Genomic DNA, 70712 nt, shown 5'->3' on the forward strand with positions numbered 1-70712 from the left:
ACTGGCCTGTGGAAGAATGTGGAATACCTGTGGTATGTTTGATACCCCAAGTTTTGAAAAACTCCTGCAATTTATTAGAAATGTAGGCTGGTCCGTTGTCAGTTTTGACTTCTTGAGGAATACCTAGGGATGCAAATGCTTGTAAGAAATGTTTAATCACATCTCTACTTTTTTCTCCTTGATGTGCAGAAGCAAAAATTGCTCCTGAGAAGGTATCTATTGATACATGTATATGTTTGAACTTTGCAAATGACTGATATTGAGTGATGTCCGTTTGCCATATCTGCAGGCTATTTAAGCCTCGAGGGTTAACTCCTGTTGCTATTGCTGGTATAGCTAATTTCTGGTAATCTGGACATGACTGAACAATTGCTTTTGCCTGATTCTGAGAGATGTTAAACATTCTTACTAAAGCAGGTGCATTTTGGTGATAGAAAGCATGGCTCATTCTTGCTTGTTCAATAACATTAGGAAGTGTGTGCTGGATTGGCATGGCTAACAAATCAGCCATGGCATTTCCCTCTGCTAAGAAACCTGGAAGAGAAGAATGTGAGCGAATGTGCATTACAAAGTAAGGTTCTTGTCGAATGGAAAGAAGTAAGATTAACTGTTTGAGCAAACTATATAACTGATCATTAGCAACTTCTTTTAGCAGAGATCCTTCTGCTCTTTCCACCACACCTGCAACGTAAATTGAATCTGTTACTAAATTAAAAGGAAATGTGAATTTTGAAAAGACCCGTACAACTGCTGCCAACTCTGTAATCTGTGCAGAACCATTTACTTCCTCAATATCTGATTCCCATTTTTTTGTCTCTGAATTTTGCCAAGCAATCACAGATTTTTTAGACTTCCCAGAACCGTCTGTAAAAAATGTGATTGCCTCAAGGGGTACATTACTTCTTAAAGGCTTATGAATTAATTTTAAAGATGAACTTAATAGCTCATGTTTGGGACAATTGACTGAAATTTTTCCTGCAAAATTTTCCAAAGCAAATTGCATAACTTCTGAATTTTGAATTAACCATTCTAAGTAGATGGTTGTGACAGGCAGAAAGATTTCTGCAAAATCTCTTCCTGCAAGGGAAAGCATTCGAGATCTAGCCTTGATAATCAATTGTGAAATAATTTCAGGGCAAGTTGTTATAGTTTTACCCAATTGACGCGATAGGAAAACCCACTCTAAGATTATCAGATGGTCCTTCTTCTCTAGATCCCACTGGAATATCAAACCATGAAGTTGTGGACTCTCCCCTAAAACTGCAAACAAAAAAGACAGGTTAGGATTATACCGATGAGCCTGACGTGACTGGATGGCTCTCATCACTTTCTCTAAAGCATTTTGAGCTTCTTTGTTGAATTCTCGCGGTGAGTTTAAGGCTGTGTCTCCTCTTAACAAATCTGCCAGAGGAGCCAAGTCCTGATTTGAAAGGCCTAGTAGTGGACGAAGCCAGTTCAGAGTCCCTACGAGCTGCTGCACTTCATTCAAGGTCTTTGGATTTGTCCTTAGTTGGAGTGGCTGCGGAGTTACCGTTTGTTCTGTGATCCTGTATCTTAAATATTTCCAGGGAGGAAGTGTCTGTATTTTTTCTTTTGCTACAGTGAGTCCTGCTTTCTCTACTGCTGAGATGACCTGATCTGTTGTCTCTTGCATTGATGTTTGGTCCTTTGCTGCTACTAAGATATCTTGTTAAAATCCAGTTTCTAACCTGAGATGCTATTGTGATAAAATGTCCCGTCCCCAAAGAACTATATCAGCTCCTACAATGAATGGTCTTGTGGTGGCAACACGACCTTCAGGCCCCTCAAATGTGACTGCGTGCGAGCTTCGAAAGCTCTCACAGTGACCACCAATACCTGCCAGCTGATCCAGCGTAGGCACGACGGTCCAGTCCTGTGGCCATTTCGATCTCGATATTAGAGTGACGTCTGCTCCGGTATCTATCAGGCCAGTGAGGGTGATGGCTTGCCCGAGGTGCTTCAGGACACAGGTGAGCTGAGGCCGCCCGCGGCTGATGTGCCTGGTCTAAGCGATGACAGCTGTGTTGTTCTGTGACTCTGGTAGGAGGAAAGCTTGCGCTATGGTTAACCCTTTGGGTAAAAAACATGGAGGGTCTGGACACAAAGCTAAGACTGTAATTTCTTGTGAACAGGTGACAGACAGCACAGTTGGAATGACATAAAACCCTTCTGCATGGGATTTGCTCACTCCCACTATTAAGAACTGACGTGGTTGTGATTCAGGTCCCAGCTGTCCTGTAGACACTGTGTGAGCAACAGCATTGGTTAGCATCACTGGCTGGGCTGTAGACAGCTCCAGTCTGGTACCTGGGGACATTGTGGTCGGAAGTCCTGCAAGGATGTGTTGCAGTTCTGAACTTGGTGGCTTGTGGTGGTCTCTGGCCTTTGGTGCAGTGGTTTTTGTATCATGGCACGCCACTGCCCCGTGCTGGACTGCACGTTTCCCGGCAGATGGCACGAAAAACCCTGTGCTGGGTAAAAGCTGTTAGTATTGTGACAGAAACCTCTGCATCCACTGTTTCTTGGCAATGGCCTTCTGCGGGTCCTAGGACATCCCCTTTTAAAATGACCTCTCTGACTACACGAATAGCACGAGTCCCTTGGAATTTGTTGGTTCTCAATTGCACCTTTGAATGCTATTAAAGCTTCTGCTAGGGTTTGTGTTTGCCTTTCTACTGCTTTTTCCTGCTGCTTTAGGGTGTTTTCTTGAGCTGTTGTGATGGCACTGGCCAATACTTCTGCCTGCATGGCTGCTGCATGCTCAGGGGTGCTCAGGCGGTTGCAAGCATCTACTAGCTGTGTCAGGGTGGGCTCAGGATCCTGTGGTAATGTACGTAATGCCTTTTTACAGGTTGGGTTTGCATTAGAAATTGCAAGTCGTTTTAATAACTCTTGTCTGGCTCGGTCTATTGGAATCTGCTTTTCTAATGCCATTTTTAAACGGTCCAAAAACTTAATATAAGGCTCATCTATGCCCTGTTTTATTTCTGTGAAATCTAGTTCTGGCTTGTTGCCATCAGGGACCTGTAACAAAGCTGTTTTTGCTGCTTCTTTGACATCCTGCAATACTTGTCTACTAAGAGTTCGGGCTTGTATTTGAGGATCTGTATGAGCTCTTTCACCTGAGAGCTGATCTATAGTCAAATTTGCAGTAGCTGGAGTTCCTGCATAACCTCTTAAAAGGTCGTTTAACAAACGTTTCTATGCTAGTTCCCACAGAGAAAATTCTGTTGGAGATAGCAGGGATGTGCAAAGCTGTTTTAGATCATGTGGAGTGAATATGTTTGCTGTAAAGGTGGCCTGTAATAGGCTTCTGAAATAGGCAGAATCTCTACCATACAGACGAGAGGCTTTGCAAATCTCTTTTAACTCAGCAAAGTTGATTTGTTGCCATGTACCCCTTGGTGTAGGACCTGCAGTGTATTTCACAGGAAAAACCTTCAATTTCGATGCAATTTCCCACTCTCTTTCCTGAACTGCATCCTTTCTTATCCTCTGCCAGGTATCTGTGACTCTCTGTGTGTTAAACTCTTCCTTAGATTGTTTGAAATTACATTGTGGAGCATAGGAATAGTTTGTTTTTTGTTCCGGTAAGTTATCGGACATGGGCGCCGCCATTTTGGACAGGGTCAGTTCCGGCGCATCACTTCCGGTTCCCACGCTCGGCAGAGAGGGGGTGTGCCGTCCCGGGCTGTGGGCGGGGAGCAGGGGCAGGGACACCGACCGGGCACCGCCTACAAAAGGGGCGCGTCCCTGCTCCGATGGACAGGAGCTCAGGGAGCAGCCACCCAGGGACTCCTGGGAGTCCGACGAGGATGGCGAGCCACGCCCACGAAGGACAGAGCTGGGCTCGGGGCTATAATGGCGATTGCCACGTGCTCTATTGTTCTCAGACTGGATTCTATCGGCTCGGCTTTTTCCAGTTTTACTGTCAAAATTCACCGATTTTGAACGCCAAAGCAAGGTTTTGAGAGGAGATATAGAGGACTTTGTTCTGGTAGGGTTTTTGGAAGACGGGTTTTGCAGACAAGCCTGGCCAGGGCTGGTCTGCTCCCCCCTGTTTCGGGATGGGGTCGGTGAGGCAGGCGGGGGGGCAGCTGGCCTGGCTGCCTCCCGGCCTCTCTACCGGGGTTTCTCGGCTGGGATAAAGGAAGGTTTTTGGGTCCCCTCAGAACTTCGCTTTCTCCTGTCTTCTCTGTCCTGCCTGCATTCTGCTCTCTCCCTGGTCTTTGCTTGCTTTTCATTTTCCATTATTACAAATTTCAATACCGTCCTGAATATTGGACGCAGCTTTAAGTTGGACTTCTTGTTCTTTTCTGTGTTATATAATTTCAGTCCAACTGAATCCCAGAAGTCTGGATCGAGTTTCTGAGACATGTCTGAGTTTGGGAACTCTTTTAAGACCCATTTTACAAGCTTTTTAAGCTGTTTTTTGTCAAACTGAATATCTTGGATTTCCAACTTATAATTAAAATACGAAAAAAATTCCTGCTCAGCTACTGACAACCGATTCCCCATGGTGAAACTCACCGAGTCTTCTGGTCGTCCTTCTTGGTATAGACTTTTTCCCGGGTCCTGGGTGCAACAGTTTCAGCTTAGCCGATTCACAGTATCCTCTGAGGGTGTGTGCCGTTTGCTCCCGTCCCGTCTGAATTATAGCCTCTTCTTCACCGGTATGAGGCTTCGAATTGGGATTCCCTCTAAACCTCAAATCTCTTCTTCTGAGTTTTCTTTTTTAACGCGACAAAAAACTCAGGTGCAGGCCTGCTTCCCCAAAAACGCAAATACCAAGGAAAATTGTCCTATTTTGATTGAGGTAATCAAAAATTCCTAGACCATCTTCCTCAATATGAGAAATTCTGTCCAGGTGCCACGTATTAAGTTTTGTTTCGTCGGGCCAGGGTTTTATGAGCTTTTAAAAGAAAACTTAATACCAAAGGATAGCTCAGCTATTACCTTTGGAGGCAAATAATGAGCAGGATGGCTTCTGCTGCAGTGTTGGAAACAAAACTGTTTAATAAAAGGAAAAACAATAAACAGAAAATCCGATCCAGGTACAGAGGTCTGCTCCTGGTAAAACACCTTCACAAAAGCCTCGCAGTTCTTTTGTCTTCTCTTTTTCTACCTGATGGCCCAGGCGGGATCTTTTGGCTCTCATCCAATTAGGTGACCCCAAGGTTTTAGTGAAGTCTCTGGGGTCCTATAAGGTGGCTTTTCACCTGATCGTTGGGAGAAACTTCTGGGCCTTCTTCCTTTTTTGGGGGACAAAGGCTAGTTTGTCCCTCTCTCATTGGGGGCATCCCCCTACACTCCTTCAACGTGCCTCCTGAAAACTGACATCAGGAACCAGGCCTGGTGAGTTTTGTTTCTCTGAGGAAAGGCCATGGTTCATGTCCGGGGCCGGGTGGCCCCGAGTGGCCGGCTGCCTGCTGAAATTCCGCACGGATCAGGATACGTCCTAGATGCAAGGTGCCCCCACCGGCAACTGTGGCTGGTTTGACAGTGCCAAGTGCCTCCTGCAAACTGACACCAGGAACCTGCCCTGGTGCATTTTGTTTCTCTGTGGAAAGGCCATCGTTCGTGTCCAGGGCCTGATGGCCTGGAGTGGCCGGCTGCCTGCTGAAATTCCGCACCAATCAGGATGCCTCCCGGACTGAAGGTACCACGACAGGCAACTGTGGCTGGTTTGGCAGTGCCAATTGACGCCTGCAAACTGACAGCAGGAACCTGGCCTGGTGACTTGTGTCTCTAAGGGAAAGGCCATGGTTGATATCCAGGGCCGGGTGGCCCCGAGTGGCCGGCTGCCTGCTGAAATTCCGCACGGATCAGGATACGTCCTAGATGCAAGGTGCCCCCACCGGCAACTGTGGCTGGTTTGACAGTGCCAAGTGCCTCCTGCAAACTGACATCAGGAACCTGGCCTGCTGAATTTTGTTTCTCAGGGGAAAGGCCATCGTGCGTGTCCAGGGCCCGGTGGCCCGGAGTGGCCGGCTGCCTACTGAAATTCCACACTGATCAGGATCCCTCCCGGACCGAAGGTACCACCACAGGCAACTGTGGCTGCTTTGACAGCGCCAAGTGCCTCCTGCAAACTGACACCAGGAACCTGGCCTGGTGCATTTTGTTTCTCAGGGGAAAGGCCATTGTTCGTGTCTAGGGCCCGGTGGCACGGAGTGGCCGGCTGCCTGCTGAAATTCCGCACCGATCAGGATGCCTCCCAGAGCGAAGGTACCACTACAGGCAACTGTGGCTGGTTTGACAGTGCCAAGTGCCTCCTGTAAACAGAGATGAGGAACCTGGCCTGGTGAGTTTTGTTTCTCAGGGGAAAGGCCATCGTTCGTGTCCAGGGCCCGATGGCCTGGAGTGGCCGGCTGCCTGCTGAAATTCCGCACCGATCCGGATGCCTCCGGGACTGAAGGAACCACGACAGGCAACTGTGGCTGGTTTGACAGTGCCAAGTGCCTCCTGCAAACTGACACCAGGAACCTGGCCTGGTGCGTTTTGTTTCTCTGGGGAAAGGCCATAGTTCGTGTCCAGGGCCCGGTGGCCTGGAGTGGCCAGCTGCCTGCTGAAATTCCGCACCGATCAGGATGCCTCCCGGACCGAAGGTACCACCGCAGGCAACTGTGGCTGGTTTGACAGTGCCAAGTGCCTCCTGCAAACAGAGATGAGGAACCTGGCCTGGTGAGTTTTGTTTCTCTGAGGAAAGGCCATGGTTCATGTCCGGGGCCGGGTGGCCCCGAGTGGCCGGCTGCCTGCTGAAATTCCGCACGGATCAGGATACGTCCTAGATGCAAGGTGCCCCCACCGGCAACTGTGGCTGGTTTGACAGTGCCAAGTGCCTCCTGCAAACTGACACCAGGAACCTGCCCTGGTGCGTTTTGTTTCTCTGTGGAAAGGCCATCGTTCGTGTCCAGGGCCCGGTGGCCCGGAGTGGCCGGCTGCCTGCTGAAATTCCGCACTGATCAGGATGCCTCCCGGGCCGAAGGTACCACCACAGGCAACTGTGGCTGGTTTGACAGTGCCACGTGCCTCCTGCAAACTGACATCAGGAACCTGGCCTGGTGAGTTTTGTTTCTCTGAGGAAAGGCCATCGTTCCTGTCCGGGGCCGGGTGGCCCCGAGTGGCCGGCTGCCTGCTGAAATTCCGCACCGATCAGGATGCCTCCCGGACTGAAGGTACCACGACAGGCAACTGTGGCTGGTTTGGCAGTGCCAATTGCCGCCTGCAAACTGACAGCAGGAACCTGGCCTGGTGACTTTTGTTTCTAAGAGAAAGGCCATGGTTGATATCCAGGGCCCGGTGGCCCGGAGTGGCCGGCTGCCTGCTGAAATTCCGCACGGATCAGGATACGTCCTATATGCAAGGTGCACCCACAGGCAACTGTGGCTGGTTTGACAGTGCCAAGTGCCTCCTGCAAACTGACACCAGGAACCTGGCCTGGTGCGTTTTGTTTCTCTGTGGAAAGGCCATCGTTCGTGTCCAGGGCCCGGTGGCCCGGAGTGGCCGGCTGCCTGCTGAAATTCCGCACCGATCAGGATGCCTCCCGGTCCGAAGGTACCACCACAGGCAACTGTGGCTGGTTTGACAGTGCCAAGTGCCTCCTGCAAACTGACATCAGGAACCTGGCCTGCTGAATTTTGTTTCTCAGGGGAAAGGCCATCGTTCGTGTCCAGGGCCCGGTGGCCCGGAGTGGCCGGCTGCCTACTGAAATTCCACACCGATCAGGATCCCTCCCGGACCGAAGGTACCACCACAGGCAACTGTGGCTGCTTTGACAGCGCCAAGTGCCTCCTGCAAATTGACATCTGGAACCTGGCCTGGTGACTTTAGTTTCTAAGGGAAAGGCCATGGTTTAGATCCAGGGCCCGGTGGCCCGGAGTGGCCGGCTGCCTGCTGAAATTCCGCACCGATCAGGATGCCTCCCAGAGCGAAGGTACCACTACAGGCAACTGTGGCTGGTTTGACAGTGCCAAGTGCCTCCTGCAAACCCAGATGAGGAACCTGGCCTGGTGAGTTTTGTTTCTCAGGGGAAAGGCCATCGTTCGTGTCCAGGGCCCGATGGCCTGGAGTGGCCGGCTGCCTGCTGAAATTCCTCACCGATCCGGATGCCTCCCGGACTGAAGGAACCACGACAGGCAACTGTGGCTGGTTTGACAGTGCCACGTGCCTCCTGCAAACTGACATCAGGAAAATGGCCTGGTGCGTTTTGTTTCTCAGGGGAAAGGCCATCGTTCGTGTCCAGGGCCCGATGGCCTGGTGTGGCCGGCTGCCTGCTGAAATTCCGTGCCGATCAGGATGCCGCCCGGACCGAAGGTACCAACACAGGCAACTGTGGCTGGTTTGACAGTGCCAAGTGCCTCCTGCAAACTGAGATGAGGAACCTGGCCTGGGGAGTTTTGTTTCTCAGGGGAAAGGCCATCGTTCGTGTCCAGGGCCTGATGGCCTGGAGTGGCCGGCTGCCTGCTGAAATTCCGCACCAATCAGGATGCCTCCCGGACTGAAGGTACCACGACAGGCAACTGTGGCTGGTTTGGCAGTGCCAATTGCCGCCTGCAAACTGACAGCAGGAACCTGGCCTGGTGACTTTTGTTTCTAAGAGAAAGGCCATGGTTTATATCCAGGGCCCGGTGGCCCGGAGTGGCCGGCTGCCTGCTGAAATTCCGCACGGATCAGGATACGTCCTATATGCAAGGTGCACCCACAGGCAACTGTGGCTGGTTTGACAGTGCCAAGTGCCTCCTGCAAACTGACAGCAGGAACCTGGCCTGGTGCGTTTTGTTTCTCTGTGGAAAGGCCATGGTTCATATCCAGGGCCCAGTGGCCCGGAGTGGCCGGCTGCCTGCTGAAATTCCGCACCGATCAGGATGCCTCCCGGTCCGAAGGTACCACCACAGGCAACTGTGGCTGGTTTGACAGTGCCACGTGCCTCCTGCAAACTGACATCAGGAACCTGGCCTGGTGAGTTTTGTTTCTCTGGGGAAAGGCCATCGTTCCTGTCCGGGGCCGGGTGGCCCCGAGTGGCCTGCTGCCTGCTGAAATTCCACACAGATCAGGATGCCTCCCGGACTGAAGGTACCACGACAGGCATCTGCGGCTGGTTTGACAGTGCCAATTGCCGCCTACAAACTGACAGCAGGAACCTGGCCTGGTGACTTTTGTTTCTAAGGGAAAGGCCATGGTTGATATCCAGGGCCCGGTGGCCTGGAGTGGCCGGCTGCCTGCTGAAATTCCGCACCAATCAGGATGCCTCCCGGACTGAGGGAACCACGACAGGCAACTGTGGCTGGTTTGACAGTGCCACGTGCCTCCTGCAAACAGGCATCAGGAACCTGGCCTGGTGAGTTTTGTTTCTCTGGGGAAAGGCCATAGTTCGTGTCCAGGGCCCGGTGGCCTGGAGTGGCCAGCTGCCTGCTGAAATTCCGCACCGATCAGGATGCCTCCCGGACCGAAGGTACCACCGCAGGCAACTGTGGCTGGTTTGACAGTGCCAAGTGCCTCCTGCAAACAGAGATGAGGAACCTGGCCTGGTGAGTTTTGTTTCTCTGAGGAAAGGCCATCGTTCCTGTCCGGGGCCGGGTGGCCCCGAGTGGCCGGCTGCCTGCTGAAATTCCGCACCGATCAGGATGCCTCCCGGACTGAAGGTACCACGACAGGCAACTGTGGCTGGTTTGGCAGTGCCAATTGCCGCCTGCAAACTGACAGCAGGAACCTGGCCTGGTGACTTTTGTTTCTAAGAGAAAGGCCATGGTTGATATCCAGGGCCCGGTGGCCCGGAGTGGCCGGCTGCCTGCTGAAATTCCGCACGGATCAGGATACGTCCTATATGCAAGGTGCCCCCACCGGCAACTGTGGCTGGTTTGACAGTGCCAAGTGCCTCCTGCAAACTGACACCAGGAACCTGCCCTGGTGCGTTTTGTTTCTCTGTGGAAAGGCCATCGTTCGTGTCCAGGGCCCGGTGGCCCGGAGTGGCCGGCTGCCTGCTGAAATTCCGCACCGATCAGGATGCCTCCCGGGCCGAAGGTACCACCACAGGCAACTGTGGCTGGTTTGACAGTGCCATGTGCCTCCTGCAAACTGACATCAGGAACCTGGCCTGGTGAGTTTTGTTTCTCTGGGGAAAGGCCATCGTTCCTGTCCGGGGCCGGGTGGCCCCGAGTGGCCGGCTGCCTGCTGAAATTCCGCACCAATCAGGATGCCTCCCGGACTGAAGGTACCACGACAGGCAACTGTGGCTGGTTTGACAGTGCCACGTGCCTCCTGCAAACTGACAGCAGGAACCTGGCCTGGTGACTTTTGTTTCTAAGAGAAAGGCCATGGTTGATATCCAGGGCCCGGTGGCCCGGAGTGGCCGGCTGCCTGCTGAAATTCCGCACGGATCAGGATACGTCCTATATGCAAGGTGCACCCACAGGCAACTGTGGCTGGTTTGACAGTGCCAAGTGCCTCCTGCAAACTGACACCAGGAACCTGCCCTGGTGCGTTTTGTTTCTCTGTGGAAAGGCCATCGTTCGTGTCCAGGGCCCGGTGGCCCGGAGTGGCCGGCTGCCTGCTGAAATTCCACACAGATCAGGATGCCTCCCGGACTGAAGGTACCACGACAGGCATCTGCGGCTGGTTTGACAGTGCCAATTGCCGCCTACAAACTGACAGCAGGAACCTGGCCTGGTGACTTTTGTTTCTAAGGGAAAGGCCATGGTTGATATCCAGGGCCCGGTGGCCCCGAGTGGCCGGCTGCCTGCTGAAATTCCGCACCAATCAGGATGCCTCCCAGACTGAGGGAACCACGACAGGCAACTGTGGCTGGTTTGACAGTGCCACGTGCCTCCTGCAAACAGACATCAGGAACCTGGCCTGGTGCGTTTTGTTTCTCTGGGGAAAGGCCATAGTTCGTGTCCAGGGCCCGGTGGCCTGGAGTGGCCAGCTGCCTGCTGAAATTCCGCACCGATCAGGATGCCTCCCGGACCGAAGGTACCACCGCAGGCAACTGTGGCTGGTTTGACAGTGCCAAGTGCCTCCTGCAAACAGAGATGAGGAACCTGGCCTGGTGAGTTTTGTTTCTCAGGGGAAAGGCCATAGTTCGTGTCCAGGGCCCGATGGCCTGGAGTGGCCGGCTGCCTGCTGAAATTCCGCACCGATCAGGATGCCTCCCGGGCCCAAGGCACCACTACAGGCAACTGTGGCTGGTTTGACAGTGCCACATGCCTCCTGAAAACTGACATCAGGAACCAGGCCTGGTGAGTTTTGTTTCTCTGAGGAAAGGCCATGGTTCATGTCCGGGGCCGGGTGGCCCCGAGTGGCCGGCTGCCTGCTGAAATTCCGCACGGATCAGGATACGTCCTAGATGCAAGGTGCCCCCACCGGCAACTGTGGCTGGTTTGACAGTGCCAAGTGCCTCCTGCAAACTGACACCAGGAACCTGGCCTGGTGCGTTTTGTTTCTCTGTGGAAAGGCCATCGTTCGTGTCCAGGGCCCGGTGGCCCGGAGTGGCCGGCTGCCTGCTGAAATTCCGCACCGATCAGGATGCCTCCCGGGCCGAAGGTACCACCACAGGCAACTGTGGCTGGTTTGACAGTGCCATGTGCCTCCTGCAAACTGACATCAGGAACCTGGCCTGGTGAGTTTTGTTTCTCTGGGGAAAGGCCATCGTTCCTGTCCGGGGCCGGGTGGCCCCGAGTGGCCGGCTGCCTGCTGAAATTCCGCACCAATCAGGATGCCTCCCGGACTGAAGGTACCACGACAGGCAACTGTGGCTGGTTTGACAGTGCCACGTGCCTCCTGCAAACTGACAGCAGGAACCTGGCCTGGTGACTTTTGTTTCTAAGAGAAAGGCCATGGTTGATATCCAGGGCCCGGTGGCCCGGAGTGGCCGGCTGCCTGCTGAAATTCCGCACGGATCAGGATACGTCCTATATGCAAGGTGCACCCACAGGCAACTGTGGCTGGTTTGACAGTGCCAAGTGCCTCCTGCAAACTGACACCAGGAACCTGGCCTGGTGCGTTTTGTTTCTCTGTGGAAAGGCCATCGTTCGTGTCCAGGGCCCGGTGGCCCGGAGTGGCCGGCTGCCTGCTGAAATTCCGCACCGATCAGGATGCCTCCCGGGCCGAAGGTACCACCACAGGCAACTGTGGCTGGTTTGACAGTGCCACGTGCCTCCTGCAAACTGACATCAGGAACCTGGCCTGGTGAGTTTTGTTTCTCTGGGGAAAGGCCATCGTTCCTGTCCGGGGCCGGGTGGCCCCGAGTGGCCTGCTGCCTGCTGAAATTCCACACAGATCTGGATGCCTCCCGGACTGAAGGTACCACGACAGGCATCTGCGGCTGGTTTGACAGTGCCAATTGCCGCCTGCAAACTGACAGCAGGAACCTGGCCTGGTGACTTTTGTTTCTAAGGGAAAGGCCATGGTTGATATCCAGGGCCCGGTGGCCTGGAGTGGCCGGCTGCCTGCTGAAATTCCGCACCAATCAGGATGCCTCCCAGACTGAGGGAACCACGACAGGCAACTGTGGCTGGTTTGACAGTGCCACGTGCCTCCTGCAAACAGACATCAGGAACCTGGCCTGGTGCGTTTTGTTTCTCTGGGGAAAGGCCATCGTTCGTGTCCAGGGCCCGGTGGCCTGGAGTGGCCAGCTGCCTGCTGAAATTCCGCACAGATCAGGATGCCTCCCGGGCCGAAGGCACCACCACAGGCAACTGTGGCTGGTTTGACAGTGCCAAGTGCCTCCTGCAAACAGAGATGAGGAACCTGGCCAGGTGAGTTTTGTTTCTCAGGGGAAAGGCCATCGTTCGTGTCCAGGGCCCGATGGCCTGGAGTGGCCGGCTGCCTGCTGAAATTCCGCACAGATCAGGATGCCTCCCGGGCCGAAGGCACCACCACAGGCAACTGTGGCTGGTTTGACAGTGCCACGTGCCTCCTGAAAACTGACATCAGGAACCAGGCCTGGTGAGTTTTGTTTCTCTGAGGAAAGGCCATGGTTCATGTCCAGGGCCCGGTGGCCGGGAGTGGCCGGCTGCCTGCTGAAATTCCGCACGGGTCAGGATACGTCCTAGATGCAAGGTGTCCCCACAGGCAACTGTGGCTGGTTTGACAGTGCCAAGTGCCTCCTGTAAACTGACACCAGGAACCTGCCCTGGTGCGTTTTGTTTCTCTGTGGAAAGACCATCGTTCGTGTCCAGGGCCCGGTGGCCCGGAGTGGCCGGCTGCCTGCTGAAATTCCGCACCGATCAGGATGCCTCCCGGGCCGAAGGTACCACCACAGGCAACTGTGGCTGGTTTGACAGTGCCACGTGCCTCCTGCAAACTGACATCAGGAACCTGGCCTGGTGAGTTTTGTTTCTCTGGGGAAAGGCCATCGTTCCTGTCCGGGGCCGGGTGGCCCCGAGTGGCCGGCTGCCTGCTGAAATTCCACACAGATCAGGATATCTCCCAGATGCAAGGTGCCCCCACAGGCAACTGTGGCTGGTTTGACAGTGCCACGTGCCTCCTGCAAACTGACAGCAGGAACCGGGCCTGGTGACTTGTGTTTCTAAGGGAAAGGCCATGGTTTAGATCCAGGGCCCGGTGGCCCGGAGTGGCCGGCTGCCTGCTGAAATTCCGCACGGATCAGGATGCCTCCTACATGCAAGGTGCCCCCATAGGCAACTGTGGCTGGTTTGACAGTGCCAAGTGCCTCCTGCAAACTGACACCAGGAACCTGGCCTGGTGCGTTTTGTTTCTCTGTGGAAAGGCCATCGTTCGTGTCCAGGGCCCGGTGGCCCGGAGTGGCCGGCTGCCTGCTGAAATTCCGCACCGATCAGGATTCCTCCCAGACCGAAGGTACCACCGCAGGCAACTGTGGCTGGTTTGACAGTGCCAAGTGCCTCCTGCAAACTGAGATGAGGAACCTGGCCTGGTGAGTTTTCTTTCTCAGGGGAAAGGCCATCGTTCGTGTCCAGGGCCCGATGGCCTGGAGTGGCCGGCTGCCTGCTGAAATTCCGCACCGATCAGGATGCCTCCCGGACTAAAGGAACCACGACAGGCAACTGTGGCTGGTTTGACAGTGCCAAGTGCCTCCTGCAAACAGAGATGAGGAACCTGGCCTGGTGACTTTTGTTTCTAAGAGAAAGGCCATGGTTTAGATCCAGGGCCCGGTGGCCCGGAGTGGCCGGCTGCCTGCTGAAATTCCGCACGGATCAGGATACGTCCTATATGCAAGGTGCACCCACAGGCAACTGTGGCTGGTTTGACAGTGCCAAGTGCCTCCTGCAAACTGACACCAGGAACCTGCCCTGGTGCGTTTTGTTTCTCTGTGGAAAGGCCATCGTTCGTGTCCAGGGCCCGGTGGCCCGGAGTGGCCGGCTGCCTGCTGAAATTCCGCACCGATCAGGATGCCTCCCGGGCCGAAGGTACCACCACAGGCAACTGTGGCTGGTTTGACAGTGCCAATTGCCGCCTGCAAACTGACAGCAGGAACCTGGCCTGGTGACTTTTGTTTCTAAGGGAAAGGCCATGGTTGATATCCAGGGCCCGGTGGCCTGGAGTGGCCGGCTGCCTGCTGAAATTCCGCACGAATCAGGATGCCTCCCGGACTGAGGGAACCACGACAGGCAACTGTGGCTGGTTTGACAGTGCCACGTGCCTCCTGCAAACAGGCATCAGGAACCTGGCCTGGTGAGATTTGTTTCTCTGGGGAAAGGCCATAGTTCGTGTCCAGGGCCCGGTGGCCTGGAGTGGCCAGCTGCCTGCTGAAATTCCGCACCGATCAGGATGCCTCCCGGGCCCAAGGCACCACCACAGGCAACTGTGGCTGGTTTGACAGTGCCACGTGCCTCCTGCAAACTGACATCAGGAACCTGGCCTGGTGAGTTTTGTTTCTCTGGGGAAAGGCCATCGTTCCTGTCCGGGGCCGGGTGGCCCCGAGTGGCCGGCTGCCTGCTGAAATTCCACACAGATCAGGATATCTCCCAGACGCAAGGTGCCCCCACAGGCAACTGTGGCTGGTTTGACAGTGCCACGTGCCTCCTGCAAACTGACAGCAGGAACCGGGCCTGGTGACTTGTGTTTCTAAGGGAAAGGCCATGGTTTAGATCCAGGGCCCGGTGGCCCGGAGTGGCCGGCTGCCTGCTGAAATTCCGCACGGATCAGGATGCCTCCTACATGCAAGGTGCCCCCATAGGCAACTGTGGCTGGTTTGACAGTGCCAAGTGCCTCCTGCAAACTGACACCAGGAACCTGGCCTGGTGAGTTTTGTTTCTCTGTGGAAAGGCCATCGTTCGTGTCCAGGGCCCGGTGGCCCGGAGTGGCCGGCTGCCTGCTGAAATTCCGCACCGATCAGGATTCCTCCCAGACCGAAGGTACCACCGCAGGCAACTGTGGCTGGTTTGACAGTGCCAAGTGCCTCCTGCAAACTGAGATGAGGAACCTGGCCTGGTGAGTTTTCTTTCTCAGGGGAAAGGCCATCGTTCGTGTCCAGGGCCCGATGGCCTGGAGTGGCCGGCTGCCTGCTGAAATTCCGCACCGATCAGGATGCCTCCCGGACTAAAGGAACCACGACAGGCAACTGTGGCTGGTTTGACAGTGCCAAGTGCCTCCTGCAAACAGAGATGAGGAACCTGGCCTGGTGACTTTTGTTTCTAAGAGAAAGGCCATGGTTGATATCCAGGGCCCGGTGGCCCGGAGTGGCCGGCTGCCTGCTGAAATTCCGCACGGATCAGGATACGTCCTATATGCAAGGTGCACCCACAGGCAACTGTGGCTGGTTTGACAGTGCCAAGTGTCTCCTGCAAACTGACACCAGGAACCTGCCCTGGTGCGTTTTGTTTCTCTGTGGAAAGGCCATCGTTCGTGTCCAGGGCCCGGTGGCCCGGAGTGGCCGGCTGCCTGCTGAAATTCCGCACCGATCAGGATGCCTCCCGGGCCGAAGGTACCACCACAGGCAACTGTGGCTGGTTTGACAGTGCCAATTGCCGCCTGCAAACTGACAGCAGGAACCTGGCCTGGTGACTTTTGTTTCTAAGGGAAAGGCCATGGTTGATATCCAGGGCCCGGTGGCCTGGAGTGGCCGGCTGCCTGCTGAAATTCCGCACGAATCAGGATGCCTCCCGGACTGAGGGAACCACGACAGGCAACTGTGGCTGGTTTGACAGTGCCACGTGCCTCCTGCAAACAGGCATCAGGAACCTGGCCTGGTGAGTTTTGTTTCTCTGGGGAAAGGCCATAGTTCGTGTCCAGGGCCCGGTGGCCTGGAGTGGCCAGCTGCCTGCTGAAATTCCGCACCGATCAGGATGCCTCCCGGACCGAAGGTACCACCGCAGGCAACTGTGGCTGGTTTGACAGTGCCAAGTGCCTCCTGCAAACAGAGATGAGGAACCTGGCCTGGTGAGTTTTGTTTCTCAGGGGAAAGGCCATCGTTCGTGTCCAGGGCCCGATGGCCTGGAGTGGCCGGCTGCCTGCTGAAATTCCGCACCGATCAGGATGCCTCCCGGGCCCAAGGCACCACCACAGGCAACTGTGGCTGGTTTGACAGTGCCACATGCCTCCTGAAAACTGACATCAGGAACCAGGCCTGGTGAGTTTTGTTTCTCTGAGGAAAGGCCATGGTTCATGTCCGGGGCCGGGTGGCCCCGAGTGGCCGGCTGCCTGCTGAAATTCCGCACGGATCAGGATACGTCCTAGATGCAAGGTGCCCCCACCGGCAACTGTGGCTGGTTTGACAGTGCCATGTGCCTCCTGCAAACTGACACCAGGAACCTGCCCTGGTGCGTTTTGTTTCTCTGTGGAAAGGCCATCGTTCGTGTCCAGGGCCCGGTGGCCCGGAGTGGCCGGCTGCCTGCTGAAATTCCGCACCGATCAGGATGCCTCCCGGGCCGAAGGTACCACCGCAGGCAACTGTGGCTGGTTTGACAGTGCCATGTGCCTCCTGCAAACTGACATCAGGAACCTGGCCTGGTGAGTTTTGTTTCTCGGGGGAAAGGCCATCGTTCCTGTCCGGGGCCGGGTGGCCCCGAGTGGCCGGCTGCCTGCTGAAATTCCGCACCAATCAGGATGCCTCCCGGACTGAAGGTACCACGACAGGCAACTGTGGCTGGTTTGGCAGTGCCAATTGCCGCCTGCAAACTGACAGCAGGAACCTGGCCTGGTGACTTTTGTTTCTAAGAGAAAGGCCAGGGTTGATATCCAGGGCCCGGTGGCCCGGAGTGGCCGGCTGCCTGCTGAAATTCCGCTCGGATCAGGATACGTCCTATATGCAAGGTGCACCCACAGGCAACTGTGGCTGGTTTGACAGTGCCAAGTGCCTCCTGCAAACTGACACCAGGAACCTGGCCTGGTGCGTTTTGTTTCTCTGTGGAAAGGCCATCGTTCGTGTCCAGGGCCCGGTGGCCCGGAGTGGCCGGCTGCCTGCTGAAATTCCGCACCGATCAGGATGCCTCCCGGGCCGAAGGTACCACCACAGGCAACTGTGGCTGGTTTGACAGTGCCACGTGCCTCCTGCAAACTGACATCAGGAACCTGGCCTGGTGAGTTTTGTTTCTCTGGGGAAAGGCCATCGTTCCTGTCCGGGGCCGGGTGGCCCCGAGTGGCCTGCTGCCTGCTGAAATTCCACACAGATCTGGATGCCTCCCGGACTGAAGGTACCACGACAGGCATCTGCGGCTGGTTTGACAGTGCCAATTGCCGCCTGCAAACTGACAGCAGGAACCTGGCCTGGTGACTTTTGTTTCTAAGGGAAAGGCCATGGTTGATATCCAGGGCCCGGTGGCCTGGAGTGGCCGGCTGCCTGCTGAAATTCCGCACCAATCAGGATGCCTCCCAGACTGAGGGAACCACGACAGGCAACTGCTGCTGGTTTGACAGTGCCAAGTGCCTCCTGTAAAGTGACACCAGGAACCTGCCCTGGTGCGTTTTGTTTCTCTGTGGAAAGACCATCGTTCGTGTCCAGGGCCCGGTGGCCCGGAGTGGCCGGCTGCCTGCTGAAATTCCGCACCGATCAGGATGCCTCCCGGGCCGAAGGTACCACCACAGGCAACTGTGGCTGGTTTGACAGTGCCACGTGCCTCCTGCAAACCGACATCAGGAACCTGGCCTGGTGAGTTTTGTTTCTAAGAGAAAGGCCATGGTTGATATCCAGGGCCCGGTGGCCCGGAGTGGCCGGCTGCCTGCTGAAATTCCGCACGGATCAGGATACGTCCTATATGCAAGGTGCACCCACAGGCAACTGTGGCTGGTTTGACAGTGCCAAGTGCCTCCTGCAAACTGACACCAGGAACCTGGCCTGGTGCGTTTTGTTTCTCTGTGGAAAGGCCATCGTTCGTGTCCAGGGCCCGGTGGCCCGGAGTGGCCGGCTGCCTGCTGAAATTCCGCACCGATCAGGATGCCTCCCGGGCCGAAGGTACCACCACAGGCAACTGTGGCTGGTTTGACAGTGCCAATTGCCGCCTGCAAACTGACAGCAGGAACCTGGCCTGGTGACTTTTGTTTCTAAGGGAAAGGCCATGGTTGATATCCAGGGCCCGGTGGCCTGGAGTGGCCGGCTGCCTGCTGAAATTCCGCACGAATCAGGATGCCTCCCGGACTGAGGGAACCACGACAGGCAACTGTGGCTGGTTTGACAGTGCCACGTGCCTCCTGCAAACAGGCATCAGGAACCTGGCCTGGTGAGTTTTGTTTCTCTGGGGAAAGGCCATAGTTCGTGTCCAGGGCCCGGTGGCCTGGAGTGGCCAGCTGCCTGCTGAAATTCCGCACCGATCAGGATGCCTCCCGGACCGAAGGTACCACCGCAGGCAACTGTGGCTGGTTTGACAGTGCCAAGTGCCTCCTGCAAACAGAGATGAGGAACCTGGCCTGGTGAGTTTTGTTTCTCAGGGGAAAGGCCATCGTTCGTGTCCAGGGCCCGATGGCCTGGAGTGGCCGGCTGCCTGCTGAAATTCCGCACCGATCAGGATGCCTCCCGGGCCCAAGGCACCACCACAGGCAACTGTGGCTGGTTTGACAGTGCCACATGCCTCCTGAAAACTGACATCAGGAACCAGGCCTGGTGAGTTTTGTTTCTCTGAGGAAAGGCCATGGTTCATGTCCGGGGCCGGGTGGCCCCGAGTGGCCGGCTGCCTGCTGAAATTCCGCACGGATCAGGATACGTCCTAGATGCAAGGTGCCCCCACCGGCAACTGTGGCTGGTTTGACAGTGCCATGTGCCTCCTGCAAACTGACACCAGGAACCTGCCCTGGTGCGTTTTGTTTCTCTGTGGAAAGGCCATCGTTCGTGTCCAGGGCCCGGTGGCCCGGAGTGGCCGGCTGCCTGCTGAAATTCCGCACCGATCAGGATGCCTCCCGGGCCGAAGGTACCACCGCAGGCAACTGTGGCTGGTTTGACAGTGCCATGTGCCTCCTGCAAACTGACATCAGGAACCTGGCCTGGTGAGTTTTGTTTCTCGGGGGAAAGGCCATCGTTCCTGTCCGGGGCCGGGTGGCCCAGAGTGGCCGGCTGCCTGCTGAAATTCCGCACCAATCAGGATGCCTCCCGGACTGAAGGTACCACGACAGGCAACTGTGGCTGGTTTGGCAGTGCCAATTGCCGCCTGCAAACTGACAGCAGGAACCTGGCCTGGTGACTTTTGTTTCTAAGAGAAAGGCCATGGTTGATATCCAGGGCCCGGTGGCCCGGAGTGGCCGGCTGCCTGCTGAAATTCCGCTCGGATCAGGATACGTCCTATATGCAAGGTGCACCCACAGGCAACTGTGGCTGGTTTGACAGTGCCAAGTGCCTCCTGCAAACTGACACCAGGAACCTGGCCTGGTGCGTTTTGTTTCTCTGTGGAAAGGCCATCGTTCGTGTCCAGGGCCCGGTGGCCCGGAGTGGCCGGCTGCCTGCTGAAATTCCGCACCGATCAGGATGCCTCCCGGGCCGAAGGTACCACCACAGGCAACTGTGGCTGGTTTGACAGTGCCACGTGCCTCCTGCAAACTGACATCAGGAACCTGGCCTGGTGAGTTTTGTTTCTCTGGGGAAAGGCCATCGTTCCTGTCCGGGGCCGGGTGGCCCCGAGTGGCCTGCTGCCTGCTGAAATTCCACACAGATCTGGATGCCTCCCGGACTGAAGGTACCACGACAGGCATCTGCGGCTGGTTTGACAGTGCCAATTGCCGCCTGCAAACTGACAGCAGGAACCTGGCCTGGTGACTTTTGTTTCTAAGGGAAAGGCCATGGTTGATATCCAGGGCCCGGTGGCCTGGAGTGGCCGGCTGCCTGCTGAAATTCCGCACCAATCAGGATGCCTCCCAGACTGAGGGAACCACGACAGGCAACTGCTGCTGGTTTGACAGTGCCAAGTGCCTCCTGTAAAGTGACACCAGGAACCTGCCCTGGTGCGTTTTGTTTCTCTGTGGAAAGACCATCGTTCGTGTCCAGGGCCCGGTGGCCCGGAGTGGCCGGCTGCCTGCTGAAATTCCGCACCGATCAGGATGCCTCCCGGGCCGAAGGTACCACCACAGGCAACTGTGGCTGGTTTGACAGTGCCACGTGCCTCCTGCAAACTGACATCAGGAACCTGGCCTGGTGAGTTTTGTTTCTCTGGGGAAAGGCCATCGTTCCTGTCCGGGGCCGGGTGGCCCCGAGTGGCCGGCTGCCTGCTGAAATTCCACACAGATCAGGATATCTCCCAGATGCAAGGTGCCCCCACAGGCAACTGTGGCTGGTTTGACAGTGCCACGTGCCTCCTGCAAACTGACAGCAGGAACCGGGCCTGGTGACTTGTGTTTCTAAGGGAAAGGCCATGGTTGATATCCAGGGCCCGGTGGCCCGGAGTGGCCGGCTGCCTGCGGAAATTCCGCACGGATCAGGATGCCTCCTGCATGCAAGGTGCCCCCATAGGCAACTGTGGCTGGTTTGACAGTGCCAAGTGCCTCCTGCAAACTGACACCAGGAACCTGGCCTGGTGCGTTTTGTTTCTCTGTGGAAAGGCCATCGTTCGTGTCCAGGGCCCGGTGGCCCGGAGTGGCCGGCTGCCTGCTGAAATTCCGCACCGATCAGGATTCCTCCCAGACCGAAGGTACCACCGCAGGCAACTGTGGCTGGTTTGACAGTGCCACGTGCCTCCTGCAAACTGACATCAGGAACCTGGCCTGGTGAGTTTTCTTTCTCAGGGGAAAGGCCATCGTTCATGTCCAGGGCCCGGTGGCCCGGAGTGGCCGGCTGCCTGCTGAAATTCCGCACCGATTAGGATACATCCCAGATGCAAGGTGCCCCCACAGGCAACTGTGGCTGGTTTGACAGTGCCACGTGCCTCCTGCAAACAGACATCAGGAACCTGGCCTGGTGCATTTTGTTTCTCAGGGGAAAGGCCATCGTTCGTGTCCAGGGCCCGATGGCCTGGAGTGGCCGGCTGCCTGCTGGAATTCCACACCGATCAGGATGCCTCCCGGACTAAAGGAACCACGACAGGCAACTGTGGCTGGTTTGACAGTGCCAAGTGCCTCCTGCAAACAGAGATGAGGAACCTGGCCTGGGGAGTTTTGTTTCTCAGGGGAAAGGCCATCGTTCGTGTCCAGGGCCTGATGGCCTGGTGTGGCCGGCTGCCTGCTGGAATTCCGCACCAATTAGGATGCCTCCCGGACTGAAGGTACCACGAGAGGCATCTGCGGCTGGTTTGACAGTCCAATTGCCGCCTGCAAACTGACAGCAGGAACCTGGCCTGGTGACTTGTCTCTCTAAGGGAAAGGCCATGGTTGATATCCAGGGCCCGGTGGCCCGGAGTGGCCGGCTGCCTGCTGAAATTCCGCACGGATCAGGATACGTCCTATATGCAAGGTGCCCCCACAGGCAACTGTGGCTGGTTTGACAGTGCCAAGTGCCTCCTGCAAACTGACACCAGGAACCTGGCCTGGTGCGTTTTGTTTCTCTGTGGAAAGGCCATCGTTCGTGTCCAGGGCCCGGTGGCCCGGAGTGGCCGGCTGCCTGCTTAAATTCCGCGCCGATCAGGATGCCTCCCGGGCCGAAGGTACCACCACAGGCAACTGTGGCTGGTTTGACAGTGCCACGTGCCTCCTGCAAACTGACATCAGGAACCTGGCCTGGTGAGTTTTCTTTCTCAGGGGAAAGGCATCGTTCATGTCCAGGGCCCGGTGGCCCGGAGTGGCCGGCTGCCTGCTGAAATTCCGCACCGATTAGGATACATCCCAGATGCAAGGTGCCCCCACAGGCAACTGTGGCTGGTTTGACAGTGCCACGTGCCTCCTGCAAACAGACATCAGGAACCTGGCCTGGTGCATTTTGTTTCTCAGGGGAAAGGCCATCGTTCGTGTCCAGGGCCCGATGGCCTGGAGTGGCCGGCTGCCTGCTGAAATTCCGCACCGATCAGGATGCCTCCCGGACTAAAGGAACCACGACAGGCAACTGTGGCTGGTTTGACAGTGCCACGTGCCTCCTGAAAACTGACATCAGGAACCAGGCCTGGTGAGTTTTGTTTCTCTGAGGAAAGGCCATGGTTCATGTCCAGGGCCCGGTGGCCGGGAGTGGCCGGCTGCCTGCTGAAATTCCGCACGGGTCAGGATACGTCCTAGATGCAAGGTGTCCCCACAGGCAACTGTGGCTGGTTTGACAGTGCCAAGTGCCTCCTGTAAACTGACACCAGGAACCTGCCCTGGTGCGTTTTGTTTCTCTGTGGAAAGACCATCGTTCGTGTCCAGCGCCCGGTGGCCCGGAGTGGCCGGCTGCCTGCTGAAATTCCGCACCGATCAGGATGCCTCCCGGGCCGAAGGTACCACCACAGGCAACTGTGGCTGGTTTGACAGTGCCACGTGCCTCCTGCAAACTGACATCAGGAACCTGGCCTGGTGAGTTTTGTTTCTCTGGGGAAAGGCCATCGTTCCTGTCCGGGGCCGGGTGGCCCCGAGTGGCCGGCTGCCTGCTGAAATTCCACACAGATCAGGATATCTCCCAGATGCAAGGTGCCCCCACAGGCAACTGTGGCTGGTTTGACAGTGCCACGTGCCTCCTGCAAACTGACAGCAGGAACCGGGCCTGGTGACTTGTGTTTCTAAGGGAAAGGCCATGGTTTAGATCCAGGGCCCGGTGGCCCGGAGTGGCCGGCTGCCTGCTGAAATTCCGCACGGATCAGGATGCCTCCTACATGCAAGGTGCCCCCATAGGCAACTGTGGCTGGTTTGACAGTGCCAAGTGCCTCCTGCAAACAGACATCAGGAACCTGGCCTGGTGCGTTTTGTTTCTCTGTGGAAAGGCCATCGTTCGTGTCCAGGGCCCGGTGGCCCGGAGTGGCCGGCTGCCTGCTGAAATTCCGCACCGATCAGGATTCCTCCCAGACCGAAGGTACCACCGCAGGCAACTGTGGCTGGTTTGACAGTGCCAAGTGCCTCCTGCAAACTGAGATGAGGAACCTGGCCTGGTGAGTTTTCTTTCTCAGGGGAAAGGCCATCGTTCGTGTCCAGGGCCCGATGGCCTGGAGTGGCCGGCTGCCTGCTGAAATTCCGCACCGATCAGGATGCCTCCCGGACTAAAGGAACCACGACAGGCAACTGTGGCTGGTTTGACAGTGCCAAGTGCCTCCTGCAAACAGAGATGAGGAACCTGGCCTGGTGACTTTTGTTTCTAAGAGAAAGGCCATGGTTGATATCCAGGGCCCGGTGGCCCGGAGTGGCCGGCTGCCTGCTGAAATTCCGCACGGATCAGGATACGTCCTATATGCAAGGTGCACCCACAGGCAACTGTGGCTGGTTTGACAGTGCCAAGTGCCTCCTGCAAACTGACACCAGGAACCTGGCCTGGTGCGTTTTGTTTCTCTGTGGAAAGGCCATCGTTCGTGTCCAGGGCCCGGTGGCCCGGAGTGGCCGGCTGCCTGCTGAAATTCCGCACCGATCAGGATGCCTCCCTTGCCGAAGGTACCACCACAGGCAACTGTGGCTGGTTTGACAGTGCCAATTGCCGCCTGCAAACTGACAGCAGGAACCTGGCCTGGTGACTTTTGTTTCTAAGGGAAAGGCCATGGTTGATATCCAGGGCCCGGTGGCCTGGAGTGGCCGGCTGCCTGCTGAAATTCCGCACGAATCAGGATGCCTCCCGGACTGAGGGAACCACGACAGGCAACTGTGGCTGGTTTGACAGTGCCACGTGCCTCCTGCAAACAGGCATCAGGAACCTGGCCTGGTGAGTTTTGTTTCTCTGGGGAAAGGCCATAGTTCGTGTCCAGGGCCCGGTGGCCTGGAGTGGCCAGCTGCCTGCTGAAATTCCGCACCGATCAGGATGCCTCCCGGACCGAAGGTACCACCGCAGGCAACTGTGGCTGGTTTGACAGTGCCAAGTGCCTCCTGCAAACAGAGATGAGGAACCTGGCCTGGTGAGTTTTGTTTCTCAGGGGAAAGGCCATCGTTCGTGTCCAGGGCCCGATGGCCTGGAGTGGCCGGCTGCCTGCTGAAATTCCGCACCGATCAGGATGCCTCCCGGGCCCAAGGCACCACCACAGGCAACTGTGGCTGGTTTGACAGTGCCACATGCCTCCTGAAAACTGACATCAGGAACCAGGCCTGGTGAGTTTTGTTTCTCTGAGGAAAGGCCATGGTTCATGTCCGGGGCCGGGTGGCCCCGAGTGGCCGGCTGCCTGCTGAAATTCCGCACGGATCAGGATACGTCCTAGATGCAAGGTGCCCCCACCGGCAACTGTGGCTGGTTTGACAGTGCCATGTGCCTCCTGCAAACTGACACCAGGAACCTGCCCTGGTGCGTTTTGTTTCTCTGTGGAAAGGCCATCGTTCGTGTCCAGGGCCCGGTGGCCCGGAGTGGCCGGCTGCCTGCTGAAATTCCGCACCGATCAGGATGCCTCCCGGGCCGAAGGTACCACCGCAGGCAACTGTGGCTGGTTTGACAGTGCCATGTGCCTCCTGCAAACTGACATCAGGAACCTGGCCTGGTGAGTTTTGTTTCTCTGGGGAAAGGCCATCGTTCCTGTCCGGGGCCGGGTGGCCCCGAGTGGCCGGCTGCCTGCTGAAATTCCGCACCAATCAGGATGCCTCCCGGACTGAAGGTACCACGACAGGCAACTGTGGCTGGTTTGGCAGTGCCAATTGCCGCCTGCAAACTGACAGCAGGAACCTGGCCTGGTGACTTTTGTTTCTGAGAGAAAGGCCATGGTTGATATCCAGGGCCCGGTGGCCCGGAGTGGCCGGCTGCCTGCTGAAATTCCGCACGGATCAGGATACGTCCTATATGCAAGGTGCACCCACAGGCAACTGTGGCTGGTTTGACAGTGCCAAGTGCCTCCTGCAAACTGACACCAGGAACCTGGCCTGGTGCGTTTTGTTTCTCTGTGGAAAGGCCATCGTTCGTGTCCAGGGCCCGGTGGCCCGGAGTGGCCAGCTGCCTGCTGAAATTCCGCACCGATCAGGATGCCTCCCGGGCCGAAGGTACCACCACAGGCAACTGTGGCTGGTTTGACAGTGCCACGTGCCTCCTGCAAACTGACATCAGGAACCTGGCCTGGTGAGTTTTGTTTCTCTGGGGAAAGGCCATCGTTCCTGTCCGGGGCCGGGTGGCCCCGAGTGGCCTGCTGCCTGCTGAAATTCCACACAGATCTGGATGCCTCCCGGACTGAAGGTACCACGACAGGCATCTGCGGCTGGTTTGACAGTGCCAATTGCCGCCTGCAAACTGACAGCAGGAACCTGGCCTGGTGACTTTTGTTTCTAAGGGAAAGGCCATGGTTGATATCCAGGGCCCGGTGGCCTGGAGTGGCCGGCTGCCTGCTGAAATTCCGCACCAATCAGGATGCCTCCCAGACTGAGGGAACCACGACAGGCAACTGCTGCTGGTTTGACAGTGCCAAGTGCCTCCTGTAAAGTGACACCAGGAACCTGCCCTGGTGCGTTTTGTTTCTCTGTGGAAAGACCATCGTTCGTGTCCAGGGCCCGGTGGCCCGGAGTGGCCGGCTGCCTGCTGAAATTCCGCACCGATCAGGATGCCTCCCGGGCCGAAGGTCCCACCACAGGCAACTGTGGCTGGTTTGACAGTGCCACGTGCCTCCTGCAAACTGACATCAGGAACCTGGCCTGGTGAGTTTTGTTTCTCTGGGGAAAGGCCATCGTTCCTGTCCGGGGCCGGGTGGCCCCGAGTGGCCGGCTGCCTGCTGAAATTCCACACAGATCAGGATATCTCCCAGATGCAAGGTGCCCCCACAGGCAACTGTGGCTGGTTTGACAGTGCCACGTGCCTCCTGCAAACTGACAGCAGGAACCGGGCCTGGTGACTTGTGTTTCTAAGGGAAAGGCCATGGTTTAGATCCAGGGCCTGGTGGCCCGGAGTGGCCGGCTGCCTGCTGAAATTCCGCACGGATCAGGATGCCTCCTACATGCAAGGTGCCCCCATAGGCAACTGTGGCTGGTTTGACAGTGCCAAGTGCCTCCTGCAAACTGACACCAGGAACCTGGCCTGGTGCGTTTTGTTTCTCTGTGGAACGGCCATCGTTCGTGTCCAGGGCCCGGTGGCCCGGAGTGGCCGGCTGCCTGCTGAAATTCCGCACCGATCAGGATTCCTCCCAGACCGAAGGTACCACCGCAGGCAACTGTGGCTGGTTTGACAGTGCCACGTGCCTCCTGCAAACTGACATCAGGAACCTGGCCTGGTGAGTTTTCTTTCTCAGGGGAAAGGCCATCGTTCATGTCCAGGGCCCGGTGGCCCGGAGTGGCCGGCTGCCTGCTGAAATTCCGCACCGATTAGGATACATCCCAGATGCAAGGTGCCCCCGCAGGCAACTGTGGCTGGTTTGACAGTGCCACGTGCCTCCTGCAAACAGACATCAGGAACCTGGCCTGGTGCATTTTGTTTCTCAGGGGAAAGGCCATCGTTCGTGTCCAGGGCCCGATGGCCTGGAGTGGCCGGCTGCCTGCTGGAATTCCGCACCGATCAGGATGCCTCCCGGACTAAAGGAACCACGACAGGCAACTGTGGCTGGTTTGACAGTGCCAAGTGCCTCCTGCAAACAGAGATGAGGAACCTGGCCTGGGGAGTTTTGTTTCTCAGGGGAAAGGCCATCGTTCGTGTCCAGGGCCTGATGGCCTGGTGTGGCCGGCTGCCTGCTGGAATTCCGCACCAATTAGGATGCCTCCCGGACTGAAGGTACCACGACAGGCATCTGCGGCTGGTTTGACAGTCCAATTGCCGCCTGCAAACTGACAGCAGGAACCTGGCCTGGTGACTTGTGTCTCTAAGGGAAAGGCCATGGTTGATATCCAGGGCCCGGTGGCCCGGAGAGGCCGGCTGCCTGCTCAAATTCCGCACGGATCAGGATACGTCCTATATGCAAGGTGCCCCCACAGGCAACTGTGGCTGGTTTGACAGTGCCAAGTGCCTCCTGCAAACTGACACCAGGAACCTGGCCTGGTGCGTTTTGTTTCTCTGTGGAAAGGCCATCGTTCGTGTCCAGGGCCCGGTGGCCCGGAGTGGCCGGCTGCCTGCTTAAATTCCGCGCCGATCAGGATGCCTCCCGGGCCGAAGGTACCACCACAGGCAACTGTGGCTGGTTTGACAGTGCCACGTGCCTCCTGCAAACTGACATCAGGAACCTGGCCTGGTGAGTTTTCTTTCTCAGGGGAAAGGCATCGTTCATGTCCAGGGCCCGGTGGCCCGGAGTGGCCGGCTGCCTGCTGAAATTCCGCACCGATTAGGATACATCCCAGATGCAAGGTGCCCCCACAGGCAACTGTGGCTGGTTTGACAGTGCCACGTGCCTCCTGCAAACAGACATCAGGAACCTGGCCTGGTGCATTTTGTTTCTCAGGGGAAAGGCCATCGTTCGTGTCCAGGGCCCGATGGCCTGGAGTGGCCGGCTGCCTGCTGAAATTCCGCACCGATCAGGATGCCTCCCGGACTAAAGGAACCACGACAGGCAACTGTGGCTGGTTTGACAGTGCCAAGTGCCTCCTGCAAACTGACACCAGGAACCTGGCCTGGTGCGTTTTGTTTCTCTGTGGAACGGCCATCGTTCGTGTCCAGGGCCCGGTGGCCCGGAGTGGCCGGCTGCCTGCTTAAATTCCGCGCCGATCAGGATGCCTCCCGGGCCGAAGGTACCACCACAGGCAACTGTGGCTGGTTTGACAGTGCCACGTGCCTCCTGCAAACTGACATCAGGAACCTGGCCTGGTGAGTTTTCTTTCTCAGGGGAAAGGCATCGTTCATGTCCAGGGCCCGGTGGCCCGGAGTGGCCGGCTGCCTGCTGAAATTCCGCACCGATTAGGATACATCCCAGATGCAAGGTGCCCCCACAGGCAACTGTGGCTGGTTTGACACTGCCACGTGCCTCCTGCAAACAGACATCAGGAACCTGGCCTGGTGCATTTTGTTTCTCAGGGGAAAGGCCATCGTTCGTGTCCAGGGCCCGGTGGCCTGGAGTGGCCGTCTGCCAGCTGAAATTAATCCACCGATCAGGATGCCTCCCTGACCGAAGGTACCACCGCAGGCAACTGTGGCTGGTTTGACAGTGCCAAGTGCCTCCTGCGACCAGACAAGAGGAACCGGGCCTGGTGCGTTTTGTTTCTCAGGGGAAAGGCCATTGTTCGTGTCCAGGGCCCGATGGTCTGGAGTGGCCGGCTGCCTGCTGAAATTCCGCACCAATCAGGATGCCTCCCGGACTGAAGGTACCACGACAGGCATGTGCGGCTGCTTTGACAGTGCCAATTGCCGCCTGCAAACTGACAGCAGGAACCTGGCCTGGTGACTTTTGTTTCTAAGAGAAAGGCCATGGTTGATATCCAGGGCCCGGTGGCCCGGAGTGGCTACCTGCCTGCTGAAATTCCGCACGGATCAGGATATGTCCCAGATGCAAGGTGCCCCCACAGGCAACTGTGGCTGGTTTGACAGGGCCAAGTGCCTCCTGCAAACTGACATCAGGAACCTGGCCTGGTGAGTTTTGTTTCTCAGGGGAAAGGCCATCGTTCGTGCCCAGGGCCCGGTGGCCCGGAGGGGCCGGCTGCCTGCTGAAATTCCGCACCGATCAGGATGCCTCCTAGATGCAAGGTGCCCCCACAGGCAACTGTGGCTGGTTTGACAGTGCCAAGTGCCTCCTGCAAACTGACACCAGGAACCTGGCCTGGTGAGTTTTGTTTCTCAGGGGAAAGGCCATCGTTCGTGTCCAGGGCCCGGTGGCCCGGAGTGGCCGGCTGCCTGCAGAAATTCCGCACCGATCAGGATGCCTCCCGGGCCGAAGGTATCACCACAGGCAACTGTGGCAGGTTTGACAGTGCCACGTGCCTCCTGCAAACTGACATCAGGAACCTGGCCTGGTGAGTTTTGTTTCTCTGGGGAAAGGCCATCGTTCGTTTCCAGGGCCCGGTGGCCTGGAGTGGCCGGCTGCCTGCTGAAATTCCGCACCAATCAGGATGCCTCCCGGACTGAAGGTACCACGACAGGCATCTGCGGCTGGTTTGACAGTGCCAATTGCCGCCTGCAAACTGACAGCAGGAACCTGGCCTGGTGACTTGTGTCTCTAAGGGAAAGGCCATGGTTGATATCCAGGGCCCGGTGGCCCGGAGTGTCCGGCTGCCTGCTGAAATTCCGCACGGATCAGGATGCCTCCTACATGCAAGGTGCCCCCACAGGCAACTGTGGCTGGTTTGACAGTGCCACGTGCCTCCTGCAAACTGACATCAGGAACCTGGCCTGGTGCGTTTTGTTTCTCAGGGGAAAGGCCATCGTTCGTGTCCAGGGCCCGATGGCCTGGTGTGGCCGGCTGCCTGCTGAAATTCCGCGCCGATCAGGATGCCGCCCGGACCGAAGGTACCACCACAGGCAACTGTGGCTGGTTTGACAGTGCCAAGTGCCTCCTGCAAACTGAGATGAGGAACCTGGCCTGGGGAGTTTTGTTTCTCAGGGGAAAGGCCATCGTTCGTGTCCAGGTTCTGATGGCCTGGTTTGGCCGGCTGCCTGCTGAAATTCCGCGCCGATCAGGATGCCGCCCGGACCGAATGTACCACCACAGGCAACTGTGGCTGGTTTGACAGTGCCAAGTGCCTCCTGCAAACTGACACCAGGAACCTGCCCTGGTGCGTTTTGTTTCTCTGTGGAAAGGCCATCGTTCGTGTCCAGGGCCCGGTGGCCCGGAGTGGCCAGCTGCCTGCTGAAATTCCGCACCGATCAGGATGCCTCCCGGGCCGAAGGTACCACCACAGGCAACTGTGGCTGGTTTGACAGTGCCACGTGCCTCCTGCAAACTGACATCAGGAACTTGGCCGGGTGAGTTTTGTTTCTCTGGGGAAAGGCCATCGTTCCTGTCCGGGGCCGGGTGGCCCCGAGTGGCCTGCTGCCTGCTGAAATTCCACACAGATCAGGATGCCTCCCGGACTGAAGGTACCACGACAGGCATCTGCGGCTGGTTTGACAGTGCCAATTGCCGCCTGCAAACTGACAGCAGGAACCTGGCCTGGTTACTTTTGTTTCTAAGGGAAAGGCCATGGTTGATATCCAGGGCCCGGTGGCCTGGAGTGGCCGGCTGCCTGCTGAAATTCCGCACCAATCAGGATGCCTCCCGGACTGAGGGAACCACGACAGGCAACTGTGGCTGGTTTGACAGTGCCATGTGCCTCCTGCAAACAGACATCAGGAACCTGGCCTGGTGCGTTTTGTTTCTCTGGGGAAAGGCCATAGTTCGTGTCCAGGGCCCGGTGGCCTGGAGTGGCCAGCTGCCTGCTGAAATTCCGCACCGATCAGGATGCCTCCCGGACCGAAGGTACCACCGCAGGCAACTGTGGCTGGTTTGACAGTGCCAAGTGCCTCCTGCAAACAGAGATGAGGAACCTGGCCTGGTGAGTTTTGTTTCTCAGGGGAAAGGCCATCGTTCGTGTCCAGGGCCCGATGGCCTGGAGTGGCCGGCTGCCTGCTGAAATTCCGCACCGATCAGGATGCCTCCCGGGCCGAAGGCACCACCACAGGCAACTGTGGCTGGTTTGACAGTGCCACATGCCTCCTGAAAACTGATATCAGGAACCAGGCCTGGTGAGTTTTGTTTCTCTGAGGAAAGGCCATGGTTCATGTCCAGGGCCCGGTGGCCGGGAGTGGCCGGCTGCCTGCTGAAATTCCGCACGGATCAGGATACGTCCTAGATGCAAGGTGCCCCCACCGGCAACTGTGGCTGGTTTGACAGTGCCAAGTGCCTCCTGCAAACTGACACCAGGAACCTGCCCTGGTGCGTTTTGTTTCTCTGTGGAAAGGCCATCGTTCGTGTCCAGGGCCCGGTGGCCCGGAGTGGCCGGCTGCCTGCTGAAATTCCGCACCGGTCAGGATGCCTCCCGGGCCGAAGGTACCACCACAGGCAACTGTGGCTGGTTTGACAGTGCCACGTGCCTCCTGCAAACTGACATCAGGAACCTGGCCTGGTGAGTTTTGTTTCTCTGGGGAAAGGCCATCATTCCTGTCCGGGGCCCGGTGGCCCCGAGTGGCCGGCTGCCTGCTGAAATTCCACACAGATCAGGATATGTCCCAGATGCAAGGTGCCCCCACAGGCAACTGTGGCTGGTTTGACAGTGCCAAGTGCCTCCTGCAAACAGAGATGAGGAACCTGGCCTGGGGAGTTTTGTTTCTCAGGGGAAAGGCCATCGTTCGTGTCCAGGGCCTGATGGCCTGGTGTGGCCGGCTGCCTGCTGGAATTCCGCACCAATTAGGATGCCTCCCGGACTGAAGGTACCACGACAGGCATCTGCGGCTGGTTTGACAGTCCAATTGCCGCCTGCAAACTGACAGCAGGAACCTGGCCTGGTGACTTGTGTCTCTAAGGGAAAGGCCATGGTTGATATCCAGGGCCCGGTGGCCCGGAGTGGCCGGCTGCCTGCTGAAATTCCGCACGGATCAGGATACGTCCTATATGCAAGGTGCCCCCACAGGCAACTGTGGCTGGTTTGACAGTGCCAAGTGCCTCCTGCAAACTGACACCAGGAACCTGGCCTGGTGCGTTTTGTTTCTCTGTGGAAAGGCCATCGTTCGTGTCCAGGGCCCGGTGGCCCGGAGTGGCCGGCTGCCTGCTTAAATTCCGCGCCGATCAGGATGCCTCCCGGGCCGAAGGTACCACCACAGGCAACTGTGGCTGGTTTGACAGTGCCACGTGCCTCCTGCAAACTGACATCAGGAACCTGGCCTGGTGAGTTTTCTTTCTCAGGGGAAAGGCATCGTTCATGTCCAGGGCCCGGTGGCCCGGAGTGGCCGGCTGCCTGCTGAAATTCCGCACCGATTAGGATACATCCCAGATGCAAGGTGCCCCCACAGGCAACTGTGGCTGGTTTGACAGTGCCACGTGCCTCCTGCAAACAGACATCAGGAACCTGGCCTGGTGCATTTTGTTTCTCAGGGGAAAGGCCATCGTTCGTGTCCAGGGCCCGATGGCCTGGAGTGGCCGGCTGCCTGCTGAAATTCCGCACCGATCAGGATGCCTCCCGGACTAAAGGAACCACGACAGGCAACTGTGGCTGGTTTGACCGTGCCAAGAGCCTCCTGCAAACTGACACCAGGAACCTGGCCTGGTGCGTTTTGTTTCTCTGTGGAAAGGCCATCGTTCGTGTCCAGGGCCCGGTGGCCCGGAGTGGCCGGCTGCCTGCTGAAATTCCGCGCCGATCAGGATGCCTCCCGGGCCGAAGGTACCACCACAGGCAACTGTGGCTGGTTTGACAGTGCCACGTGCCTCCTGCAAACTGACATCAGGAACCTGGCCTGGTGAGTTTTCTTTCTCAGGGGAAAGGCCATGGTTTAGATCCAGGGCCCGGTGGCCCGGAGTGGCCGGCTGCCTGCTGAAATTCCGCACGGATCAGGATGCCTCCTACATGCAAGGTGCCCCCATAGGCAACTGTGGCTGGTTTGACAGTGCCAAGTGCCTCCTGCAAACTGACACCAGGAACCTGGCCTGGTGCGTTTTGTTTCTCTGTGGAAAGGCCATCGTTCGTGTCCAGGGCCCGGTGGCCCGGAGTGGCCGGCTGCCTGCTGAAATTCCGCACCGATCAGGATTCCTCCCAGACCGAAGGTACCACCGCAGGCAACTGTGGCTGGTTTGACAGTGCCACGTGCCTCCTGCAAACTGACATCAGGAACCTGGCCTGGTGAGTTTTCTTTCTCAGGGGAAAGGCCATCGTTCATGTCCAGGGCCCGGTGGCCCGGAGTGGCCGGCTGCCTGCTGAAATTCCGCACCGATTAGGATACATCCCAGATGCAAGGTGCCCCCACAGGCAACTGTGGCTGGTTTGACAGTGCCACGTGCCTCCTGCAAACAGACATCAGGAACCTGGCCTGGTGCATTTTGTTTCTCAGGGGAAAGGCCATCGTTCGTGTCCAGGGCCCGATGGCCTGGAGTGGCCGGCTGCCTGCTGAAATTCCGCACCGATCAGGATGCCTCCCGGACTAAAGGAACCACGACAGGCAACTGTGGCTGGTTTGACAGTGCCAAGTGCCTCCTGCAAACAGAGATGAGGAACCTGGCCTGGGGAGTTTTGTTTCTCAGGGGAAAGGCCATCGTTCGTGTCCAGGGCCTGATGGCCTGGTGTGGCCGGCTGCCTGCAGTAATTCCGCACCAATTAGGATGCCTCCCGGACTGAAGGTACCACGACAGGCATCTGCGGCTGGTTTGACAGTGCCAATTGCCGCCTGCAAACTGACAGCAGGAACCTGGCCTGGTTACTTTTGTTTCTAAGGGAAAGGCCATGGTTGATATCCAGGGCCCGGTGGCCTGGAGTGGCCGGCTGCCTGCTGAAATTCCGCACCAATCAGGATGCCTCCCGGACTGAGGGAACCACGACAGCCAACTGTGGCTGGTTTGACAGTGCCACGTGCCTCCTGCAAACAGACATCAGGAACCTGGCCTGGTGCGTTTTGTTTCTCTGGGGAAAGGCCATAGTTCGTGTCCAGGGCCCGGTGGCCTGGAGTGGCCAGCTGCCTGCTGAAATTCCGCACCGATCAGGATGCCTCCCGGACCGAAGGTACCACCGCAGGCAACTGTGGCTGGTTTGACAGTGCCAAGTGCCTCCTGCAAACAGAGATGAGGAACCTGGCCTGGTGAGTTTTGTTTCTCAGGGGAAAGGCCATCGTTCGTGTCCAGGGCCCGATGGCCTGGAGTGGCCGGCTGCCTGCTGAAATTCCGCACCGATCAGGATGCCTCCCGGGCCGAAGGCACCACCACAGGCAACTGTGGCTGGTTTGACAGTGCCACATGCCTCCTGAAAACTGATATCAGGAACCAGGCCTGGTGAGTTTTGTTTCTCTGAGGAAAGGCCATGGTTCATGTCCAGGGCCCGGTGGCCGGGAGTGGCCGGCTGCCTGCTGAAATTCCGCACGGATCAGGATACGTCCTAGATGCAAGGTGCCCCCACCGGCAACTGTGGCTGGTTTGACAGTGCCAAGTGCCTCCTGCAAACTGACACCAGGAACCTGCCCTGGTGCGTTTTGTTTCTCTGTGGAAAGGCCATCGTTCGTGTCCAGGGCCCGGTGGCCCGGAGTGGCCGGCTGCCTGCTGAAATTCCGCACCGGTCAGGATGCCTCCCGGGCCGAAGGTACCACCACAGGCAACTGTGGCTGGTTTGACAGTGCCACGTGCCTCCTGCAAACTGACATCAGGAACCTGGCCTGGTGAATTTTGTTTCTCTGGGGAAAGGCCATCATTCCTGTCCGGGGCCCGGTGGCCCCGAGTGGCCGGCTGCCTGCTGAAATTCCACACAGATCAGGATATGTCCCAGATGCAAGGTGCCCCCTCAGGCAACTGTGGCTGGTTTGACAGTGCCAATTGCCTCCTGCAAACAGACATCAGGAACCTGGCCTGGTGCGTTTTGTTTCTCTGGGGAAAGGCCATAGTTCGTGTCCAGGGCCCGGTGGCCTGGAGTGGCCGGCTGCCTGCTGAAATTCCGCACCAATCAGGATGCCTCCCGGACTGAAGGTACCACGACAGGCATCTGCGGCTGGTTTGACAGTGCCAATTGCCGCCTGCAAACTGACAGCAGGAACCTGGCCTGGTGACTTGTGTTTCTAAGGGAAAGGCCATGGTTTAGATCCAGGGCCCGGTGGCCCGGAGTGGCCGGCTGCCTGCTGAAATTCCGCACGGATCAGGATGCCTCCTACATGCAAGGTGCCCCCATAGGCAACTGTGGCTGGTTTGACAGTGCCAAGTGCCTCCTGCAAACTGACACCAGGAACCTGGCCTGGTGCGTTTTGTTTCTCTGTGGAAAGGCCATCGTTCGTGTCCAGGGCCCGGTGGCCCGGAGTGGCCGGCTGCCTGCTGAAATTCCGCGCCGATCAGGATGCCGCCCGGACCGAAGGTACCACCACAGGCAACTGTGGCTGGTTTGACAGTGCCAAGTGCCTCCTGCAAACTGAGATGAGGAACCTGGCCTGGGGAGTTTTGTTTCTAAGGGGAAAGGCCATCGTTCGTGTCCAGGCCCTGATGGCCTGGAGTGGCCGGCTGCCTGCTGAAATTCCGCACCAATCAGGATGCCTCCCGGACTGAAGGTACCACGACAGGCAACTGTGGCTGGTTTGGCAGTGCCAATTGCCGCCTGCAAACTGACAGCAGGAACCTGGCCTGGTGACTTTTGTTTCTAAGAGAAAGGCCATGGTTGATATCCAGGGCCCGGTGGCCCGGAGTGGCCGGCTGCCTGCTGAAATTCCGCACGCATTAGGATACGTCCTATATGCAAGGTGCACCCACAGGCAACTGTGGCTGGTTTGACAGTGCCACGTGCCTCCTGCAAACAGACATCAGGAACCTGGCCTGGTGCGTTTTGTTTCTCTGTGGAAAGGCCATCGTTCGTGTCCAGGGCCCGGTGGCCCGGAGTGGCCGGCTGCCTGCTGAAATTCCGCACCGATCAGGATGCCTCCCGGGCCGAAGGTACCACCACAGGCAACTGTGGCTGGTTTGACAGTGCCACGTGCCTCCTGCAAACTGACATCAGGAACCTGGCCTGGTGACTTTTGTTTCTAAGGGAAAGGCCATGGTTGATATCCAGGGCCCGGTGGCCTGGAGTGGCCGGCTGCCTGCTGAAATTCCGCACCAATCAGGATGCCTCCCGGACTGAGGGAACCACGACAGGCAACTGTGGCTGGTTTGACAGTGCCACGTGCCTCCTGCAAACAGACATCAGGAACCTGGCCTGGTGCGTTTTGTTTCTCTGGGGAAAGGCCATAGTTCGTGTCCAGGGCCCGGTGGCCTGGAGTGGCCGGCTGCCTGCTGAAATTCCGCACCAATCAGGATGCCTCCCGGACTGAAGGTACCACGACAGGCATCTGCGGCTGGTTTGACAGTGCCAATTGCCGCCTGCAAACTGACAGCAGGAACCTGGCCTGGTGACTTGTGTTTCTAAGGGAAAGGCCATGGTTTAGATCCAGTGCCCGGTGGCCCGGAGTGGCCGGCTGCCTGCTGAAATTCCGCACGGATCAGGATGCCTCCTACATGCAAGGTGCCCCCATAGGCAACTGTGTCTGGTTTGACAGTGCCAAGTGCCTCCTGCAAACTGAGATGAGGAACCTGGCCTGGTGAGTTTTGTTTCTCAGGGGAAAGGCCATCATTCGTGTCCAGGGCCCGGTGGCCCGGAGTGGCCGGCTGCCTGCTGAAATTCCGCACCGATCAGGATGCCTCCCGGACTAAAGGAACCACGACAGGCAACTGTGGCTGGTTTGACAGTGCCACGTGCCTCCTGCAAACTGACATGAGGAACCTGGCCTGGTGCGTTTTGTTTCTCAGGGGAAAGGCCATCGTTCGTGTCCAGGGCCCGATGGCCTGGTGTGGCCGGCTGCCTGCTGAAATTCCGCGCCGATCAGGATGCCGCCCGGACCGAAGGTACCACCACAGGAAACTGTGGCTCGTTTGAAAGTGCCAAGTGCCTCCTACAAACAGAGATGAGGAACCTGGCCTGGTGCGTTTTGTTTCTCAGGGGAAAGGCCATCGTTCGTGTCCAGGGCCCGGTGGCCTGGAGTGGCCGGCTGCCTGCTGAAATTCCGCACCAATCAGGATGCCTCCCGGACTGAAGGTACCACGACAGGCATCTGCGGCTGGTTTGACAGTGCCAATTGCCGCCTGCAAACTGACATCAGGAACATGGCCTGGTGACTTGTGTTTCTAAGGGAAAGGCCATCGTTCCTGTCCGGGGCCGGGTGGCCCCGAGTGGCCGGCTGCCTGCTGAAATTCCACACAGATCAGGATATGTCCCAGATGCAAGGTGCCCCCACAGGCAACTGTGGCTGGTTTGACAGTGCCACGTGCCTCCTGCAAACAGACATCAGGAACCTGGCCTGGTGAGTTTTGTTTCTCAGGGGAAAGGCCATCGTTCGTGTCCCGGGCCCGGTGGCCTGGAGTGGCCGGCTGCCTGCTGAAATTCCACACAGATCAGGATCCCTCCCGGACCGAAGGTACCACCACAGGCAACTGTGGCTGCTTTGACAGCGCCAAGTGCCTCCTGCAAATTGACATCTGGAACCGGGCCTGGTGACTTTAGTTTCTAAGGGAAAGGCCATGGTTTAGATCCAGGGCCCGGTGGCCCGGAGTGGCCGGCTGCCTGCTGAAATTCCGCACGGATCAGGATGCCTCCTACATGCAAGGTGCCCCCACAGGCAACTGTGGCTGGTTTGCCAGTGCCAAGTGCCTCCTGCAAACTGACAACAGGAACCTGGCCTGGTGCGTTTTGTTTCTCAGGGGAAAGGCCATCGTTCGTGTCTAGGGCCGGTGGCCCGGAGTGGCCAGCTGCCTGCTGAAATTCCGCACCGATCAGGATGCCTCCCAGACCGAAGGTACCACCGCAGGCAACTGTGGCTGGTTTGACAGTGCCACGTGCCTCCTCCAAACTGACATCAGGAACCGGGCCTGGTGCGTTTTTTTTCTCTGTGGAAAGGCCATCGTTCGTGTCCAGGGCCCGGTGGCCCGGAGTGGCCGGCTGCCTGCTGAAATTCCGCACCGATCAGGATGCCTCCCGGGCCGAAGGTACCACCACAGGCAACTGTGGCTGGTTTGACAGTGCCACGTGCCTCCTGCAAACTGACATCAGGAACCTGGCCTGGTGAGTTTTGTTTCTCTGGGGAAAGGCCATCGTTCCTGTCCGGGGCCGGGTGGCCCCGAGTGGCCGGCTGCCTGCTGAAATTCCACACAGATCAGGATATGTCCCAGATGCAAGGTGCCCCCACAGGCAACTGTGGCTGGTTTGACAGTGCCAATTGCCTCCTGCAAACAGACATCAGGAACCTGGCCTGGCGCGTTTTGTTTCTCTGGGGAAAGGCCATAGTTCGTGTCCAGAGCCCGGTGGCCTGGAGTGGCCGGCTGCCTGCTGAAATTCCGCACCAATCAGGATGCCTCCCGGACTGAAGGTACCACGACAGGCATCTGCGGCTGGTTTGACAGTGCCAATTGCCGCCTGCAAACTGACAGCAGGAACCTGGCCTGGTGACTTGTGTTTCTAAGGGAAAGGCCATGGTTTAGATCCAGGGCCCGGTGGCCCGGAGTGGCCGGCTGCCTGCTGAAATTCCACACGGATCAGGATGCCTCCTACATGCATGGTGCCCCCACAGGCAACTGTGGCTGGTTTGACAGTGCCAAGTGCCTCCTGCAAACTGACACCAGGAACCTGGCCTGGTGCGTTTTGTTTCTCTGTGGAAAGGCCATCGTTCGTGTCCAGGGCCCGGTGGCCCGGAGTGGCCGGCTGCCTGCTGAAATTCCGCACCGATCAGGATTCCTCCCAGACCGAAGGTACCACCGCAGGCAACTGTGGCTGGTTTGACAGTGCCAAGTGCCTCCTGCAAACTGAGATGAGGAACCTGGCCTGGTGAGTTTTCTTTCTCAGGGGAAAGGCCATCGTTCGTGTCCAGGGCCCGATGGCCTGGAGTGGCCGGCTGCCTGCTGAAATTCCGCACCGATCAGGATGCCTCCCGGACTAAAGCAACCACGACAGGCAACTGTGGCTGGTTTGACAGTGCCAAGTGCCTCCTGCAAACTGACATGAGGAACCTGGCCTGGTGCGTTTTGTTTCTCAGGGGAAAGGCCATCGTTCATGTCCAGGGCCCGATGGCCTGGTGTGGCCGGCTGCCTGCTGAAATTCCGCGCCGATCAGGATGCCGCCCGGACCGAAGGTACCACCACAGGAAACTGTGGCTGGTTTGACAGTGCCAAGTGCCTCCTACAAACAGAGATGAGGAACCTGGCCTGGTGCGTTTTGTTTCTCAGGGGAAAGGCCATCGTTCGTGTCCAGGGCCCGGTGGCCTGGAGTGGCAGGCTGCCTGCTGAAATTCCGCACCAATCAGGATGCCTCCCGGACTGAAGGTACCACGACAGGCATCTGCGGCTGGTTTGACAGTGCCAATTGCCGCCTGCAAACTGACATCAGGAACCTGGCCTGGTGATGTCGCTACAGGACACAAGACAACACGACGCAGACACGCTGCTGCTCTCAGACAGGAAAAAGAGAGAGTTTATTTTCTGACTCCTACATTTATAGATTTCCAAAGGTGACAGAGGATTGGAAGGTGAAAGTGCCACCTCTCCAGGGACACTGGACAAACCATCAGTCCATCAAATTTCTCCTCCTCCATAAAAGAATGCAAACAATAAGTTGTTTACAGAAAAGTGTGTGAGAAAGTTTCATACAAGAATGCAAACATCAGAAGGCTTTAGAAAGTCTTAAAAAATCAGGGCGACATCTCACCCTTCTCAGTTTTAAAAAGAAAAGGAAAAAATGAACAACGTGAAAATTAAAAAACCCATGAACAAAATTCAGCATCCATCCATGGAGGAATCATTGGAGTGATCACCCGCATCATCTGCATCCGAATCATCACTCCATGATTCACCCACTTGACGCCTTTCAGGTTGGTCACGGCTTCTGTTTTGCCTGTCAGTCGGATTCTGTCTCTGCGGTTGCAGGTCAGGGCGAACACACTTTGAAGGTACCCAGCGCACCCCGGTATCTGTGGATACACAAGCATACCCACGCCCCGAAGCGATAAGATCATAGGGACCTTCCCACTCTTTGGTGACTAAATTCCGCACCCGAACCTTCGCTCGAGGCTGATGTGCTTCGTCCGCCGCCTGCAACGAGAGATGGTGATTCAAAACAACAGGGTTATTTGAGTTCTGCGGCACCGTAAGATGATTGATGGTGTACAATGCCTTTGCCAACCGACTGTGCGGGGTTTCACCCTGCATTCCCCGTTTTTGTTTTTGAAGAACCCGCTTCAGAGTAGCATGAGCACGTTCTACAATAGCTTGGCCAGTCGGAGAATGAGGGATACCAAACTTGTGTGACACACCCCACAACTGCAGGAACTGCCGCACCTTTTGCGATGCGTAAGCAGGACCATTGTCGGTCTTCACAGCAGAAGGTATGCCCAGAACGGCAAAGGCCTGCCTCCAGTGGGCAAGGACATCACGGGCCTTCTCTCCGGTGTGAGCAGAAGCCCACATTGCAGAGGAGAATGTGTCCACCGTGACATGCACATACTTGAGCCGGCCAAACTCGGCAATCTGGGTGACATCGGTCTGCCAAAGCTCCAAGGCCCTAAGGCCCCTGGGGTTTACCCCTGCTGGTAAAGGCGGAGCCAGTGCATGGCAGTCATCACATGACTCAACAATGTCACGAGCCTCTGTTGGCGTCAGCTGAAACTGCTTCTGCAGAGTATGTGCGTTCTGGTGGAAAAACCCATGAGATGCCTTGGCCTGCGCGAGTGTATCAGGCTGAGGGGCTACCCACGCTGGGTTAGCTAACTTGTCAGCCCTCGCGTTACCTTCCACTATAAAGCCTGGCAAATTGGTGTGACTCCTTACATGCAGAACGTAGAAAGGATGAACCCGAGCCTGAATGGCACACCACAAGGCCTTCAGCAAATGAAACAAGGCAGGGTTACTGACCTCTTTCAAGACCGAGTGACCCAACCGCTGTGCAATGTAGGCCACATAGGCAGAATCCGTGACCAAGTTGAAAGGTTCCTGGGAAAATTTCTCAAATGCCATGACAGCAGCCTTCAATTCAACCAATTGGGCTGACCCATCCTCATGACCTTCCAGAACCTGCCACTCAGATCCGTCCCTCCAGGTAACAATGGCCTTTCCTGTCCTCCCTGAACCGTCGGTAAAGACGGTGGGTCCTTGCACAGGTTCCTGACTATTTTTGGGCCGCAAAGAGATTTGTGTGGACTTCGCCATATGCAACAGCCTATGGCTGGGCAGATGATAAGTGATCTGCCCTGAAAAGTTTTCCAGAGCACTCTGCAGGGACACACTGTTTGCAAAGCTCCAGTCAAAATCCTCCCGCTGTACTGGGAGTATGATCTTTGCGGGATCCGCACCCATCAATTGCAAGCACCGTTGCCGGCATTTGATTATCAAACGAGCAAAAAGCTCAGACAATGGGGTTGCCGTCTTTTGCGGCTGATGGGGCAGGAAAACCCATTCCAAAACGTGCAAGGAATCGGACCATTTGTCACTCCATTGGCCAATGATACCTGTGGGATGCGAATCTGGAGCGGTGATGAACACAGTGACATCAATGGAGGGATCAATGCGGTAAACTTGGCAAGCCGAAACGGCCTGCTGAACCACCTCCAGCACCTGACGTGCCTCAGGGGTCAATGAACGAGGCGACTTTAGATCAGAGTCTCCTTTTAGTAGATCATACAATGGAGACAGTTGTGCATCGGTTAGCCCCAGGTATGGACGTAACCAAGTGATGACACCTACCAACTTTTGGGCATCATTCAGTGTCTTCACAGGATGCACGAATTGCACCTCCTGGTGACAGATTGTCTGTTCCAGAATTTTGACCCCCAAATACTTCCAAGGCGGTTGTTGCTGGACCTTTTCTGGAGCCACCTGCAGTCCATGTGCATTTAAAGCATCGAGCAACTGAGGCTGAATTCTCAGCAGCTCATCCTGGGTGGGCGCAGCCACCAAAATGTCGTCCATATAATGATACAGACGTGCACCAGGAAACTGCTCACGAACTCCAGACAAGGCACGGGCCACATACCACTGGCATATGGCCGGAGAATTGCGCATGCCCTGAGGAAGGGTCCTCCATTGATACCTCTGTGCGGGCTCAGCGTTGTTAATTGCTGGCACTGAGAAGGCAAATTTCGGCCTGTCATTGGGATGCAAAGGAATCGTGAAGAAACAATCCTTCAGATCCACAATGAGGACCGGCCAATCGGCAGGCAGCATGGCAGGCGATGGCATGCCCGCCTGCAATGTTCCCATGCCTTCCATCACGGCATTGACCTTTCGGAGGTCTTGCAACAACCTCCATTTCCCAGATTTCTTCTTGATGCAAAAGACAGGAGTGTTCCAGGGACTGGTAGAAGGCTCCAAATGACCCTGGTCCAACTGCTCCTGCACCAGATTCCGAAGGGCGACCAATTTATCTCGAGGGAGGGGCCACTGGTTCTCCCAAACAGGTTTGTCCACCAACCACCGTATAGGAGGCGTAGGACAGTCCGCGCCCTTCATCGCAGTGGCCCCCATCAAAAACCCGTCCCGATGCGCACCCCCCACGCTGACAGAACATCCCTCCCCCAGAGGTTAACAGGAGTAGAAGTAACATGCGGCCTGATCCAGGCCGTCTGTCCCTCTGGGTTCGTGACCAGCACGGACTGCTGGCTCACGTAACACTGCGCCGTTCCCCCCAGCCCCCTGACAGGCGTCTCCACCGGATCCAGGGGCCAGTCCGGAGGCCAGGCAGCAAGAGAGAGAATCGTGATGTCAGCGCCGCTGTCAAGAAGCCCGCGAAGGCGAGTCTCCGACGGCGTCACACCAGGAATGGACAGGGCACACATCATCTCAGGACGTTCCTTGGTCAGAACAGCAGTCCAGTGCACTTGAGGCGGCCCAGTGGATCCGAAACCGCCAGCTCCACGCGACCGGTCCGCTGCCCTGCAAACAGAGGACTTAAAGGGCACAAGTTGAGCAAGTCGTGTCCCTTTCGGGATCGTGACCGGGGGGGTGGGTGTGGAAACCATGGCACAAATCTGCCCTGTAAAGTCTGCATCAATGAGCCCCAGATGCACAACGATGCCCTGAAGGGTGGCACTAGACCTCCCCATCAGGAGAGCACTCATGCCCCCACCCAAGGGACCAAAGGCATCTAGGGGAACCCTGTGTACTTCACAAGATTCTAACACAGCTGTTGCTGCTGTGCAGACGTCTACACCCGCTGAGCCGCGGGTGCTGGCTGCAAGCCGGCTGAGCAAACCTCCATCGGCTCCGGGGTCTGGAGAGAAGCTTGTGTCTGAGCGCGTCTCCCCTTCGCGCTTCGCTTCCCGTTTCCCGAGCCCGGCAGTGCCTGGCCATTAGCATGAACCGTTGCCTTGCAGACATTAGTCATATGGTTCGGTCTTCCACACCGACCACACAGAAACATAGGAATCTTTTCCTTCCGTTCTTTCTTCCCCCGTTTCTTGCTGCCCTGAGCATTCCCCTGCTGCTTCTGCCAGCCCTGTGGCGCTGCCCAGGCTGGCTGCGCAGCAGTAGCCCAGGCAGCCATCTTCTGAACAGGGGGACCTATGACCGAACAGGCCTCCGTCATTTGTGAGACAGTAGCCCCACCAGGAAGAGCGTCTATGACTCTCTTACAGTCTGCTGTACAGTTGCTCCTCGCTAGGTCCGCAATCACAGCCTCTCTTGTCAGCGGATTTGTCAGCTGCCTCTCCACTGAGGCAGTCAGCCTCCCCACGAATGTCATGAAAGGCTCATCAGCCTTCTGGACAATGGTTGAAAATGGTTGCCGTGGAGCAGCCATTTCTACAGTCTGAATCACTGCCGACATGCCTAGTGCTTGACACTGCTCAAGCACGGAGGGAGAGAAACCAGCCTGCCCCTGAGGCTCAGTGTAATTGCCTGTACCCATCAGCATGTCAACGTCAGCCACTCTCCTGGGATCCTGCGGCCCCAGTGTAGCATTATGCTGTGCTGTAGTGGCTGCCAAGCGAGCCCACTTGGTCTCAAAGACGCCAAATTGCACGGGATCAAAAAGAGCACGCGCAACATCACGGACATCGGCAGGCGTGCGCACCTCAGGAGAAATCATGCGAAGCATGTGCATGACTTCAGAAGAGCCCAGACCATGTCGAGCAACCGTCTCACGGAGTTTTGTCTTTGTCTTGAAGGGCAGAGGCTCATAAGTGTTATGAGCAAGGCCCCTGATCACAGGAAAAGCCTGGGGGCCTTCTGGCAAGGCCGCAATACCCGCCATGTCCCGTCCCGTGGGCCCCACGGGAACAAGAGCAGCTGCCTGACTGCGAGGCACTGCGACAGCACTCGACCCCGCATCCCCCGCAGCACCAGCAGAGCCAGAGGAGCCCCCTCCATGATCCTGCAGACGCTGCGAGGAGACAGGCTCACGCATCTCATCAGCCGTAGCTCCGACTTCCCCCAAATCGTCTGGGATCCTTCGGACGCACGGTCACCTGGCACGGGGGAAGAGTCCACACACCCGGCAGGGAGGACCTGCGACCCCGGGAGAACACCGGTTTCCCGCTGGCCGCGTCAGCAGTCGCGCTAAAGGTGAACACCCCAGCGCCCTGGCGCGCCGCAGCCCCCGCAGAAGACGGGGACTGCGGGGCCGAACCAGCTGCTCCCCCGGCAGCGCCGTCCGCCTCGGCACCGGCAGAGGGCGCCGCAGTGGACGCAGGCGCCGGCAGAGACCGCAAACCCGACGCGGAGCCACCCGTCTCCCGCGCAGGGGAGGGGCGGGACACAGGGAGAGATGCGGCTCGCGGAGCCACGTCAGCGCGGGGCGGCACAAGGGAGGTTGGCACAGCCCCTAGCAGCACCCGCCCCATCTCACGGGAGGCCGCAGCCGACTCCGCCTCCGCTGTACACAGAGAGGCAGGCATGCCGCCCACCATGATGGGACGAGATCGAGCACCGACCAACGCCCCGCCTCCGGCAGCCTCCACCGCCTGCGCATGCCCGGCGGGCTGCTCAGGCTCAGAAACAGGAGAAAGTGTCCCCCCGCGAGACGGGCCCGAATCTGAAGCGGGTGAACCCGCTTCCGCCGGCCGCAGGGAATATGTTGTGGACTTACCACAATGCGAACAGAGCGTTGTCACCAAATCAGACCCGAACAAAACCGGGCACTGATCCAGGGGCCCCTCATCGCCCCCGAGCGCCGGGAAGGCACAGGGGGACGACGGCTGCCCCTCCACACCGCGGTTCGGGGCAGGGCGAGTCAGCCGAGCTGCCTCCCCGGGACCCCCAGAAACCCGCGGGACTCCGCCCCCCGGCTGACCACTCTGGAACCGAGGGGTGAGAGACCGATCCTCCTCCGAGGACCAACCACCACCCTCGGAGGCGGAATCATGCTCCAGCTCCCCCCACCGGGAAGCGGAGGAAGCCTCTGCGTCGCTCAAAAGCTCAGATTCCCTTTCATCCCCATCCGAGACGGACAGGTCCCTCCGGGAACCTGCAGAGCTGCAGGATTCAGACCCCCATACAGCCCGAGCAACATCCTGCAATGTGTGCCACATCAATTTCACGCTGGCAGGACCACCAGCAATCATCTCCTGCACGAGGTGGTCATTCACGCAAGACCACGCCGCCTCAGAGAACGTCTCCGTAGGGTCGGAAAAGAATCCCCGCTGTGTAGCCCAGCAAAGGAGTGTTTCGAAATCACTCCAGGGCACGGAGATCTTACTGTTCTCCAGGACCCGTCTCCACGAACCCAACATACCAAACGCACTCATGATACCCACAGGAGTGCCGCTATCACAGGACAGCAAGCCAAGCTCCCAGCAGGGAAAGGGCAAACGGCACAATCTCACCCGACAGCCCGAACTCTCTGCCTCCAGCCTAGGCTGCAGTACACTTCGGCGGTCACCAGATGTCGCTACAGGACACAAGACAACACGACGCAGACACGCTGCTGCTCTCAGACAGGAAAAAGAGAGAGTTTATTTTCTGACTCCTACATTTATAGATTTCCAAAGGTGACAGAGGATTGGAAGGTGAAAGTGCCACCTCTCCAGGGACACTGGACAAACCATCAGTCCATCAAATTTCTCCTCCTCCATAAAAGAATGCAAACAATAAGTTGTTTACAGAAAAGTGTGTGAGAAAGTTTCATACAAGAATGCAAACATCAGAAGGCTTTAGAAAGTCTTAAAAAATCAGGGCGACATGGTGACTTGTGTTTCTAAGGGAAAGGCCATCGTTCCTGTCCGGGGCCGGGTGGCCCCGAGTGGCCGGCTGCCTGCTGAAATTCCACACAGATCAGGATATGTCCCAGATGCAAGGTGCCCCCACAGGCAACTGTGGCTGGTTTGACAGTGCCACGTGCCTCCTGCAAACAGACATCAGGAACCTGGCTTGGTGAGTTTTGTTTCTCAGGGGAAAGGCCATCGTTCGTGTCCCGGGCCCGGTGGCCTGGAGTGGCCGGCTGCCTGCTGAAATTTCACACAGATCAGGATCCCTCCCGGACCGAAGGTACCACCACAGGCAACTGTGGCTGCTTTGACAGCGCCAAGTGCCTCCTGCAAATTGACATCTGGAACCTGGCCTGGTGACTTTAGTTTCAAAGGGAAAGGCCATGGTTTAGATCCAGGGCCCGGTGGCCCGGAGTGGCCGACTGCCTGCTGAAATTCCGCACGGATCAGGATGCCTCCTACATGCAAGGTGCCCCCACAGGCAACTGTGGCTGGTTTGACAGTGCCAAGTGCCTCCTGCAAACTGACACCAGGAACCTGGCCTGGTGCGTTTTGTTTCTCAGGGGAAAGGCCATCGTTCGTGTCTAGGGCCGGTGGCCCGGAGTGCCCGGCTGCCTGCTGAAATTCCGCACCGATCAGGATGCCTCTCGGACCGAAGGTACCACCGCAGGCAACTGTGGCTGGTTTGACAGTGCCAAGTGCCTCCTGCAAACTGAGATGAGGAACCGGGCCTGGTGCGTTTTGTTTCTCAGGGGAAAGGCCATTGTTCGTGTCCAGGTCCCGATGGCCTGGAGTGGCCGGCTGCCTGCTGAAATTCCGCACCGATCAGGATGCCTCCCGGACTGAAGGAACCACGACAGGCAACTGTGGCTGGTTTGACAGTGCCAAGTGCCTCCTGCAAACTGACATCAGGAACCTGGCCTGGTGCGTTTTGTTTCTCTGTGGAAAGGCCATCGTTCGTGTCCAGGGCCCGGTGGCCCGGAGTGGCCGGCTGCCTGCTGAAATTCCGCACCAATCAGGATGCCTCCCGGGCCGTAGGTACCACCACAGGCAACGGTGGCTGGTTTTACAGTGCCACGTGCCTCCTGCAAAGTGACATCAGGAACCTGGCCTGGTGAGTTTTGTTTCTCAGGGGAAAGGCCATCGTTCCTGTCCGGGGCCGGGTGGCCCCGAGTGGCCGGCTGCCTGCTGAAATTCCACACAGATCACGATATGTCCCAGATGCAAGGTGCCCCCACAGGCAACTGTGGCTGGTTTGACAGTGCCAAGTGCCTCCAGCAAACTGACATCAGGAACCTGGCCTGGTGAGTTTTCTTTCTCAGGGGAAAGGCCGTCGTTCGTGTCCAGGGCCCGGTGGCCTGGAGTGGCCGGCTGCCTGCTGAAATTCCGCACCGATTAGGATACATCCCAGATGCAAGGTGCCCCCACAGGCAACTGTGGCTGGTTTGACAGTGCCACGTGCCTCCTGCAAACAGACATCAGGAACCTGGCCTGGTGCGTTTTGTTTTTCAGGGGAAAGGCCATCGTTCGTGTCTAGGGCCCGGTGGCACGGAGTGGCCGGCTGCCTGCTGAAATTCCGCACCGATCAGGATGCCTCCCAGACCGAAGGTACCACTACAGGCAACTGTGGCTGGTTTGACAGTGCCAAGTGCCTCCTGCAAACAGAGATGAGGAACCTGGCCTGGTGAGTTTTGTTTCTCAGGGGAAAGGCCATCGTTCGTGTCCAGGGCCCGATGGCCTGGAGTGGCCGGCTGCCTGCTGAAATTCCGCACCAATCAGGATGCCTCCCGGACTGAAGGTACCACCACAGGCAACGGTGGCTGGTTTTACAGTGCCACGTGCCTCCTGCAAAGTGACATCAGGAACCTGGCCTGGTGAGTTTTGTTTCTCAGGGGAAAGGCCATCGTTCCTGTCCGGGGCCGGGTGGCCCCGAGTGGCCGGCTGCCTGCTGAAATTCCACACAGATCACGATATGTCCAAGATGCAAGGTGCCCCCACAGGCAACTGTGGCTGGTTTGACAGTGCCAAGTGCCTCCTGCAAACTGACATCAGAAACCTGGCCTGGTGAGTTTTCTTTCTCAGGGGAAAGGCCGTCGTTCGTGTCCAGGGCCCGGTGGCCGGGAGTGGCCGGCTGCCTGCTGAAATTCCGCACCGATTAGGATACATCCCAGATGCAAGGTGCCCCCACAGGCAACTGTGGCTGGTTTGACAGTGCCACGTGCCTCCTGCAAACAGACATCAGGAACCTGGCCTGGTGCGTTTTGTTTTTCAGGGGAAAGGCCATCGTTCGTGTCCAGGGCCCGATGGCCTGGAGTGGCCGGCTGCCTGCTGAAATTCCGCACCAATCAGGATGCCTCCCGGACTGAAGGTACCACCGCAGGCAACTGTGGCTGGTTTGACAGCGCCAAGTGCCTCCTGCAAACTGACATCAGGAACCTGGCCTGGTGCGTTTTGTTTCTCAGGGGAAAGGCCATCGTTCGTGTCCAGGGCCCGATGGCCTGGTGTGGCCGGCTGCCTGCTGAAATACCGCGCCGATCAGGATGCCGCCCGGACCGAAGGTACCACCACAGGCAACTGTGGCTGGTTTGACAGTGCCAAGTGCCTCCTGCAAACTGAGATGAGGAACCTGGCCTGGTGAGTTTTGTTTCTCAGGGGAAAGGCCATCGTTCGTGTCCAGGGCCCGATGGCCTGGAGTGGCCGGCTGCCTGCTGAAATTCCGCACCAATCAGGATGCCTCCCGGACTGAAGGTACCACGACAGGCAACTGTGGCTGGTTTGGCAGTGCCAATTGCCGCCTGCAAAGTGACATCAGGAACCTGGCCTGGTGAGTTTTGTTTTTCAGGGGAAAGGCCATCGTTCGTGTCTAGGGCCCGGTGGCACGGAGTGGCCGGCTGCCTGCTGAAATTCCGCACCGATCAGGATGCCTCCCAGACCGAAGGTACCACTACAGGCAACTGTGGCTGGTTTGACAGTGCCAAGTGCCTCCTGCAAACAGAGATGAGGAACCTGGCCTGGTGAGTTTTGTTTCTCAGGGGAAAGGCCATCGTTCGTGTCCAGGGCCCGATGGCCTGGAGTGGCCGGCTGCCTGCTGAAATTCCGCACCAATCAGGATGCCTCCCGGACTGAAGGTACCACCACAGGCAACGGTGGCTGGTTTTACAGTGCCACGTGCCGCCTGCAAAGTGACATCAGGAACCTGGCCTGGTGAGTTTTGTTTCTCAGGGGAAAGGCCATCGTTCCTGTCCGGGGCCGGGTGGCCCCGAGTGGCCGGCTGCCTGCTGAAATTCCACACAGATCACGATATGTCCCAGATGCAAGGTGCCCCCACAGGCAACTGTGGCTGGTTTGACAGTGCCAAGTGCCTCCAGCAAACTGACATCAGGAACCTGGCCTGGTGAGTTTTCTTTCTCAGGGGAAAGGCCGTCGTTCGTGTCCAGGGCCCGGTGGCCTGGAGTGGCCGGCTGCCTGCTGAAATTCCGCACCGATTAGGATACATCCCAGATGCAAGGTGCCCCCACAGGCAACTGTGGCTGGTTTGACAGTGCCACGTGCCTCCTGCAAACAGACATCAGGAACCTGGCCTGGTGCGTTTTGTTTTTCAGGGGAAAGGCCATCGTTCGTGTCTAGGGCCCGGTGGCACGGAGTGGCCGGCTGCCTGCTGAAATTCCGCACCGATCAGGATACCTCCCAGACCGAAGGTACCACTACAGGCAACTGTGGCTGGTTTGACAGTGCCAAGTGCCTCCTGCAAACAGAGATGAGGAACCTGGCCTGGTGAGTTTTGTTTCTCAGGGGAAAGGCCATCGTTCGTGTCCAGGGCCCGATGGCCTGGAGTGGCCGGCTGCCTGCTGAAATTCCGCACCAATCAGGATGCCTCCCGGACTGAAGGTACCACCGCAGGCAACTGTGGCTGGTTTGACAGTGCCAAGTGCCTCATGCAAACTGACATCAGGAACCTGGCCTGGTGCGTTTTGTTTCTCAGGGGAAAGGCCATCGTTCGTGTCCAGGGCCCGATGGCCTGGTGTGGCCGGCTGCCTGCTGAAATTCCGCGCCGATCAGGATGCCGCCCGGACCGAAGGTACCACCACAGGCAACTGTGGCTGGTTTGACAGTGCCAAGTGCCTCCTGCAAACTGAGATGAGGAACCTGGCCTGGTGAGTTTTGTTTCTCAGGGGAAAGGCCATAGTTCGTGTCCAGGGCCCGATGGCCTGGAGTGGCCGGCTGCCTGCTGAAATTCCGCACCAATCAGGATGCCTCCTGGACTGAAGGTACCACGACAGGCAACTGTGGCTGGTTTGGCAGTGCCAATTGCCGCCTGCAAACTGACAGCCGGAACCTGGCCTGGTGACTTTTGTTTCTAAGAGAAAGGCCATGGTTGATATCCAGGGCCCGGTGGCCCGGAGTGGCCGGCTGCCTGCTGAAATTCCGCACGGATCAGGATACGTCCTATATGCAAGGTGCACCCACAGGCAACTGTGGCTGGTTTGACAGTGCCAAGTTCCTCCTGCAAACTGACATCAGGAACCTGGCCTGGTGAGTTTTGTTTCTCTGGGGAAAGGCCATCGTTCCTGTCCGGGGCCGGGTGGCCCCGAGTGGCCGGCTGCCTGCTGAAATTCCGCACCAATCAGGATGCCTCCCGGACTGAGGGAACCACGACAGGCAACTGTGGCTGGTTTGACAGTGCCAAGTGCCTCCTGCAAACAGACATCAGGAACCTGGCCTGGTGCGTTTTGTTTCTCTGGGGAAAGGCCATAGTTCGTGTCCAGGGCCCGGTGGCCTGGAGTGGCCAGCTGCCTGCTGAAATTCCGCACCGATCAGGATGCCTCCCGGACCGAAGGTACCACCGCAGGCAACTGTGGCGGGTTTGACAGTGCCAAGTGCCTCCTGCAAACAGAGATGAGGAACCTGGCCTGGTGAGTTTTGTTTCTCAGGGGAAAGGCCATCGTTCGTGTCCAGGGCCCGATGGCCTGGAGTGGCCGGCTGCCTGCTGAAATTCCGCACCGATCAGGATGCCTCCCGGGCCGAAGGCACCACCACAGGCAACTGTGGCTGGTTTGACAGTGCCACGTGCCTCCTGAAAACTGACATCAGGAACCAGGCCTGGTGAGTTTTGTTTCTCTGAGGAAAGGCCATGGTTCATGTCCAGGGCCCGGTGGCCGGGAGTGGCTGGCTGCCTGCTGAAATTCCGCACGGATCAGGATACATCCTAGATGCAAGGTGCCCCCACCGGCAACTGTGGCTGGTTTGACAGTGCCAAGTGCCTCCTGCAAACTGACACCAGGAACCTGCCCTGGTGCGTTTTGTTTTTCAGGGGAAAGGCCATGGTTCGTGTCCAGGGCCCGGTGGCCTGGAGTGGCCGGCTGCCTGCTGAAATTCCGCACCAATCAGGATGCCTCCCGGACTGAAGGTACCACGACAGGCATCTGCGGCTGGTTTGACAGTGCCAATTGCCGCCTGCAAACTGACAGCAGGAACCTGGCCTGGTGACTTGTGTTTCTAAGGGAAAGGCCATGGTTTAGATCCAGGGCCCGGTGGCCCGGAGTGGCCGGCTGCCTGCTGAAATTCCACACGGATCAGGATGCCTCCTACATGCAAGGTGCCCCCATAGGCAACTGTGGCTGGTTTGACAGTGCCAAGTGCCTCCTGCAAACTGACACCAGGAACCTGGCCTGGTGCGTTTTGTTTCTCTGTGGAAAGGCCATCGTTCGTGTCCAGGGCCCGGTGGCCCGGAGTGGCCGGCTGCCTGCTGAAATTCCGCACCGATCAGGATTCCTCCCAGACCGAAGGTACCACCGCAGGCAACTGTGGCTGGTTTGACAGTGCCAAGTGCCTCCTGCAAACTGACACCAGGAACCTGGCCTGGTGCGTTTTGTTTCTCAGGGGAAAGGCCATCGTTCGTGTCCAGGGCCCGGTGGCCTGGAGTGGCCGGCTGCCTGCTGAAATTCCGCACCGATCAGGATGCCTCCCGGACTAAAGGAACCACGACAGGCATCTGCGGCTGGTTTGAGAGTGCCAATTGCCGCCTGCAAACTGACAGCAGGAACCTGGGCTGGTGACTTGTGTTTCTAAGGGAAAGGCCATGGTTGATATCCAGGGCCCGGTGGCCCGGTGTGGCCGGCTGCCTGCTGAAATTCCGCACGGATCAGGATACGTCCTATATGTAAGGTGCCCCCCCAGGCAACTGTGGCTGGTTTGACAGTGCCACGTGCCTCCTGCAAACAGACATCAGGAACCTGGCCTGGTGCGTTTTGTTTCTCTGGGGAAAGGCCATCGTTCGTGTCCAGGGCCCGGTGGCCCAGAGTGGCCGGCTGCCTACTGAAATTCCACACAGATCAGGATCCCTCCCGGACCGAAGGTACCACCACAGGCAACTGTGGCTGCTTTGACAGCGCCAAGTGCCTCCTGCAAATTGACATCTGGAACCTGGCCTGGTGACTTTACTTTCTAAGGGAAAGGCCATGGTTTAGATCCAGGGCCCGGTGGCCCGGAGTGGCCGGCTGCCTGCTGAAATTCCGCACGGATCAGGATGCCTCCTACATGCAATGTGCCCCCACAGGCAACTGTGGCTGGTTTGACAGTGCCAAGTGCCTCCTGCAAACTGACACCAGGAACCTTGCCTGGTGCGTTTTGTTTCTCAGGGGAAAGGCCATCGTTCGTGTCTAGGGCCGGTGGCCCGGAGTGGCCGGCTGCCTGCTGAAATTCCGCACCGATCAGGATGCCTCCCGGACCGAAGGTACCACCGCAGGCAACTGTGGCTGGTTTGACAGTGCCAAGTGCCTCCTGCAAACTGAGATGAGGAACCGGGCCTGGTGCGTTTTGTTTCTCAGGGGAAAGGCCATTGTTCGTGTTCAGGGCCCGATGGCCTGGAGTGGCCGGCTGCCTGCTGAAATTCCGCACCGATCAGGATGCCTCCCGGACTGAAGGAACCACGACAGGCAACTGTGGCTGGTTTGACAGTGCCAAGTGCCTCCTGCAAACTGACATCAGGAACCTGGCCTGGTGCGTTTTGTTTCTCTGTGGAAAGGCCATCGTTCGTGTCCAGGGCCCGGTGGCCCGGAGTGGCCGGCTGCCTGCTGAAATTCCGCACCAATCAGGATGCCTCCCGGGCCGTAGGTACCACCACAGGCAACGGTGGCTGGTTTTACAGTGCCACGTGCCTCCTGCAAAGTGACATCAGGAACCTGGCCTGGTGAGTTTTGTTTCTCTGGGGAAAGGCCATCGTTCCTGTCCGGGGCCGGGTGGCCCCGAGTGGCCGGCTGCCTGCTGAAATTCCACACAGATCACGATATGTCCCAGATGCAAGGTGCCCCCACAGGCAATTGTGGCTGGTTTGACAGTGCCAAGTGCCTCCTGCAAACTGACACCAGGAACCTGGCCTGGTGCGTTTTGTTTCTCTGTGGAAAGGCCATCGTTCGTGTCCAGGGCCCGGTGGCCCGGAGTGGCCGGCTGCCTGCTGAAATTCCGCACCGATCAGGATTCCTCCCAGACCGAAGGTACCACCGCAGGCAACTGTGGCTGGTTTGACAGTGCCAAGTGCCTCCTGCAAACTGACACCAGGAACCTGGCCTGGTGCGTTTTGTTTCTCAGGGGAAAGGCCATCGTTCGTGTCCAGGGCCCGGTGGCCTGGAGTGGCCGGCTGCCTGCTGAAATTCCGCACCGATCAGGATGCCTCCCGGACTAAAGGAACCACGACAGGCATCTGCGGCTGGTTTGAGAGTGCCAATTGCCGCCTGCAAACTGACAGCAGGAACCTGGGCTGGTGACTTGTGTTTCTAAGGGAAAGGCCATGGTTGATATCCAGGGCCCGGTGGCCCGGTGTGGCCGGCTGCCTGCTGAAATTCCGCACGGATCAGGATACGTCCTATATGTAAGGTGCCCCCCCAGGCAACTGTGGCTGGTTTGACAGTGCCACGTGCCTCCTGCAAACAGACATCAGGAACCTGGCCTGGTGCGTTTTGTTTCTCTGGGGAAAGGCCATCGTTCGTGTCCAGGGCCCGGTGGCCCAGAGTGGCCGGCTGCCTACTGAAATTCCACACAGATCAGGATCCCTCCCGGACCGAAGGTACCACCACAGGCAACTGTGGCTGCTTTGACAGCGCCAAGTGCCTCCTGCAAATTGACATCTGGAACCTGGCCTGGTGACTTTACTTTCTAAGGGAAAGGCCATGGTTTAGATCCAGGGCCCGGTGGCCCGGAGTGGCCGGCTGCCTGCTGAAATTCCGCACGGATCAGGATGCCTCCTACATGCAATGTGCCCCCACAGGCAACTGTGGCTGGTTTGACAGTGCCAAGTGCCTCCTGCAAACTGACACCAGGAACCTTGCCTGGTGCGTTTTGTTTCTCAGGGGAAAGGCCATCGTTCGTGTCTAGGGCCGGTGGCCCGGAGTGGCCGGCTGCCTGCTGAAATTCCGCACCGATCAGGATGCCTCCCGGACCGAAGGTACCACCGCAGGCAACTGTGGCTGGTTTGACAGTGCCAAGTGCCTCCTGCAAACTGAGATGAGGAACCGGGCCTGGTGCGTTTTGTTTCTCAGGGGAAAGGCCATTGTTCGTGTTCAGGGCCCGATGGCCTGGAGTGGCCGGCTGCCTGCTGAAATTCCGCACCGATCAGGATGCCTCCCGGACTGAAGGAACCACGACAGGCAACTGTGGCTGGTTTGACAGTGCCAAGTGCCTCCTGCAAACTGACATCAGGAACCTGGCCTGGTGCGTTTTGTTTCTCTGTGGAAAGGCCATCGTTCGTGTCCAGGGCCCGGTGGCCCGGAGTGGCCGGCTGCCTGCTGAAATTCCGCACCAATCAGGATGCCTCCCGGGCCGTAGGTACCACCACAGGCAACGGTGGCTGGTTTTACAGTGCCACGTGCCTCCTGCAAAGTGACATCAGGAACCTGGCCTGGTGAGTTTTGTTTCTCTGGGGAAAGGCCATCGTTCCTGTCCGGGGCCGGGTGGCCCCGAGTGGCCGGCTGCCTGCTGAAATTCCACACAGATCACGATATGTCCCAGATGCAAGGTGCCCCCACAGGCAATTGTGGCTGGTTTGACAGTGCCAAGTGCCTCCAGCAAACTGACATCAGGAACCTGGCCTGGTGAGTTTTCTTTCTCAGGGGAAAGGCCGTCGTTCGTGTCCAGGGCCCGGTGGCCTGGAGTGGCCGGCTGCCTGCTGAAATTCCGCACCGATCAGGATACATCCCAGATGCAAGGTGCCCCCACAGGCAACTGTGGCTGGTTTGACAGTGCCACGTGCCTCCTGCAAACAGACATCAGGAACCTGGCCTGGTGCGTTTTGTTTTTCAGGGGAAAGTCCATCGTTCGTGTCCAGGGCCCGGTGGCCTAGAGTGGCCGGCTGCCTGCTGAAATTAATCCACCGATCAGGATGCCTCCCGGACCGAAGGTACCACCGCAGGCAACTGTGGCTGGTTTGACAGTGCCAAGTGCCTCCTGCAAACAGACATGAGGAACCGGGCCTGGTGCGTTTTGTTTCTCAGGGGAAAGGTCATTGTTCGTGTCCAGGGCCCGATGGCCCGGAGTGGCCGGCTGCCTGCTGAAATTCCGCACCAATCAGGATGCCTCCCGGACTGAAGGTACCACGACAGGCATCTGCAGCTGGTTTGACAGTGCCAAATGCCGCCTGCAAACTGACATCAGGAACCTGGCCTGGTGACTTTTGTTTCTAAGGCAAAGGCCATGGTTGATATCCAGGGCCCGGTGGCCCGGAGTGGCCGGCTGCCTGCTGAAATTCCGCACCGATCAGGATGCCTCCCGGGCCGAAGGTACCACCACAGGCAACTGTGGCTGGTTTGACAGTGCCACGTGCCTCCTGCAAACTGACATCAGGAACCTGGCCTGGTGAGTTTTGTTTCTCTGTGGAAAGGCCATCGTTTGTGTCCAGGGCCCGGTGGCCCGGAGTGGCCGGCTGCCTGCTGAAATTCCACACCGATCAGGATACCGCCCAGATGCAAGGTGCCCCCACAGGCAACTGTGGCTGGTTTGACAGTGCCAAGTGCCTCCTGCAAACAGACATCAGGAACCTGGCCTGGTGAGTTTTGTTTCTCAGGGGAAAGGCCATCGTTCATGTCCAGGGCCCGGTGGCCCGGAGTGGCCGGCTGCCTGCTGAAATTCCGCACCGATTAGGATACATCCCAGATGCAAGGTGCCCCCACAGGCAACTGTGGCTGGTTTGACAGTGCCACGTGCCTCCTGCAAACAGACATCAGGAACCTGGCCTGGTGCGTTTTGTTTTTCAGGGGAAAGGCCATCGTTCGTGTCCAGGGCCCGGTGGCCTGGAGTGGCCGGCTGCCTGCTGAAATTAATCCACCGATCAGGATGCCTCCCGGACCGAAGGTACCACCGCAGGCAACTGTGGCTGGTTTGACAGTGCCAAGTGCCTCCTGCGACCAGATATGAGGAACCGGGCCTGGTGCGTTTTGTTTCTCAGGGGAAAGGCCATTGTTCGTGTCCAGGGCCCGATGGCCTGGAGTGGCCGGCTGCCTGCTGAAATTCCGCACCAATCAGGATGCCTCCCGGACTGAAGGTACCACGACAGGCATGTGCGGCTGGTTTGACAGGGCCAAGTGCCTCCTGCAAACTGACATCAGGAACCTGGCCTGGTGAGTTTTGTTTCTCAGGGGAAAGGCCATCGTTCATGCCCAGGGCCCGGTGGCCCGGAGTGGCCGGCTGCCTGCTGAAATTCCGCACGGATCAGGATGCCTCCTACATGCAAGGTGCCCCCACAGGCAACTGTGGCTGGTTTGACAGTGCCAAGTGCCTCCTGCAAACTGACACCAGGAACCTGGCCTGGTGAGATTTGTTTCTCTGTGGAAAGGCCATCGTTCGTGTCCAGGGCCCGGTGGCCTGGAGTGGCCGGCTGCCTGCTGAAATTAATCCACCGATCAGGATACCTCCCGGACCGAAGGTACCACCGCAGGCAACTGTGGCTGGTTTGACAGTGCCAAGTGCCTCCTGCAAACAGACATGAGGAACCGGGCCTGGTGCGTTTTGTTTCTCAGGGGAAAGGTCATTGTTCGTGTCCAGGGCCCGATGGCCTGGAGTGGCCGGCTGCCTGCTGAAATTCCGCACCAATCAGGATGCCTCCCGGACTGAAGGTACCACGACAGGCATCTGCAGCTGGTTTGACAGTGCCAAATGCCGCCTGCAAACTGACATCAGGAACCTGGCCTGGTGACTTTTGTTTCTAAGGCAAAGGCCATGGTTGATATCCAGGGCCCGGTGGCCCGGAGTGGCCGGCTGCCTACTGAAATTCCGCACCGATCAGGATGCCTCCCGGGCCGAAGGTACCACCACAGGCAACTGTGGCTGGTTTGACAGTGCCACGTGCCTCCTGAAAACTGACATCAGGAACCTGGCCTGGTGAGTTTTGTTTCTCTGTGGAAAGGCCATCGTTTGTGTCCAGGGCCCGGTGGCCCGGAGTGGCCGGCTGCCTGCTGAAATTCCGCACGGATCAGGATACCGCCCAGATGCAAGGTGCCCCCACAGGCAACTGTGGCTGGTTTGACAGTGCCAAGTGCCTCCTGCAAACAGACATCAGGAACCTGGCCTGGGGAGTTTTGTTTCTCAGGGGAAAGGCCATCGTTCGTGTCCAGGGCCCGGTGGCCCGGAGTGGCCGGCTGCCTGCTGAAATTCCGCACGGATCAGGATACCGCCCAGATGCAAGGTGCCCCCACAGGCAACTGTGGCTGGTTTGACAGTGCCACGTGCCTCCTGCAAAGTGACATCAGGAACCTGGCCTGGTGAGTTTTCTTTCTCAGGGGAAAGGCCATCGTTCATGTCCAGGGCCCGGTGGCCCGGAGTGGCCGGCTGCCTGCTGAAATTCCGCACCGCTTAGGATACATCCCAGATGCAATGTGCCCCCACAGGCAACTGTGGCTGGTTTGACAGTGCCACGTGCCTCCTGCAAACAGACATCAGGAACCTGGCCTGGTGCGTTTTGTTTCTCAGGGGAAAGGCCATCGTTCGTGTCCAGGGCCCGGTGGCCTGGAGTGGCCGGCTGCCTCCTGAAATTAATCCACCGATCAGGATGCCTCCCGGACCGAAGGTACCACCGCAGGCAACTGTGGCTGGTTTGACAGTGCCAAGTGCCTCCTGCGACCAGACATGAGGAACCGGGCCTGGTGCGTTTTGTTTCTCAGGGGAAAGGCCATTGTTCGTGTCCAGGGCCCGATGGCCTGGAGTGGCCGGCTGCCTGCTGAAATTCCGCACCAATCAGGATGCCTCCCGGACTGAAGGTACCACGACAGGCATGTGCGGCTGGTTTGACAGTGCCAAGTGCCTCCTGCAAACAGAGATGAGGAACCTGGCCTGGTGAGTTTTGTTTCTCAGGGGAAAGGCCATCGTTCATGCCCAGGGCCCGGTGGCCCGGAGTGGCCGGCTGCCTGCTGAAATTCCGCACGGAACAGGATGCCTCCTAGATGCAAGGTGCCCCCACAGGCAACTGTGGCTGGTTTGACAGTGCCAAGTGCCTCCTGCAAACTGACACCAGGAACCTGGCCTGGTGCGTTTTGTTTCTCTGTGGAAAGGCCATCGTTCGTGTCCAGGGCCCGGTGGCCTGGAGTGGCCGGCTGCCTTCTGAAATTAATCCACCGATCAGGATGCCTCCCGGACCGAAGGTACCACCGCAGGCAACTGTGGCTGGTTTGACAGTGCCAAGTGCCTCCTGCGACCAGACATCAGGAACCGGGCCTGGTGCGTTTTGTTTCTCAGGGGAAAGGCCATTGTTCGTGTCCAGGGCCCGGTGGCCCGGAGTGGCCGGCTGCCTGCTGAAATTCCGCACGGATCAGGATGCCTCCTAGATGCAAGGTGCCCCCACAGGCAACTGTGGCTGGTTTGACAGTGCCAAGTGCCTCCTGCAAACTGACACCAGGAACCTGGCCTGGTGAGTTTTGTTTCCCTATGGAAAGGCCATCGTTCGTGTCCAGGGCCCGGTGGCCCGGAGTGGCCGGCTGCCTGCTGAAATTCCGCACCGATCAGGATGCCTCCCGGGCCAAAGGTATCACCACAGGCAACTGTGGCAGGTTTGACAGTGCCACGTGCCTCCTGCAAACTGACATCAGGAACCTGGCCTGGTGAGTTTCGTTTCTCAGGGGAAAGGCCATCGTTCGTGCCCAGGGCCCGGTGGCCCGGAGTGGCCGGCTGCCTGCTGAAATTCCGCACCGATCAGGATGCCTCCTACATGCCAGGTGCCCCCACAGGCAACTGTGGCTGGTTTGACAGTGCCAAGTGCCTCCTGCAAACTGACACCAGGAACCTGCCCTCGTGTCGCCCTGATTTTTTAAGACTTTCTAAAGCCTTCTGATGTTTGCATTCTTGTATGAAACTTTCTCACACACTTTTCTGTAAACAACTTATTGTTTGCATTCTTTTATGGAGGAGGAGAAATTTGATGGACTGATGGTTTGTCCAGTGTCCCTGGAGAGGTGGCACTTTCACCTTCCAATCCTCTGTCACCTTTGGAAATCTATAAATGTAGGAGTCAGAAAATAAACTCTCTCTTTTTCCTGTCTGAGAGCAGCAGCGTGTCTGCGTCGTGTTGTCTTGTGTCCTGTAGCGACATCTGGTGACCGCCGAAGTGTACTGCAGCCTAGGCTGGAGGCAGAGAGTTCGGGCTGTCGGGTGAAATTGTGCCGTTTGCCCCTTCCCTGCTGGGAGCTTGGCTTGCTGTCCTGTGATAGCGGCACTCCTGTGGGTATCATGAGTGCGTTTGGTTTGTTGGGTTCGTACAGACGGGTCCTGGAGAACAGTAAGATCTCCGTGCCCTGGAGTGATTTCGAAACACTCCATTGCTGGGCTACACAGCGGGGATTCTTTTCCGACGCTACGGAGACGTTCTCTGAGGCGGCGTGGTCTTGCGTGAATGACCACCTCGTGCAGGAGATGATGGCTGGTGGTCCTGCCAGCGTGAAATTGATGTGGCACACATTGCAGGATGTTGCTCGGGCTGTATGGGGGTCTGAATCCTGCAGCTCTGCAGGTTCCCGGAAGGACCTGTCCGTCTCGGATGGGGATGAAAGGGAATCTGAGCTTTTGAGCGACGCAGAGGCTTCCTCCGCTTCCCGGTGGGGGGAGCTGGAGCATGATTCCGCCTCCGAGGGTGGTGGTTGGTCTTCGGAGGGGGATTGGACTCTCAACCCTCTGTTCCAGGGTGATCAGCCGGGGGGCGGAGTCCCGCGGGTTTCTGGGGGTCCCGGGGAGGCAGCTCGGCTGACTCGCCCTGCCCCGAACCGCGGTGTGGAGGGGCAGCCGTCGTCCCCCTGTGCCTTCCCGGCGCTCGGGGGCGATGAGGGGCCCCTGGATCAGTGCCCGGTTTTGTTCGGGTCTGATTTGGTGACAACGCTCTGTTCGCATTGTGGTAAGTCCACAACATATTCCCTGCGGCCGGCGGAAGCGGGTTCACCCGCTTCAGATTCGGGCCCGTCTCGCGGGGGGACACTTTCTCCTGTTTCTGAGCCTGAGCAGCCCGCCGGGCATGCGCAGGCGGTGGAGGCTGCCGGAGGCGGGGCGTTGGTCGGTGCTCGATCTCGTCCCATCATGGTGGGCGGCATGCCTGCCTCTCTGTGTACAGCGGAGGCGGAGTCGGCTGCGGCCTCCCGTGAGATGGGGCGGGTGCTGCTAGGGGCTGTGCCAACCTCCCTTGTGCCGCCCCGCGCTGACGTGGCTCCGCGAGCCACATCTCTCCCTGTGTCCCGCCCCTCCCCTGCGCGGGAGACGGGTGGCTCTGTGTCGGGTTTGCGGTCTGTGCCGGCGCCTGCGTCCACTGCGGCGCCCTCTGCCGGTGCCGTGGCGGACGGCGCTGCCGGGGGAGCAGCTGGTTCGGCCCCGCAGTCCCCGCCCTCCGCGGGGGCTGCGGCGCGCCAGGGCGCTGGGGTGTTCACCTTTAGCGCGACTGCTGACGCGGCCAGCGGGAAACCGGTGTTCTCCCGGGGTCGCAGGTCCTCCCTGCCGGGTGTGTGGACTCTTCCCCCGTGCCAGGTGACCGTGCGTCCGAAGGATCCCAGACGATTCTGGGGGGAAGTCGGAGCTACGGCTGATGAGATGCATGAGCCTGTCTCCTCGCAGCGTCTGCAGGATCACGGAGGGGGCTCCTCTGGCTCTGCTGGTGCTGCGGGGGATGCGGGGTGGAGTGCTGTCGCAGTGCCTCGCAGTCAGGCAGCTGCTCTTGTTCCCGTGGGGCCCACGGGACGGGACATGGCAGGTATTGCGGCCTTGCCAGAAGGCCCCCAGGCTTTTCCTGTGATCAGGGGTCTTGCTCATAACACTTATGAGCTTCTGCCCTTCAAGACAAAGACAAAACTCCGTGAGACGGTTGCTCGACATGGTCTGGGCTCTTCTGAAGTCATGCACATGCTTCGCATGATTTCTCCTGAGGTGCGCACGCCTGCCGATGTCCGTGATGTTGCGCGTGCTCTTTTTGATCCCGTGCAATTTGGCGTCTTTGAGACCAAGTGGGCTCGCTTGGCAGCCACTACAGCACAGCATAATGCTACACTGGGGCCGCAGGATCCCAGGAGAGTGGCTGACGTTGACATGCTGATGGGTACAGGCAATTACACTGAGCCTCAGGGGCAGGCTGGTTTCTCTCCCTCCGTGCTTGAGCAGTGTCAAGCACTAGGCATGTCGGCAGTGATTCAAACCGTAGAAATGGCTGCTCCACGGCAACCATTTTCAACCATTGTCCAGAAGGCTGATGAGCCTTTCATGACATTCGTGGGGAGGCTGACTGCCTCAGTGGAGAGGCAGCTGACAAATCCGCTGACAAGAGAGGCTGTGATTGCGGACCTAGCGAGGAGCAACTGTACAGCAGACTGTAAGAGAGTCATAGACGCTCTTCCTGGTGGGGCTACTGTCTCACAAATGACGGAGGCCTGTTCGGTCATAGGTCCCCCTGTTCAGAAGATGGCTGCCTGGGCTACTGCTGCGCAGCCAGCCTGGGCAGCGCCACAGGGCTGGCAGAAGCAGCAGGGGAATGCTCAGGGCAGCAAGAAACGGGGGAAGAAAGAACAGAAGGAAAAGATTCCTATGTTTCTGTGTGGTCGGTGTGGAAGACCGAACCATATGACTAATGTCTGCAAGGCAACGGTTCATGCTAATGGCCAGGCACTGCCGGGCTCGGGAAACGGGAAGCGAAGCGCGAAGGGGAGACGCGCTCAGACACAAGCTTCTCTCCAGACCCCGGAGCCGATGGAGGTTTGCTCAGCCGGCTTGCAGCCAGCACCCGCGGCTCAGCGGGTGTAGACGTCTGCACAGCAGCAACAGCTGTGTTAGAATCTTGTGAAGTACACAAGGTTCCCCTAGATGCCTTTGGTCCCTTGGGTGGGGGCATGAGTGCTCTCCTGATGGGGAGGTCTAGTGCCACCCTTCAGGGCATCGTTGTGCATCTGGGGCTCATTGATGCAGACTTTACAGGGCAGATTTGTGCCATGGTTTCCACACCCACCCCCCCGGTCACGATCCCGAAAGGGACACGACTTGCTCAACTTGTGCCCTTTAAGTCCTCTGTTTGCAGGGCAGCGGACCGGTCGCGTGGAGCTGGCGGTTTCGGATCCACTGGGCCGCCTCAAGTGCACTGGACTGCTGTTCTGACCAAGGAACGTCCTGAGATGATGTGTGCCCTGTCCATTCCTGGTGTGACGCCGTCGGAGACTCGCCTTCGCGGGCTTCTTGACAGCGGCGCTGACATCACGATTCTCTCTCTTGCTGCCTGGCCTCCGGACTGGCCCCTGGATCCGGTGGAGACGCCTGTCAGGGGGCTGGGGGGAACGGCGCAGTGTTACGTGAGCCAGCAGTCCGTGCTGGTCACGAACCCAGAGGGACAGACGGCCTGGATCAGGCCGCATGTTACTTCTACTCCTGTTAACCTCTGGGGGAGGGATGTTCTGTCAGCGTGGGGGGTGCGCATCGGGACGGGTTTTTGATGGGGGCCACTGCGATGAAGGGCGCGGACTGTCCTACGCCTCCTATACGGTGGTTGGTGGACAAACCTGTTTGGGAGAACCAGTGGCCCCTCCCTCGAGATAAATTGGTCGCCCTTCGGAATCTGGTGCAGGAGCAGTTGGACCAGGGTCATTTGGAGCCTTCTACCAGTCCCTGGAACACTCCTGTCTTTTGCATCAAGAAGAAATCTGGGAAATGGAGGTTGTTGCAAGACCTCCGAAAGGTCAATGCCGTGATGGAAGGCATGGGAACATTGCAGGCGGGCATGCCATCGCCTGCCATGCTGCCTGCCGATTGGCCGGTCCTCATTGTGGATCTGAAGGATTGTTTCTTCACGATTCCTTTGCATCCCAATGACAGGCCGAAATTTGCCTTCTCAGTGCCAGCAATTAACAACGCTGAGCCCGCACAGAGGTATCAATGGAGGACCCTTCCTCAGGGCATGCGCAATTCTCCGGCCATATGCCAGTGGTATGTGGCCCGTGCCTTGTCTGGAGTTCGTGAGCAGTTTCCTGGTGCACGTCTGTATCATTATATGGACGACATTTTGGTGGCTGCGCCCACCCAGGATGAGCTGCTGAGAATTCAGCCTCAGTTGCTCGATGCTTTAAATGCACATGGACTGCAGGTGGCTCCAGAAAAGGTCCAGCAACAACCGCCTTGGAAGTATTTGGGGGTCAAAATTCTGGAACAGACAATCTGTCACCAGGAGGTGCAATTCGTGCATCCTGTGAAGACACTGAATGATGCCCAAAAGTTGGTAGGTGTCATCACTTGGTTACGTCCATACCTGGGGCTAACCGATGCACAACTGTCTCCATTGTATGATCTACTAAAAGGAGACTCTGATCTAAAGTCGCCTCGTTCATTGACCCCTGAGGCACGTCAGGTGCTGGAGGTGGTTCAGCAGGCCGTTTCGGCTTGCCAAGTTTACCGCATTGATCCCTCCATTGATGTCACTGTGTTCATCACCGCTCCAGATTCGCATCCCACAGGTATCATTGGCCAATGGAGTGACAAATGGTCCGATTCCTTGCACGTTTTGGAATGGGTTTTCCTGCCCCATCAGCCGCAAAAGACGGCAACCCCATTGTCTGAGCTTTTTGCTCGTTTGATAATCAAATGCCGGCAACGGTGCTTGCAATTGATGGGTGCGGATCCCGCAAAGATCATACTCCCAGTACAGCGGGAGGATTTTGACTGGAGCTTTGCAAACAGTGTGTCCCTGCAGAGTGCTCTGGAAAACTTTTCAGGGCAGATCACTTATCATCTGCCCAGCCATAGGCTGTTGCATATGGCGAAGTCCACACAAATCTCTTTGCGGCCCAAAAATAGTCAGGAACCTGTGCAAGGACCCACCGTCTTTACCGACGGTTCAGGGAGGACAGGAAAGGCCATTGTTACCTGGAGGGACGGATCTGAGTGGCAGGTTCTGGAAGGTCATGAGGATGGGTCAGCCCAATTGGTTGAATTGAAGGCTGCTGTCATGGCATTTGAGAAATTTTCCCAGGAACCTTTCAACTTGGTCACGGATTCTGCCTATGTGGCCTACATTGCACAGCGGTTGGGTCACTCGGTCTTGAAAGAGGTCAGTAACCCTGCCTTGTTTCATTTGCTGAAGGCCTTGTGGTGTGCCATTCAGGCTCGGGTTCATCCTTTCTACGTTCTGCATGTAAGGAGTCACACCAATTTGCCAGGCTTTATAGTGGAAGGTAACGCGAGGGCTGACAAGTTAGCTAACCCAGCGTGGGTAGCCCCTCAGCCTGATACACTCGCGCAGGCCAAGGCATCTCATGGGTTTTTCCACCAGAACGCACATACTCTGCAGAAGCAGTTTCAGCTGACGCCAACAGAGGCTCGTGACATTGTTGAGTCATGTGATGACTGCCATGCACTGGCTCCGCCTTTACCAGCAGGGGTAAACCCCAGGGGCCTTAGGGCCTTGGAGCTTTGGCAGACCGATGTCACCCAGATTGCCGAGTTTGGCCGGCTCAAGTATGTGCATGTCACGGTGGACACATTCTCCTCTGCAATGTGGGCTTCTGCTCACACCGGAGAGAAGGCCCGTGATGTCCTTGCCCACTGGAGGCAGGCCTTTGCCGTTCTGGGCATACCTTCTGCTGTGAAGACCGACAATGGTCCTGCTTACGCATCGCAAAAGGTGCGGCAGTTCCTGCAGTTGTGGGGTGTGTCACACAAGTTTGGTATCCCTCATTCTCCGACTGGCCAAGCTATTGTAGAACGTGCTCATGCTACTCTGAAGCGGGTTCTTCAAAAACAAAAACGGGGAATGCAGGGTGAAACCCCGCACAGTCGGTTGGCAAAGGCATTGTACACCATCAATCATCTTACGGTGCCGCAGAACTCAAATAACCCTGTTGTTTTGAATCACCATCTCTCGTTGCAGGCTGCGGACGAAGCACATCAGCCTCGAGCGAAGGTTCGGGTGCGGAATTTAGTCACCAAAGAGTGGGAAGGTCCCTATGATCTTATCGCTTCAGGGCGTGGGTATGCTTGTGTATCCACAGATACCGGGGTGCGCTGGGTACCTTCAAAGTGTGTTCGCCCTGACCTGCAACCGCAGAGACAGAATCCGACTGACAGGCAAAACAGAAGCCGTGACCAACCTGAAAGGCGTCAAGTGGGTAAATCATGGAGTGATGATTCGGATGCAGATGATGCGAGTGATCACTCCGATGATTCCTCCATGGATGGACGCTGAATTTTGTTCATGGGTTTTTTAATTTTCACGTTGTTCATTTTTTCCTTTTCTTTTTAAAACTGAGAAGGGTGAGATGTCGCCCTGATTTTTTAAGACTTTCTAAAGCCTTCTGATGTTTGCATTCTTGTATGAAACTTTCTCACACACTTTTCTGTAAACAACTTATTGTTTGCATTCTTTTATGGAGGAGGAGAAATTTGATGGACTGTTGGTTTGTCCAGTGTCCCTGGAGAGGTGGCACTTTCACCTTCCAATCCTCTGTCACCTTTGGAAATCTATAAATGTAGGAGTCAGAAAATAAACTCTCTCTTTTTCCTGTCTGAGAGCAGCAGCGTGTCTGCGTCGTGTTGTCTTGTGTCCTGTAGCGACACCCTGGTGCGTTTTGTTTCTCTGTGGAAAGGCCATTGTTCGTGTCCAGGGCCCGGTGGCCCGGAGTGGCCGGCTGCCTGCTGAAATTCCGCACCGATCAGGATGCCTCCCGGGCCGAAGGTACCACCACAGGCAACTGTGGCTGGTTTGACAGTGCCACGTGCCTCCTGCAAACTGACATCAGGAACCTGGCCTGGTGAGTTTTGTTTCTCTGGGGAAAGGCCATCGTTCCTGTCCGGGGCCGGGTGGCCCCGAGTGGCCGGCTGCCTGCTGAAATTCCACACAGATCAGGATATGTCCCAGATGCAAGGTGCCCCCACAGGCAACTGTGGCTGGTTTGACAGTGCCACGTGCCTACTGCAAACTGACATCAGGAACCTGGCCTGGTGAGTCTTGTTTCTCAGGGGAAAGGCCATCGTTCGTGTCCAGGGCCCGATGGCCTGGAGTGGCCGGCTGCCTGCTGAAATTCCGCACCGATCAGGATGCCTCCCGGACTAAAGGTACCACGACAGGCATCTGCGGCTGGTTTGACAGTGCCAATTGCCGCCTGCAAACTGACAGCAGGAACCTGGCCTGGTGACTTTTGTTTCTAAGGGAAAGGCCATGGTTGATATCCAGGGCCCGGTGGCCCGGAGTGGCCGGCTGCCTGCTGAAATTCCGCACGGATCAGGATACGCCCTAGATGCAAGGTGCCCCCACAGGCATCTGCGGCTGGTTTGACAGTGCCAATTGCCGCCTGCAAACTGACAGCAGGAACCTGGCCTGGTGACTTTTGTTTCTAAGGGAAAGGCCATGGTTGATATCCAGGGCCCGGTGGCCCGGAGTGGCCGGCTGCCTGCTGAAATTCTGCACGGATCAGGATACGCCCTAGATGCAAGGTGCCCCCACAGGCAACTGTGGCTGGTTTGACAGTGCCAAGTGCCTCCTGCAAACTGACACCAGGAACCTGGCCTGGTGTGTTTTGTTTCTCAGGGGAAAGGCCATCGTTCGTGTCCAGGGCCCGGTGGCCTGGAGTGGCCGGCTGCCTGCTGAAATTCCGCACCAATCAGGATGCCTCCCGGACTGAAGGTACCACGACAGGCATCTGCGGCTGGTTTGACAGTGCTAATTGCCGCCTGCAAACTGACAGCAGGAACCTGGCCTGGTGACTTGTGTTTCTAAGGGAAAGGCCATGGTTTAGATCCAGGGCCCGGTGGCCCTGAGTGGCCGGCTGCCTGCTGAAATTCCGCACGGATCAGGATGCCTCCTACATGCAAGGTGCCCCCACAGGCAACTGTGGCTGGTTTGTCAGTGCCAAGTGCCTCCTGCAAACTGACACCAGGAACCTGGCCTGGTGTGTTTTGTTTCTCAGGGGAAAGGCCATCGTTCGTGTCTAGGGCCGGTGGCCCGGAGTGGCCGGCTGCCTGCTGAAATTCCGCACCGATCAGGATGCCTCCCAGACCGAAGGTACCACCGCAGGCAACTGTGGCTGGTTTGACAGTGCCAAGTGCCTCCTGCAAACTGAGATGAGGAACCGGGCCTGGTGCGTTTTGTTTCTCTGTGGAAAGGCCATCGTTCGTGTCCAGGGCCCGGTGGCCCGGAGTGGCCGGCTGCCTGCTGAAATTCCGCACCGATCAGGATGCCTCCCGGGCCGTAGGTACCACCACAGGCAACGGTGGCTGGTTTGACAGTGCCAAGTGCCTCCTGCAAACTGACATCAGGAACCTGGCCTGGTGAGTTTTGTTTCTCTGGGGAAAGGCCATCGTTCCTGTCCGGGGCCGGGTGGCCCCGAGGGGCCGGCTGCCTGCTGAAATTCCACACAGATCACGATATGGCCCAGATGCAAGGTGCCCCCCCAGGCAACTGTGGCTGGTTTGACAGTGCCAAGTGCCTCCTGCAAACTGACATCAGGAACCTGGCCTGCTGAATTTTGTTTCTCAGGGGAAAGGCCATCGTTCGTGTCCAGGGCCCGGTGGCCCGGAGTGGCCGGCTGCCTGCTGAAATTCCGCACCGATCCGGATGCCTCCCGGACTGAAGGAACCACGACAGGCAACTGTGGCTGGTTTGACAGTGCCAAGTGCCTCCTGCAAACTGAGATGAGGAACCGGGCCTGGTGCGTTTTGTTTCTCAGGGGAAAGGCCATCGTTCGTGTCCAGGGCCCGGTGGCCTGGAGTGGCCGGCTGCCTGCTGAAATTCCGCACCGATCAGGATGCCTCCCGGACTGAAGGTACCATGACAGGCATCTGCGGCTGGTTTGACAGTGCCAATTGCCGCCTGCAAACTGACAGCAGGAACCTGGCCTGGTGACTTGTGTCTCTAAGGGAAAGGCCATGGTTGATATCCAGGGCCCGGTGGCCCGGAGTGGCCGGCTGCCTGCTGAAATTCCGCACGGATCAGGATACGTCCTATATGTAAGGTGCCCCCCCAGGCAACTGTGGCTGGTTTGACAGTGCCAAGTGCCTCCTGCAAACTGACATCAGGAACCTGGCCTGCTGAATTTTGTTTCTCAGGGGAAAGGCCATCGTTCGTGTCTAGGGCCCGGTGGCACGGAGTGGCCGGCTGCCTGCTGAAATTCCGCACCTATCAGGATGCCTCCCGGACTGAAGGAACCACGACAGGCAACTGTGGCAGGTTTGACAGAGCCAAGTGCCTCCTGCAAACTGAGATGAGGAACCGGGCGTGTGCGTTTTGTTTCTCAGGGGAAAGGCCATCGTTCGTGTCCAGGGCCCGGTGGCCTGGAGTGGCCGGCTGCCTGCTGAAATTCCGCACCGATCAGGATGCCTCCCGGACTGAAGGTACCATGACAGGCATCTGCGGCTGGTTTGACAGTGCCAATTGCCGCCTGCAAACTGACAGCAGGAACCTGGCCTGGTGACTTGTGTCTCTAAGGGAAAGGCCATGGTTGATATCCAGGGCCCGGTGGCCCGGAGTGGCCGGCTGCCTGCTGAAATTCCGCACGGATCAGGATACGTCCTATATGTAAGGTGCCCCCACCGGCAACTGTGGCTGGTTTGACAGTGCCAAGTGCCTCCTGCAAACTGACATCAGGAACCTGGCCTGCTGAATTTTGTTTCTCAGGGGAAAGGCCATCGTTCGTGTCCAGGGCCCGGTGGCCCGGAGTGGCCGGCTGCCTACTGAAATTCCACACTGATCAGGATCACTCCCGGACCGAAGGTACCACCACAGGCAACTGTGGCTGCTTTGACAGCGCCAAGTGCCTCCTGCAAATTGACATCTGGAACCTGGCCTGGTGCGTTTTGTTTCTAAGGGAAAGGCCATGGTTTAGATCCAGGGCCCGGTGGCCCGGAGTGGCCGGCTGCCTGCTGAAATTCCGCACGGATCAGGATGCCTCCTACATGCAATGTGCCCCCACAGGCAACTGTGGCTGGTTTGACAGTGCCAAGTGCCTCCTGCAAACTGACACCAGGAACCTGGCCTGGTGCATTTTGTTTCTCAGGGGAAAGGCCATTGTTCGTGTCTAGGGCCCGGTGGCACGGAGTGGCCGGCTGCCTGCTGAAATTCCGCACGGATCAGGATGCCTCCTACATGCAATGTGCCCCCACAGGCAACTGTGGCTGGTTTGACAGTGCCAAGTGCCTCCTGCAAACAGAGATGAGGAACCTGGCCTGGTGCGTTTTGTTTCTCTGGGGAAAGGCCATCGTTCGTGTCCAGGGCCCGATGGCCTGGTGTGGCCGGCTGCCTGCTGAAATTCTTCGCCGATCAGGATGCCGCCCGGACCGAAGGTACCACCACAGGCAACTGTGGCTGGTTTGACAGTGCCAAGTGCCTCCTGCAAACTGAGATGAGGAACCTGGCCTGGTGAGTTTTGTTTCTCAGGGGAAAGGCCATCGTTCGTGTCCAGGGCCTGATGGCCTGGAGTGGCCGGCTGCCTGCTGAAATTCCGCACAGATCAGGATGCCTCCCGGACTGAAGGTACCACGACAGGCAACTGTGGCTGGTTTGGCAGTGCCAATTGCCGCCTGCAAACTGACAGCAAGAACCTGGCCTGGTGACTTTTGTTTCTAAGAGAAAGGCCATGGTTGATATCCAGGGCCCGGTGGCCCGGAGTGGCCGGCTGCCTGCTGAAATTCCGCACCGATCAGGATGCCTCCCGGACCGAAGGTACCACCGCAGGCAACTGTGGCTGGTTTGACAGTGCCAAGTGCCTCCTGCAAACTGACACCAGGAACCTGGCCTGGTGCGTTTTGTTTCTCTGTGGAAAGGCCATCGTTTGTGTCCAGGGCCCGGTGGCCCGGAGTGGCCGGCTGCCTGCTGAAATTCCGCACCGATCAGGATGCCTCCCGGGCCGAAGGTACCACCACAGGCAACTGTGGCTGGTTTGACAGTGCCACGTGCCTCCTGCAAACTGACATCAGGAACCTGGCCTGGTGCGTTTTGTTTCTCTGGGGAAAGGCCATCGTTCCTGTCCGGGGCCGGGTGGCCCCAAGTGGCCTGCTGCCTGCTGAAATTCCACACAGATCAGGATGCCTCCCGGACTGAAGGTACCACGACAGGCATCTGCGGCTGGTTTGACAGTGCCAATTGCCGCCTGCAAACTGACAGCAGGAA

The sequence above is a fragment of the Passer domesticus genome, chromosome W, assembly GCF_036417665.1.
Source record: "Passer domesticus isolate bPasDom1 chromosome W, bPasDom1.hap1, whole genome shotgun sequence".
NCBI lineage: Eukaryota > Metazoa > Chordata > Aves > Passeriformes > Passeridae > Passer > Passer domesticus.